Here is a 72,089-nt window from a genome sequence, read left to right on the forward strand (position 1 = left end):
ACCTTTATTGGCAGTATGAAGATGATGTTCTAGTACAAAATCACAATGCTAATGTTGTGCTTGGATTATTTACAACGTGTCAAGCTCGTCTGGAACTCTACAAATATTTAGAATTGCTGCAAGAAAGAGTACTATATTTCGATACAGATTCCGTAATATTCACGCAGCGACCATCAGAGCCCACAACAGAACCAGAAGTATTTCTTGCTTCAATGTCAAATGAACTGGAATCAATTGGACCAAAAGCATACATTAAAAAATTCGTGTCTGGTGGCCCAAAACAATACGCTTTAGAAATCTACGACCACGACACGAAATCAACCAGTTATGTATGCAAAATTCGTGGATTTACACTCAATTATACTGCAAGTCAAAAGTTAAATTTCAATAGTCTGGAGCAAATGATCGTAAATCAACCCAGTGAAAAAATCTCCATTAGCACGCCACACAAAATTTACAGAACTCACGATCATCAGCTTATCACAAAACCTGAAGAAAAGAAATACAGTTTCAACTATAAAAACGCCGATTAATACCAGACACATACGAGACATTGCCCTATGGGTATAAAAAAGCCAAAACAGAATAACAGATATATTTTTTCCTAATCCCACCAACATCATTCCCCAAAGATGTGCAAAGAGATAACCACAACACGAGACATGCTTCAACGATGCACGAGTTCCTTTTGATGCCACAGCGGAGAGAAACTCAGATGGCATCACTTTGGAGAAACCAGTGGAGAAAAAAAGGAATTCAGGTACGTCACATTTGCTTTTCTTTTTCTCATCTCACTCTCTCTTGATCAGTTACTTTATGTTCTTCTTCCATGTTAATAATCTGTTTTTCTTCTTTCACAGGAAACAAAATAAATACTACCACGTATATTCATATGATTTATTTTCTCTTTACAGAATTTGTACCCGTCACGGACACGTCTTTCTTTGAAGAAAAATAAATGCACACAAAGATGGAGAAAAGAAATTATGTATTCTATTTCACATGCTAAAAATATATGTACAGAAACATGAAAGAAAGTAATTCTGTGTTTTATTTCACATCCTAAAATCAAATTCTTTCATGTACTGCAATTTCAATTTCTTTTTTCTGAATCAGTTTACCGGTAAAATAAAATTTCTAAAAATGTTTTACGGACAAAAATCAAACTATATTTTTGTTTCACAACTTTTTCGTGTACGAAATAAAAAATTTGTGTACAAAATAAAATTGTTCAGAAAATTTTTTGTGTACGTAACAAAAACTGATTCAGAAAATTTTTTTGTGTACAAAACAAAATTCTGTTTTAGAAAAATGTTTTGTGTACGAAACAAAACTGATTCAGATTTTTTTTGTGTACAAAAGAAAATTGTTTCAGAAAAAAATGTGTACGAAACAAACTGTTTCAGAAAAATTTTTGTGTACAAAAAGAAAATTCTGTTTCAGAAAAATGTGTGTACGAGGCAAAATCAGTTTTCATCACGAAACTGCTCCGACTAAAAGAATCGATTAATTCTGATAGTGTTGGCAACACTGAAAAATTACGTGATCATTGTTACCGATTCATTGTTTTTACAGGGAACACAACTAGTCTCGAACCAACAATCCTAAAGGTCTGATTCATCTCTAAATACAGCCAACTAAACAATAAGGTTATGTTTAGCACTGAGCCAGCAAGGTTTCTTTCAAGGTCAAAGTCGTACAAGAAGTAAAAGTTGATAACATAAACCTCCTTTCTTATATGAAACATAAACCTAAAGTGAAGACTGTTCGCACCGAAATGTGTAATGTAACATAACTTGTCCATGTTCTTTTCATACGCAAAACTGCTCGCACCGAAGGAGGCATTGTGACTCAGCGCTTATTTCCGATTTGTGAGGTCTCTGGTTCAATCCGCAAGCAAGTAAGTTCATGTTTTCTCCTGTTTCGTCCTATCATTTCTCATCATCGTCGTCTCCCCTAGCCTCGAGGGGCGTTCAACTCGACATTTCCTGAAACTAGCACCAAGAATCGAACTCAGGACGATTGCAATGTCTATAACATAGTAATCAGCATATGTAAGGTATCAATGTTCATTCCTAAGATGAAACGAAATTGATCCCGAAGTACATATCAAATTTAAGGAATAATCTTAAGTACGCCTCCAAATAATCATATAACGTAATAAGGCTCTAAAATCAATCATTGATACTCACCAAAGGAAACGGACTAAGTCAATAACCGAACACGTGGTTGTACTACTTTGTACGCATGAAAGGACCCCGAAATTTATCATGATATATACTGAGGTCCTATAAATGCTTAAATTTTAAATGGATGTATCAAGATATCTATGTCTTATGATACGAAATGAGCCCCTGTATCTTTCGAAAGTAAACCATTACACACTATTTGACAATTAAACACCGTACTTGTCCGAACAAACAATGCCAACGATACTGTGACAACGAATACGTAAGCAAATGTAACACGATATAGTTGAAGATTCTTTTTCAACATATGATTATAAGTCAATGCAGAAAGAAGCTTTTTAAATCTTTCCATCAGTTTTACTTAATCCACAAAACGAATACAATATAATTTATTGTTGTTAACCAGGTCAGGGATCGTCCCTCCCAGTCTTTTATGCGTCTCAATAAATGTATGCTTTCCTGGACACACTTTTTGGTGGTTCGAGTCCCAGAAGTCCCGTGAATGAAAATTAAACCTTAACCAAAAGTTAAGTATTCCTCCCAAAGTTTTCGAGTTAATTTTAACGTCCCGTTCAGCAGCAAAAATAGAACGTACTAATTAACGTGAAATCCGAACCGCATGAGCTCCTTCCGGGAATCGAACCATGGTCTCCCACGTTAAAGGCGCATACGCTAACCGGTTAGCCACGAAGGAACTCCAAAGTTTCGAGATTCATATTAATACTAATACTAATTTATACTATTACTGGGACTACTAATTCATAATGTAATAGGTCATCAAGGAAGAGATCAAACCTTGTTTTGGTAATTTTATACCCATAAAAGGGAACGAAACAAGCTATCATAAGCTCCAAGCTAAGAATCCCAGTTCAGTGACGTCAAACGAACATATTAGCTCGAACCAAATACCTCTAATTCATTCATATCAGTACAGGTGCGGTGGCTCAGTGGTAGAGCGTTCACCTCTGCTGTATGTGGTCCCTGGTTCAAACCCCGCGAAAATAGTTTTGTGGTAGGCAACATTATTCTCGGGATACTCCAATTCATTCATTTCTCATCGTCATCGTCTCCTCTAGCCTAAACGGCATAATCGTGGGACGCAAAACTAAAGATTTCATTTGCACCAGTGTTAGTTCACCTCATCAAAGATATAACAATCTCCAAATTTTATGCCATAAAAGGGAACGAAAAATGAAAAGCATTCATAAACCTGTACTACTTCATAACGTCATGAATCATCAAGAATGTTTTTAGTAATTTTAAAGAATCGTCATAACATCTGATCCAAAAATCCCAATTCAATGACGTCATAACAGGGCCAAAATGCCTCTGATTCATTCGTACCAGCGTGCATGGCCCCTGAATATGCATAAGCAAAATTTCAATAGGTGACGCAATCCCGGGCCAAGGCATTCCTGATGCATTCACTATGGCCCATGGTAGCCCCGAATTGGATAATCAATAGTTCGATAGGGTGGGGCAAGTACTACTAACATGAAGGAGTATTGCGGTATCCTTGCTGATATAAACGATACGGCGTTTTGGCTATGCCTAGATATAACCTAAAAAGTAAGCAGACGTGTCTCCTCGTCCAACCTCCGGGTGAAATCCACTTTTTGGTCGTAGGACTTGGAAATATAGTCTAGAAGTGTTTACCTTTGCCATGTCTTGTTTGCTCTTGGTAGCGTCTCCAGTTTTCTTGTTTTTGATGCTGAAGGAAAGCGTGTAGACTCTGTGTTGGAAGAGGGATGTTGATGATATGATCTTCCCGTGTTTCGGCCTTTGCCAAGGTATCTGAGACAGTGTTCCCAGGTATGTCGAGATGTGCTGGACTGTAGAAAAAGGAGACAGATTGACCTCTTTCCCTAAGAATCGAGAGTTGTTGTTTAATATTACTATGAATCCATGATACTTGATTCGATAAAGCCGTTGTATGTAAACTTTGTAAGGCACTAAGGCTATCACTACAGATGCCGAAGCAACGATATTTATTCTGTATGGCATGTCTTAATCCTGTGCGAATAGCCCATAGTTCTGCGTGAAATATAAACATTTAATTTGGTAATCGTTGAATTACAAACTGAGCTGTGTGGGGTACGTATATGGCCACTACTGTATTCCAAACCTCCTTGCTGTCGTTTGGAAACAAGCATCTGTATATATGAGAGTGCGGAAAGGATGATGTAGCTCCATATAATATTCCCATCTCAGCGCCACGCTTCTTGGACATAAAAGATTCGTTCGTTTGATAGTGGTAATTGGAAATTCCAGTTCCACTGATTGAAGAGTGGTAGTATATTGAATATTATAACATGGCAGGCGAGGATTGCGATATATAACATGTGTCCAACGGCGGAGGTTAACATAAGCCTGATACAGCCAGGGAAGTCTTTGGCGATACGGTAATGAACCGGTTCGATTTTGTGTATATAGTAGTTCCAGTTTCTTAATAACTGTAGATGAAGAAGTTCCTAATTTACTCATGATGTATCGGAATGCCGAGTTCTGTGTTTGAATCTGAAACGGTATTGTACCTGCTGCTTCTAAGAGAGCATTTGTAGGTGCAGATTGCGGTAATGAGATTATTGTGCGGTGAGTAAGAGCTTGAAGTTGGAGAGGTATAGTTCTGAGTCTCGCTGGAATCGGAGATAACCACCATAATTCAATATGGATTCTATACATTGATGAGACATTAAAAGGAGTGGTCCTATGTCCGTCCCCCACTTTTTGTTGCTGACACTTCTTATGATATTGATGTATGGTTGTATCTTGACCTGAAGGGATGCTAATTGAGTCTTCCAAGAAAGACGGGAATCAAAATGAATTCCTAAGTAAGGAAGCTGTGGTTGATGTGTCAGTATGTGGTTGTCTATTTGCAGTCGAAAGTTTCCCACTTGTCGTTTCCTTGTGAAAATGGTATAGGTAGTTTTATCCCAGTTGACGTGCATATCGTTGTTTAGGTTCCAATGTTGGATGTATAGTAGAGCGGCTTCAAGTTTGTGTTTGGCTTCAATTAGAGATGTGCTGCGTACATATAATAGGTGATGATCGAAATAACTCAGGATTCTGACATGTTGTCTCAGTGCTATGTGAAATTCTAGCATGTAAATATTGAATAGAAGTGGACTGAGACATGATCCTTACTGAGACATGATCCTTGAGGTAGATCTTGAGAGGTGATGCGCGGGTCAGATATTTCCCCTTGATATTTTATACTAATATGTCTATTAACAAACCAATTGTGTACATACCTGATAAACTGAGATGGCATTTTCGCATTTGAGAGATGCTGCAGCAGTCTATCTAGGTTGATCTGATCATATGCTCTGTCAAAGTCCAATTTAAGAGCCACTACATATTGTCGATGTTGAAAGGCTTGCCAGATGTCAATGAGAAAGGTGGAGAGCGCATCGTGCGTAGCCTTCTCTTTACGAGCTCCTATAATTGTAGATGGAAGAAGATTATGGTATTCAATGTACCATTCCATTTTCCGTAAGATAAGTTTTTCAAGCACTTTGCTGAGGCAGGGAAGCAGTGTAATAGGTCTATAACTGTTGGCGTGACCCACTGGTTTTTGCGGTTTAAGAATCGGTATTACTAAATGATATTTCCAATTGGGCGGTATATGTCCCGTAGACCAGACATATTGATAGCACTGCTTTATTAGTTGTTGACAAGAAGTTGGGAGATCTTGAAGGTGGTGATAGGTGATCTGGTCTGCGCTCGGGCTCGTGTGTCTTCCAGCAGATAAGGCTTCTGCAAATTCTTCAGAGTAGATGATTGCGAGGGCAGGAAATAGTGGTGTAGTAGGAAGGTTTGACATCATTGCTGTGCGTGAAGACAAGGCTGTTGCCGCCGTTAAAATGCAGTGAAATTCCTCTAACCAGGAGGGGTTGAGCTGTGGCGCTGCCTGTAGAGGGAGTCGTGACAAATGGTTACGTATGAATTTCCAGATGGAGTTGGCGCTGGTTCCTGCTTGGAGAGTGTTGCAAAATTGTTGCCGATGTGATTTACGACATCTTTGTATATATTGTTTAAGTTTTGCCTGTGCCTGTTTTGAAAGAAAGTATGTTTCGGGAGTTCTATCATGTAAATATTGTTTCTGAGCCTTTTTACTATTGTTCAGTAATTTTTGACAATAAGTATCCCACCATGGATATTTATAGCGTCGAAATCTTTCTCTAAGGGGTTCCCTGCTTCGTTCCGCCTGATGAGCGCCGGCGACGATGTAATCCGTGAAGTGTTGGCGTGAATCGATTCCGTCCATAGGCTGTGAAGAAGTGATTGCATGGTCTATATATACCTGATATTGTTCCTTGTCATAAATGCTGTTGACATGGTGAATCGGTGTAGAAGTGTAGCCGGGTTGAGATGGTGATCGGGCTCCTTGCAGATGTGCCAAGTTGGTGATTATAGGATAGTGATCGCTGCCTCCCGTGTAGCCGTAAACTTGCCAGGTGTGTTGAAGGAAGATGTCCACACTAAGCAATGTTATGTCAGGTGCAGAAGGAGGTGAATTCAAATTGGGTAGGCGAGTAGCCGTTCCGTCATTTGCTATTAATAATGATTGTCCCTCCAGAGCCTCAATTAGGTGGTCCGCTGCCCTATTGTTACTCGATGATCCTCATAGTACACTTTTGGTATCCGGGTCGCCTGCGATGATACATGGTGACCGACATTGCGTAAAGAGGTATGTCCAGAGATTCGTCGGAATTTCCTGGTTAGGAGGAGAATATAAGTTTAGAATATGTAGTTGTTTGTATCGGAAACCTTGTTCTTGTATTGGCGGTTGCAACAGAGGATGTTGAAGAGCTATCAGTTGGATTTCCTCATTAGGAATCTGTTTATGGAAACCAACTGCTCCTCCTCCATAACCGTCTATTCTATGCTGCTTGTACAATCGATAATCAGGAATCCTTGGAGCATAGTCTACTGAAGTCCATGTTTCTTGTAAAAGTAGTATAGTGGGTGTGAAGATACAGCATAGATGCCAGAGAAATGGCTCCTTTCCTCTGAGTTGTCTGCAGTTCCATTGTAATATCTTGAAGGCGGAATTAATGACCATTATCTAGAGTTCTAAAGTATTCGTGTAAAAGTTTATAGAGCGGAGATTCTTCTGTAGGTTGCGTTGAGGATTGAATACCATAATTGATAGCAGCATATTTTTCTATACTAGCTAATAAGTTGTGTAAAAAAGTGGTTAATGAGTCTTTAGATGGATCAGTTTCAGCGGAGGTCCCCGAATGGCACGACGTCCTGCGGCGATGTATGGGTATGCGCTCTCCTGGTTGTTCATTTAAGTCTTCCTGAGTCCTACTTTGTTTACTGTTTAAAGATCCTATAAAATACGAGTGTGTTGTCTCTTCTGACGACCCCTTCTCTTCGTCTTGCCGAGGCACTCTGCGTTTTTTGCTATGGTCCTGCGTTCTTCCCACAGGCCAAGTAGGAATTTGATGTGTTGATGAGTGGGTGGGTAGATTGATGCGGGAGGGTGGAGGTTGGAAAGTAGTGGCTGACGTGGATGAACACTTGAAAATATCGGGTACATCCTGTGTGTGAGAGATAGAAGATGAATTGTTGAACGGATTGTAGTAGGTTTTAGGAGAGGATGGTTTTGTCGAGGGAATAAGTTTTTGGGCTTCGTTGTATGTGATTTTCCCTGTCGCCATAAGTTGATTGATGCGTTGGTGGCGTTTTCGTTCTGGACACTGTGGATCAGTGGCCATATGTCCCCTCCCGCAATTAATACATTCGGGATCTTGAGTACATGCATTGGGGTCATAGGGAGCACCGCAACGGTAACAAAGTTTTGGTTTAGATCGGCACGCCCTCTGTAGGTGGCCAAGACTGTAACATCCCTCTCTGCATTGTTTGACTGCCGGTACATATGTGTGTATGGTATGGCCTGAATGATACAGTGATCAAAAATCCGGTAGACGTTGCGAGTCAAAAGTTATTACTACGGAGTGAGTAGCGCGGATGTCCGAATCCACACGCTTTTTGATGCGTCTTACGTGTATCACTTGTGCTTGACATACTAGATTGTCTTGTATTTCTTCTTCTGAAAACTCCGGGTATATACCGTGGATAATGCCCACAGAGCGGGTTGTGTAATATGGAACGAAGGCCGACCATCCATGGGTTTTGAGGGGGTCATGCTGAAGGAACTCATTCGCCTGTTGGCCTGTATTAAATTCTATCTTAATAAGGTTTTCCCCGTGGGGTGAAACGACTTAACACCCGTCACTTTCGATTGAAAGAGAATTTTACCGAGAACTTGCGGGTGTTTTCGCACCGTAGTTGCATTATTGTCTGAAGTAGAGGCTGGTAGAACATGTAGCACATATGGTGGTGCATGATGAAGTAAATATAAATTAATCGCCGAGGTGGAATTAACTGTAACTTCGGTAGCTATCGGAATAGTCTCGTCCATGTGCACCTCGATAACGCTATGAGTAATTGGTACAGTCAGTATCGAGGGAGGCGGGGAAACACCTCCTGATACCTCCGCCATGAGGCGGGGTAATTGTTCACTGATATCACGAGATTATTTGGAATCAAACACTTCACCACAAATATTACACACAGAAAACTTGAGTTTGAGGTAAACTATGCGAACAGAACTAGCACTTGTACACTTGGTAATGTAGAGCGACACTATCTTCGAAGTTGTCACGTCCGTTGCCGGTACACAAGTCCTTCATTGCCTTCTGAGGAGGTAATGCAAGTCACCACTGCACAGCGTTGCCAACACGTTGAAAAAGATAGAACCATGACATAAGGTTTACGTCAACGTATTGTGCAGAGAGCCTTATTCCATTTCAGATAGAACCAACTGGGAAATTTAAAATCGAATGGGAGTGAGGGAGGACACACGCTCAAACCCCGAGAAAACCCACGAGTAACGATGTCATCCACCACAAACTTACTTGGGCGGCGATCGATCCCGCGACCCTTCGCACCAGAGGTAAGTGCTCCCAATAACCATAAACAGACCATTCACATGTAGTAAGTACAGTTTTAAACAACGTAACAGTTCTCATGCAAAAATAGTTTTCTGATAATTAGATACTTGTGTTACATAGTAAACAATCATTGCCTCATTTTGAATATCTGTGTTGGGAAAATACATGAAAAACTTGAATTGCTTTATAGGCCCTGACAAAAATTTTGCAAGAGAGTGGGGTGAGATGAATTTTCGCGCGGGGGATCGAGAAGAATTTTTGCGTGGGGGCTGATTCTGAAGTTCTGCCACTGTTTCCATGGTATTATAAGTTAGAGAAAAAAGAATGACAATCCATTCTTATAGTTCATTCATCTTGAAGAACTTTATTGTACTCGTTCCTTGTTTCCAATGTTCATTTTGTTGTTGTTGTTGTTTCCTTTATTTGGGTCCGTGCACGCCAAGAGAGACGGAGGAAGAGAAGATAGGTAGACGGAAATTTTGTTACTTCAAACAATACCAATATGGATTGAACTTTTTTCTCTTGACTTTGACGCACAGGTTCGTCTCTTTTGTTTCCTGAATGAGGAGAAACATATGTCAACCCAAGCAACATACTTCCCTTTTCCCTTCCCTCGACCCTTAGAGAACAAGAGGTTTGTTCCAAACCAGAACTCTCCCTACAGTCAGACCAGCAGAAACAGATGAGATGGCAATAATCTTTCTTTTTTTTTACAACTTCCTGCAAGCTTTAAATGTATTGGTTTCACTACAACCCAAGGTTTCCGAGTTTTCACGACACAGGCCTACAACGGAAGAAATGAACGAACATGTGTTGCCTGCATCTCTGATGGAATCAAAGTATTCATGTTAGAAAGGAACGACTCATTCCATGGAGTCGTTCCTTTTTATGAGTTCTTCTAGTGAACGGAATCAAAGGAGTCGATTCCATAAAAGGAATCAAACTTCCCATCTCTAACAATGGCTTTCAATTATAATTTTTCCGCTAAAATCATGCCGAAACTTATCTCTATCATACAACAAATTTCATTGGCTCCAGTTACTAATGACATCATATACGAAATACTATTCACATCTTGATAGTTTCTTGTCTCTTTCCTCTCTTTGGGTGTGGATCCAGCCACTTCCATAAACCTTAGGGCGGTATTCAGAGAGAATTCATTGATCGAAGCTTAGTGTGAGACTAGTTAGTAAGAATACTAAATATTTACTAAGGGAAGTGCACTTTTTGGTATTCAGAGTCTACTTTCTTTACAACTAAAGTTATGATTTTGGTATGATTAATTTATAGAAACCCAATGGATCGGTGAGTAAAATAAATGTAGGAACTGCGGAAAAGTAGATGAGCGCAGGGATAGTCTGTAAAAATGAAAATACATGAATTACGAAATTTTGTGTCGCACGCTAAATCGTGGGTAAAAGATTAGAATCTGCCCTAGATTAATTAGTCACATGTCATTAACTTCGTCCAATACTACGTCCTAATCGGAGACTCAGAACATAATTTTGATAACGATCCTTTAGTCAAACCAGTAGTAAGTTGTTAATCAGACGTCAAAACGACTCTGCATAAGGCTCATTACATTTTAAAATGATATAAACAAATTAGTTTATGTAACTACGAGAAGACACATATCTAGGCATTTTATCAACATTTTCGCGTACATTTTTATGTTCATAATATTTGCAAGATACTGACTTATCTTTATAACTTTGCATGTAACATTGCCACACGGCCATACGACCTTTCTTCGTACTTATTTCCCGAAATGTCATGCGTTAATTCACATAAAAGAGAAGTCCGAGTACCTCTTGAGAAATTCGAGTCAGAGACTGGAGACAGACTGACGCCTATTATTAACGGAAGTTCGGGTACATTGATGCTACTACACCTCTATTTCTACAGAAATACTACATTACTTTACAAACTGATTCCTTTTAATCGTGTGTTAATTAGTTGTTTCCTACTTAAAATTGAAATGGAACTTAAAAGGTCATATTATTAGTTATATAAAGTACAGTCAAGAAATTCTAACTTGTTTAGGCTCCAAATTATTTAAAACCTCCTTGAAGTAAACTATAATAAATAAAAATAAAGTAATTAGTCATATGATTCTTTTAATTTGGAAGATAAAGTAAAGAAATGAAAATAAATTCCTTCACGTGAATTCATATGCCCGGGGAAAAAAACGCGAATATTCCCATTTTAGATTTTCCTTCCCACCGGGAATATTCCCGCTGCCAATCACTATTCACGGTGTGGCGTGTGAGGTGGTAACACCTCTCTTCGCATACTTATCTACTTTATTATTTAAATCTTTCAAGTAATTCGCTTTTATATTTTATTATACGCTTAATACACGTGATAACTGCCCAATGGTATCTGTTACGTGGGACATTAAAATTGTGAAGAAAAACTGATTGTTTTCAAACTGCATTTATTCTGTATTTCATAGAAATATGAAGTTGCTGTGAACGATCTTGTCAATCATTTCATTAACACTGGCAGCTTAAAAGACAAGGGAAGTATAAGAACAGTGTCAAATTCTTATTTAAAGTCATAATGGCTGGTGAGGCATCTGTTAAGTTGGAATTGATGTGCAAAGAAGAAATTGATTATGACTTACCTCAGGAAGATCCACTCGAAGGGAAAGGGTGGACATACGAAATGATGACTGACAACAAAGAATTAGTATTATCTGCAACGGAAGGGGAGCAAACAATGGAGAAGGATGCAGCTATGTATTGTTTGGATGAGAAACTAAACGTTGATACGGTGAAATCAGAATTTGCCACAGAAAATCCTGCGTTTGAAAATGATACAGAAACGCTAAGAAAGCTAGCGGTTCAAGGGACTTGCGCGTCGTACTCTAAGGAATCCCAACAATTAACAACAAAAGGTTTAAATTTAGTTTGGCCAGAAAGGTAATATTCAATTTTTCATAACGTAATTGACTCAGATTAATAATACGCATACATGGATTCGGAAAGTTTCTAGGTTAAAAGCAATACCTCATAGACTTGTTTAGGTATTGGCGATATCTCGAACGTAAATTACTAACCTGCAATTTGGAAATGACATGGCACACATAGACTAACTGTATACAAAATTATAATAATGAGATCGATAACATGGTTACAAATCTTATGTAGTTTGTATCTTGATAAACTAATGATTCTTTATTATTAAGTACGCATTTCTCACTAAATTCTTTATTCTTGTATATATTTATAATTTGGGTGCTCGACGATAATGTTTTATTTATGTAGAGACTTAGGTAAAATAAGACATCGTGAGAATGAAATTTATCCTAAAATTTTTGAAATTTAAACGTGAAATGGTTATACTGGATCAAAAACTATGGACGTTTGTTATTTTATTCAGGATTTAGCTCGAATGAGTCTAGCCTCACCTTACAGGTGGGCTTCGAAAGACATTAACAAGAAACAAGATAAAAAAGTATTCTAACCATCAATGGATGTTCATTAATTGTAGATGAGCATACATAAATTCATTTCATACCGGTACTCATTTCTTTGAAGAAAGTCGACTTTTTTATATATTCAGCAATTATTTCTACGATATGGATATCTATTTGTCCATATAGGGTCACTTTAGGGTCCTGTTGCACGTAGGCGATACAAAAATTATTGTAGAAACAACACGAACCAATATGTGCTAGATGGTCGGTAAAACAAAGATTGCTATGTAAATTAGGGCAAGGCGAAGGGTGTTGGTACGGCTGGAAGCAAACAAATGCGCCGGTTAGGATAAATTGGGTTAAACAAGTAAGAATACACGAAAACGAGGATAGCACAAAACACTGTATATAGCATAAGCCTACATATCATACGTGTTGAATATGAATTTGTACGTTCCTAAAGATATTATGAGTAACATCCTGAAATGCTTTCTTTGCTTGCATATTTGTGATCCAAAGTAACACAATACATCAGGAACGTAAATTTCTTACCTATGTGGATTCCTTAACTCCAAAACATTTTCTCCGTGTCATGATTTAGGATATTGAATTTTATTCATGTCGCTTCAAGTGGGTGCTAGCTAATTTGTGAACGAATTTATGTATAACATACACAATACGGTATTATTTAAAATGTTATTACAATTTAGTTTCGATTGCCACTGAGGTGTTGTTTGAGGTGGAGGAAGAGATGGTAATCGCTCGGCGCAAGTTCACGACTGTAGAGTGGGTGGTCTAAAGCTTCCTAGCAAAAACTGTCCAACAAATCGCGGGTCTGACCTGCAGTGTGAGGTCTTGCATTGCCATGGAGAAGGACAATGCCCTTTGTCAGCATGTCGCGTCTTTTGTTTTGAATCGCTCTGCGTCGCTTTCTGAAAGTTTGGGAGTACTTCTGCATTCATACTGGTTCCTCGTTGCATGAACTCGACCAACAAAACACTATGTCTATCCCAAAACACCGACTCCATGATTTTGCGCTGTGACAGAGACTGTTTGGCCTTTACAGGCGAATGTGTGTGTCTCCATTCCATGCTGTGTTGCTTCGATTCGGGCGTGGTATGCGAAACACATGTTTCGTCTCCAGTTACGATCTGACTCAAGAAGCCGTCACCTTCTTCGTGATAACGAGTCAAGAACTTCATCGCACAGTCAAACCTTTGGCTTTTGTGGTCCTCTGTTAGGAGATTCGGGACGCAGCTTGAGCACAGTTTCGTATAGTTTAGGTGTTCAGAAACAATTCTGTAAAGCACTGATCTCGACACGTCAGGAAATTCGTTTCAGAGAACTGTTATTTTGAAGCGCCTGTTTTCACGAACCCTCGCTTTAACTGAAGCCACCAAATCGTCTGTAATCGTAGAAGGGCGACCGGAGCGGTCCTCTTCATGGACGTTGTCACGGCCATTTTTGAATTCTCGTACCCACTTACGTACTTTGCTTGTACTCATAACCCTATCACCGTACACTTCGCAAATTTGTCGATGATGAATTTCTGCAACACACAGGTTTCTTGCTGACAGAAACCGTATCACTGAGCGAACCTCACACTCGGCGGGCGAGTTAATAGTCTTACACATTGTTAAAGCACAGAAACAACCGTCCAGGCCAGCTACGGAGCTGAAACTGAGCACAGTTGTTCCCGAGGCATGTCGTGCACGACGCACATGTTCCTTGTGGTATGCGCAAGAACTACTATTGTCTACAACAAAACGAACCTTATTTAAAAAACACGCCTGGTAATTTTTTTACAGCAAGTTAACATGCAGTTATGATTAACAATATGGAAAATGGAACTATTGATGTGAAAGAGCCTACAATTTTACGAAAAGTAGAGATGAGGAATTAATCAAATAGGCCGCTAACAGTATCGAATCCATAGCTTTAAGGCGCAGTAATTCTTGTTCATTGGTATTGATTTTGCTCAATTTTTATAATAAACAGTTATTCTTAAAATTATGATTAGAAATGGCAGTTGTGTCGGCAATGGACATGGAAATTGCAAAAACGCTGCTCTTCTTATTTATTCTCATCAGTTCCTTATTTCAAAATATCCTGTATAAGCATTATTTTTTCCTCAAGCTAGTGCTATTTCGATTGATACATGGAAAAATACAAGCTTGTACAGTATTATAAAAGTAATTTTTGCATAAACTTACATATATATATATATATATATATATATATATATATGCCAGTTTTTGAACATAGCATACAACAAATATAACTGCAAAATATACATTATTAGTAATAAGTTATTGAGTAATCCAGGAAAATACACAATTATTCCACTGGTGTATAAAAATATTTATAACAATTTTTAGGCATCAGTGCTCCCTACAGTCTAGAAACACATCTCTAATAAATACAAAAGTAGGAAATAATTTGTGACTCATATCTAGGTCCGTTCTTTCTTTAAGATCCTCCAAAATTTAAACTCATTTCACTTATCTTACAGAATGGCGTGGTTTCAAATTGTAACCCCTATGCTTAAAAGACGAACGCTCGCCATTAATATATCCAGATTCAAAACATGTTGCAGATATAACGATTGAGATTTTTTTTATAGTTCATACCTAACATATTGTTATCTTTCTTAGTTTGTAGAAAATAGCTAATTATTTCACTCATTAACACCGATAACGTTATTTGAAGTGAAACTTTAGCACCTCAGAGCAGGTAAATGAGAGGTCAAAATTTTCAGTAGGTAAAAAATAGAAGAAGAAATGGATAATCTTAGTTTCTGTTATCTGCGAACATACTTGTATCCTTTATATTGTATCAGATAACAATAGATAATGTGTTTCCATCAGTTAATACGGATACGATAATTTCCAATTATATCCTTTGCGTTGAGAAGCGGAAAAACAATTATCAACCACAAGTTTGATAAAACTTCAAGAATAAGAATTACAAACATTTTCATAACATGTTTCGGATTTGTACCTTTTAATTACATAACCACTCTACAACCAATAATAAAGAATGAATAATTTATTGCTTTTCATTTTTATTAGACAAGTGTAACAAATTAAGAGTTTGTGCTTTCTAGAATTTAGAAATTTGTAAGAATATCCCTAGCCGGAAAATACAAAGAAAGTTTTGTTTCGTTCTATTTCAATCGCTTTCCGATTCGGAATTTGTTTACGTTCTCCTGAGCCTATCGTAGAAGTATGTATTTGATATCGTGCTATCCCTAGTAGAAGAGAGAAGTAAATCGTGACTTTTTTTTGGAATGAAGGAGGAACTGTTAATGTCCGTACTAACAAACAATGAGAGAAATATTGATTGTAGCATTAAATTTATTTCAAACTCTTTGAACAGAACGGGTCGCACTCTGATTCTAACAGCAGATGTTATTTAACACCTAGTTGCAGCTATTTTGCTTCTAACTGTAGAGGATGTAATCTGAGATCAGGTCTTTGTTACTAAGTGAGTGAAATAAATTTTGTTACTTTGCCTTTAGATTTTAGGCAGACACGAGAATGGCCCTAGATACAAGTCCAGCAGAATTGTTTATTTTTCATTTAAAAATTGCTTTAGAATAGAAGATAAGAAGGGATTTATCAGTATAAAATGACTACGCAAGGTATTTTTTTTACAAAATAGAATCTTAATACCTTCAAAAACAGTGCCCGATGTTGTTTTTTTCTCTCTCTCACTGTAGATTTCCTTTAAAAGGAGATTGTTATTATGACTACAAATCGATTTCCAACCAAGGTTAGTCTCAATTTTTATTAAGGACAGCAGCATTTTCTCAGACAAACGGCTTTTCTTTTTTCTATATAGAACTACTTTAGGCCGACATCATCTTTATTATTTAGATTGATTTCAGAGCGATGTTAAGTCAGTTTTCATTGCGGTGTACTGTTGTACTCACAAAATGCCAAAAAAGCGTTATTTATTTGTTTATTTACTTCTAAATTAGCCCTCTTCAGTACAGATTAAGAATATAATCATAAATACAAAATTAATAAGTACATCCCGCGTTTCGAACAAAAGTTCCATAGTAGCATGGAAAAATATACCTTCTAAGCGTCATTTCATTCTTTAATGCATGTTTAATTACAAAAGCACAACGATAGCTATGAATCCAAGGCTTTATGAGAGAAAAGATGTAAACTGCTTTAAGAAAAACTATTCCCACTGCATATCAATACCCAAGGGCTGCCTCAGAGGCACACTGGTCAATTTTAATGCCACTATTCTTAATAGATAATTCGTCCCTTGTCCTGTGCTCTAGAATTATTCTATTCGTTTGAAATACACTGTCTGATTGCGTTTCCTAAGTTTTTCCCTTTACTTTACCTCAGAAAGAATTGCTTTATATTTTATACTAACGTAAAGGCCCAAAAGGTGCGTCTGGGGCTCTTATTCAAGTATGCACTTTTCTAATTATTTGATACTGTTCATTGTTTATTACCATTGAAAATGATTCCATAGCAAGGTAGTGACTAGCCTTTCATACGAATGACGGAAAATACAAATGGTCGTGGTGAATTGAGGTAGCTGGTATATGCAGCAGAGAGCCTCAGAGGCACCTTTGGCCATTTTAAGGTAAAAATTAGCATGTTCTTTCTCGGGTTAAGTATAAATTACTTTTGTATTTTTTATGTTGTAATGGTTTATAAATGTTCAGTGTTCATGATAATATTAGGCATATTGTATTATATAATTTTTATTCCGTCAAGTTTGTGTTTAAAGAAGATATCTATGAGACCCTTAAAACTAAGTAGAGATAATTAGTGAAGAGTGCCAATAGCCTTCTCCTTTGAGTATTGTATTGTAGGAACGCAGGAATGAAACATGATATATTAATGTGAATTCCGGAGGAAGAAGTAGTGATTCCTCGATGTTTTTCCATGAAGTAGAGTGCTCTATATAAGTAAAGAAGCACGTTCGAAAACTATAGAGGACTTATTTGAAAAATAAATGATAAACATATTTTGCTTCCCATTAGTTAATTCTTAAGTCCTATACTACAAGCTTTTTTGACGTTGCACGTGTTAAAACAGATATACAAGTTTATAAGTTAATTTGAAATTCCATGGATTTACAGGGGAATTTCACAACATCCGCTTGAAAACGTAGTTTTCTTAAGATTGTGATCACTTAACTGCATCAGTATATATAATGAAGTTCTATGCATTACACATTAATTTTATATCATCTGTTAAATTTATATATAAGGAAATCTACGGAAATTTCCCGCTTTCATATCGTGAGGCGTTGATCACTTTCTCACTGGTACTGGGTAGAGATTTTATGAAAAATGTCACCTCCCTACCAAAATCCACTCGTCAGATACATTGCTTTTCGCCTAAGATTTAAACCTGATTTCTTACTCGTAGGATCTTCATTCTAATGACAGTAACGAAAAAAGAAAGGAAGAAGTTTCTAGGTAATATATATGTCTGGTTAACTGCAGTGTAAAATCTAATTTCAATCGATTTACTCATTTCCGTAGCTCTTGCCAAGTTATCTAGATGTCGAGTTTGTTTACTGAGATATAATATCGTCGCATGAAAACCAGAGGAACGTAACTTCAAAAATGTGTTTTTCATTTTCTTCATGTTTGGACACAATTTTGAAATCCTCAGTAGCTGTAAACGCAACGTAACGCCATCTGTTCTGGTCGATTGTCTGTTGTAATGTAGATCAGTTACCACCGTATTAAATTCATATTTTTCTAAGAAAACAATATTTTTGCCTTCTGGCTTTTAAACCTACGAAATTGGAGTTACATTCTTCTGGTTTTTATGCGACGATATGCAGATTGTTCATCTTCTCCCTTTTAAATTTTTGTATTTTCCAAAACACTGATGCAAAAGAGAGTCCCTACAAAATATAATTTTTCACGTAAAAATTTAATCCTCTTCCCGTCCTTATGATAACCATTTGAATGAACGTTACTTGATACAATGCCACTTAAATATAGACACTCAACATATTAAATATTTTATTGCACACAGTTCAGCTCCTTGTCTTATGTAATGTGATGCATAACACTGTAGTGTGATGTGTAACACATTTCTTGCATTTTTTGCTATTCACCGTGTATCATTTATCTTTAAGCGGCATTTTAACCTTTAACATAATAAACAATAATGACTGAAGTGTTTCACGATGCCTATAACACTCGCGAGCATTGTTTGAAAAAAAAAAAAGTAATAGCAGGTTTCCAAACCGAGTATAGAATTTTGATTTCTCCGAATAAAATTACACCTGGTTGTTAGAAATTTACATCCAACGTCTTGAGCAGAAACGTACAAAAGCACTAGTAATAATCTAAGGGTGACGAAGGAGCTAATGCTTGTCCACATTACCTTAACGTGGACTTCTGGAATCATAATGTCACGTATTTCAAATAAAGTGATAAAAATTACAAGAAATGAAATACTCGCCGCCTCTCAAAAGTATTTACTTAATAAGACGGCTTAAGTATGTATCAGATGTAACCGCGTAGCTATATATTAATACACGCAAGGATTACATTACGTATTAAAGTTTACTATCTCAAAGTATGAGACTATATTAGAAACACACGTAGAGATTGCTATACTGATTCGAATGACATATTTTGTGCAATATTATAAAACTTTTTATAACTCTCCTTTCTTTCTTTGTCATCATCACATTTTCTTGTAGCTGTAATTGCAACAAGTTCTTGCGATTGTAGAATTTTGTGACACAAAAATTAATAATATATAAATGTTTGAGTGATAATAAATTTCTATTTTCACTGATAATAATGAAATATTTATTCAATAGCACAACAAGCACAACATATACATACGTTCGTATGTACTTAACTCTGATATCGTATATATAAATAATTGTACATCATTTAAAGCAAATTACACTTTTGTTTCGAGAATAGAGAGATCTGGAAAACGTCCATAGTTCTCGGTTCCATATTTCCCGTAACAACAAAAGTAATCGTAATTTTCTATTGAAATATAATGAATTATTTCATTTTTGTTTGTTACTTATCAACTCAATTCACGTTTCCTTGTTTATTGAACATGTTGCAAGCGCTACAATGAATATGACCTTCGCAGAGAAGACAATACGTTCATTATATTAAAGGAAGCAATTTCTCATTCAGATGAAAAATCTGAGCTTACGAAACAGTTCGGCAAAGGAATTATTCTGTCACATTTGTCAAGTAATATGCTAACACATAAAAGTCACCAGCCTCATACGTACCGAAAGAGTGACAAACGCAATACTCAAATTTTAACTTCTTCTAGTCATAAGTCCATACATACGGCTGAGAAATCACACCGTTACGAACAGTGTGGTAGGGGATACAGCGTACGTTCAAGTTTGGCTACACACGGGTTAATGCACAAAAGAGAAAGACCTCACACATGCCTAGAGTGCGAAAAGGGATTTAGTTTCCGTTCAAAGTTGGCTACACACATGAGAAAAACCTAACACACGCGAAGAGTGTGGAAAAGGATATAGCCGACTTCCGCACTTGTCGAGTCACATATTAATCCACAAAGGAGAAAAACCTCACACATGCAGAGAGTGTGGAAAAAGATTTAGACAACGTTCGCACTTGTCGAGTCACATGTTAATCCACACAGGAGAAAAACCTCACGCATGCCTTGAGTGTGGTAAAAGGTTTAGTTGCCGTTCAAATTTGGCTACGCACATGTTAATCCACACTGTGGAAAACCGTCACGAATGCAGAGAGTGTGGAAAGGGATTTAGCCAGCGTTCACACTTGTCAAGTCACATGTTAATCTACACAGGAGAAAAACATCACACATGCGAAAAGTGTGGAAAGGGATTTAGATTTCGTTCAAGTTTGGCTAAACACCTGTTAGTCCACAAAAGAGTGAAACCTTTGACATGCCTAGAGTGTGGAAAGGGGTTTAGTTGCCGTTCTAACTTGGCTAAACACATGTTAATTCAAAAAGGAGTAAGACCTCACACATGCAAGGAGTGTAGAAAACGATTTAGAGATCGTTCAAGTTTGGCTACACACATGTTAATCCACAAAGGAGAAAGACGTGAAACATGCTTAGTGTGTGGAAAGAGTTTTAGTTGCCGTTCAAATTTGGCTAAACACATGTTAATCCATACAGGAGAAAAACCTCACACATGCAAAGAGTGTGGAAAGGGATTTAGTGTGCATTTAAGTTTGGGTACACGCATGTTAATCCACAAAGGAGAAAAACCTCACACATGTCTAGAGTGTAAAAAAGGATTTAGTTGCCGTTCAAATTTGGCTGAACACATACTAATCCATAAGCGAGAAAAACCTCACACATGCAAAGAGTGTGGAAAGGTATTTAGAGTGCGTTCAAATTTCGCTAAACACATGTTAATTCACACACGAGAAATATCTCACATATGCCTAGAGTGTGGAAAGGGATCTAGTCGACGTTCAGCTCTGGCTAGACACATGTTAGTCCACACAGGAGGAAAATGTCAAAAGTGTGAATAGTTTGGAAAGGGGTTTACGGTATCTTCAGTTTTGGCTGATCACAATTTAATCCACGCAGCAATACAAGCTCACAGGCACAATGAATTTGGAATGTGATTTAGTCGGTGTTCAAGTTTGGCTACACATCGTGATACAGAGAGTTGAAAATTCTCATAGAAGCCCAAACTGTAGAAAGTTATTTAGTCTGCATTCAAGGATGGAAAGACATATAACTATGCAGTTGTAAAATATTTGTCATATGTTGCGCATTCAAATTTGGCCCCCAATACTAAACAATTATTCTACTTTTTAGTGCAAATGAAAATGGGACTTAAAATTCGTACTATTAGTTATATAAAGTACCGTTAAAGAATTTAAATCTTTTAACCTCCAAATTCTTTAAAACCTAGAAGTAAATCATAATATATTAAAATAATTTAACCCATTTAAACCCAAATTATTTTTTTGTCGAATTTAATCTTGGTTCCTGTCAGATTGGTAAAAATAAATGTAAAGAACATATTTAAATACATTATGGTTCACTAAAATGTCATGGACCCCTAATTTGGTAATGTTCCATTTTTGAAACAACGAGCCTGAAAGGGTACAGGTTTCTGGAAAAAAATATTTCAATTTAGCCAGGATAAAGTATTATTTCGTTAAAGTTTTGGGATACAAATTTTACAATACTTTGCAATATTCATTAGATACTAAGTATAAAAATATTGAAACATGTTAATATTATGCATATTCAAATAATAACAGATTTTTTACATTATACTTATTTCCCAATACATCACATTCTTACTACTAATGGAAGTAAATGAAGCACTTCCATGTTGTGTTATATTTACTATCCAGATCTTGATTGTCTTTCTGATTTTACAATGAAATGTAATTCTTTGTCATATCCCACTTCATTTATTGCTCGTTTGTTGACCGGTCGCAATTGGTTCGAAATAGTTCTCCCAAGAATTGCACGTTGTTGGGATTATATTCCTTATGTGACTTTGCAGAAGTCTGGCTTTCATTAGATGTACTAGGTTTCGGAGCTTCATCATCCAAAAACTCTTTCCTCTGAATTCATTTTTTTCAGCTGGCCGCTTTGCGTTACTGTAAAAGAAGTTCCTCCCTTAGCGAGCAACTGACTTCTAGATACTTTCTCTTTATCTGCTTCATCTTCTTCCGAGAACTCTTCATTTTCTGGAGGTGTAATGACAATATCTGCAGCAAGAATATCTTCTCCGTTAGCAAGTATATTGTTAATTTCGTCAACAATCAATCTGAAATAGGGACGGAGGATTTAGATTTCTGGGCTTTCGGCATCTGTGGCCATGTTAGCCCGTCACGTTTGATGGATGACTTCCCTCGGCGAGAACACTTTCCAGGGAAAGGGAAGGAAGGAAGCGACCTGGGACATATATGTTAGGTACCATCCCGGCATTTGCTTGGTGTGAACGAGGAAAACCCAGGAAATCCTCATTCAGGATGGCTGGCCTAAAAAGCTGCTTACACTTTTTCGACCGAGAGCACGCACCGGGAATCGAACCCGGAACCGCTTGCACTCAATCTGAAGTAAAACAGTATTTCTTGAAATAAATAAAATCCAGATGAAGTTGTGAAATACACATTTAAAATATAAAACAACATAAAATATTTATTTATTTGCAAGTTACCAGATACAGCTCAGAGGCCATTTTACACTGCAGCAATCAACATAATGATAACACTGGGGAAGAAACTGAAAGGAAGGCGGCCAGGGCCTGTAAAATTGTGTAAGCTGCTAATGATTCCCCTACAGTACCTATAAAATATAACTATATACTATGCCTTTATCTATGTCCAAACTTAACTGTTTTTATCTCACTGCAGTAAAGTGAACTCAATAATAAATGTTACAAAATGTAATCAGGCATTCCTAACAACTCCTATATACAGGTAAACAAATGTACGATCCAGTGAATGAGCGATCAAGACACCTGCCACTCTATTTGGCTGTCGTCTCTCAACTGAAAAAGTGCTCCTTCGTGGGTAAGCGGTTAGCGTACATGCCTTTGGCATGGGAGACCGGCTTCGATCCCCGGCGAGCGTTCATGTGGTTCGGATTCCACTTTAATGAGTAAGTACGTCTCATATAGCCTCGCTGCTGAAAGAACGTTAAATTCACAATCAACTCAACTCAAATGAAAAGCGTACCGCGTGGGTGTAACAATTAAGTCAATTTTTTGTGTATAAATTTCCCCTTCTCCATGAGACCAATAAATTCCGAATGCAAGCGCAAAATGCCCTCAAAAGCGGCACAAATAGCATCAAATAAAAATACGCTCGTAAATGTACGAAACAATTACTAATGCATCCAATAAAATTACAATATTATATAGTTTTATGGGTACATTTACGCCAGTTGTTCCAATAATGGAACAAACAAAATGCAAACTTCATGTACCCGTTTGGGCCCGTTGTTCCAATATTGGAACATTCAAAATTATAACCTTATTTTATTAATAACAATCATAATCAATATTTGCATTTCACATGCACTGAAAACTTAATACTTATCCTACCCAAAGAGTATTATATAGGTAGAAAATTGATAAACGAACATAAATTTTACTTACCTCCTTTGATACACCATAATTTGTTCTTATTCAACGCAACTAATATCGACAGCACACATCGTTCGCGCCAATTCAAGACAAAGATACGTCATTTGCTAAACCATTGGTACCAAATGAAGAGGTTCATACAAAAATTGTTACCTTTATTCACGTTATATGAAAAATAAAAGTTAAGTAAAAAATGTTCCAATTTTGGAACAACGGGTTCAAATGGGTTAATTAGTCATACGGTTATTATAAATTGGAAGATGAAGTAAAAAAAATGGAAATAAATTCCTTACGCGGAAATTATAGGCCAGGCAAAACACGGGAATATTGCCATTTTTTTTAAATTTCTTCCCAACGGAAATATTCCCCCTGCCCATTTCAAATGGGAAAATATCGAGCACTTGTGGTGTCAACATGGCTGCAAATATACAAAAATGTTCCGCTGGATGTGAATTGGTAAAGCAATAGTTTGATAATGAGGAAACTTTTAAAACTGTGAAAATCATAGATTAGTGCACCTGAAAAAGTATTGTAAAGCCCAAAATTGAAATGAGGTTAGAAAGTAAGTGCGAGGATCCGTGAGCGAAAGTTATATTTTTCAGTGTAATGGATCCCCTTCCCATTATGCTGTAATAAAGAATGTAAACAACCTACCCTGCACGACTCCAGCCCGCCTTCACTCGTTGACATTGGCTCGGCAGAACGATGTAATTTAAACATTGCAGTTTTGTACCGACAGGAACCAACGTTGCTACTAATCTATATTGGATACTAGTCTTCTACAAGCTTTTTAACCTAATCAAACAGAATCTAACCTTTTCCCCATCTCGTAAGATAATGAGAGCGAACAGAACATCAGTAGACAAAGAGAAAATGGAAAATTTTAAAGTTTTATTGCTTTTGTTACGGTTTCGATGGAGAAACACATGGACATGAAACTTCGGAATAAATGCCTTCTGGCTGTCTTCGTAGTAATTATTGTTTGATATCGTGTGGATGTAAAGCATCAAAACTTGTGCATGAAATAGAAACCAACTTCTTTTAGATGGCTACTAAAAAGCGTGCATAGTGTTTAACCGAGTCAGTGCAGGGTAGCAAGGGTGCGCAATAGAGAAGAGCTGTGTCTATAGGCAACTGGCGCGTCAGTTTCAGAAGGTATGCTCATAAACGAGAATAGTGGAAAAACACTTTATTTGTCATAAAATGCATGGCTTATGTGTTGCACAGCTTTCGGGGAGGTACTGTTTAGTAGACGGTATGGCTTTCACGCAGTTTCAACAGCTAACACTGCTTATTTTTGTAGAACTCAATAAAACTCCAAGAATGCAATTGAGGATTATTCCATTGATGTAATGCAGAGAATGAATAACTATCTGCAGTAAAGTGGAACCGAAATCACCTTACATTTAATTGTAAATTTTTAAATGAAATGAAGTTGTGTTGAGTTAAAGGCTTATTGGTTCGTTTGCTGTTAAACTTTGCGTAATTGAATTTAATGAACGAGACTGCAAATAGAAACCAAGCTTAAATAGAAATAATTGAAACTTATTATAACTGAATTGTTCAAACCACACATTTTTTTTACAAACTTGAAGTACCTGTCTTTCAAAAAAAATTAACAAGTTAATATTTAATGTGTTTTTTAACGTTTTTTAATTGAATTATTCGGAAGTTAACATTAAAAAATTTAGAGAGATTTCAAAACTTTTATTGCATTCTTTCATCTGAAGTATTAGTGTTTTGAATAATAGTAAGTGCTTATAAAATATTTGTTGCTTTATTTGTGCTTTCTGTGTTTTTGGGAAGACTGCAGTACTAAACTAATTGATTTTACTCTTTTCTATAAGTCTTTCGAATAACTATTGTTATTAAGCGAGTTTATTGACGTAATATACTGCTGAAGAGTTGATAAAGCGAAAGGTAGTGAATATACCACAAGTGTGATATGTGAAATGAGGACTGGGTCAGCGAAAAGTGTTAATAGGAGACCAGACTTTCAGATATTAACAGCTGCACAAGGAAACACTATTTATAGAAATAATATAGTAGTCCTAATGATGTAATTCTGTACATAAGTTTCCATTAGTCCAACTTATACCATCTAGAGTTATTTGATTGTAATACATGTAACTGATGTGTCTTAAAGCTATCTTACGAACATGATTGATCGCTGTTGGGCCGATTATCTAATTTTCTAGTGTTCACCCAACAGAGAAAAATTTTATTATTTCTTATTATGTGTTCGTTTTCTTTATGAATACCATGCATTCCCTGTTTATTTATATATTTATTGCCCTAAGAAGTGTCAGGTCATAGTTTTGTCATTAAACATTTTATGACTGTCATTACACAACTTATAAACCTGAAATAATTAGGAACGAGCTCTCCTTTAGAAAAGATCTTGTTTGGATCATATAAGCCCCGTGAAGTTTTAGGTTCACGTACACGCCTTCCCAGTGGTACTCACGGATTCGAGTCACAGCAAAAACTCATGTGATTCATATCTTACTCGAGGCTGTAGATTCGCATCTCACCTAACGTCGGTGCTAAAAGTGATGCAAAATTAGAATCCAATCAAACAAAAAACCTTGAAACATTGTGATTAAGATTCTAAAATGGTTGAGGACCGAGTTATTTACCATATCACTAAAATATTTAATATTTGCGTAAAATTTCAGATCTCGACTTCAGATAATTTGAATCTCCTTCGAACAACATGTTCATATTGATTTCTGGCATTATGTAATCATGGCATTATGTAATTAAACAGTAAAAAAATTCCAAAGGCTTGCCCCAAAAGTGAAAATATTAAGGCTTATAACCAGAATCATGATACTCATTACGAAAAGTATTAACACTTAGAAATATTTGTATTAAATGATAACATTTCTGCCCAAATCAATGCTATATATATGTGTGTGGAAGAACATTGTTTTAGTTATTGTTACGATTTTTCTCATATTCCAGGAAAGAAAATAATATTTACCGTGATTTTTACGGACAACAGGTCTAAGTACAAAGCAAGAATATCTGTTAATAATTCATTAGACTTCTAACTATAGTAACGTGATAACTTGGTTTGCCATTATTTTTTGCAGAGTGTGCTGTTTTAGAATTTCCACCAGTGAACTTTCCATAATGTATCATTGCCTGTATTAGTACCTATGCAAATGAAATGGATTATGGTATGTAGCTCAAACTATAACACAACCATTGAAGATAAGTGTTCGTGTTAGTGAGAAATTGTTCTCAGTTGACAGAGACAACCACAAAAATGCATGTTTTTAATTTGCTCTTGGGATATGGAATTCAGTATTTTATTTCAGGACGCGGAGATGAGGCAAATCGTAGGACAGCTAAGAAAAAGGTTAACATTATTTTCGGTTTTCTTTAGTTGCTCGTTATTAATATACTAGTGAAACTAAGAGAAGGTGGCAGTACACTCTCACGAATTACTACGGGCTACTAGCTGGAAGATGTTCAACTGGGTTATAAGTTGTCAACAACGTTCTAGTCGTTATTTTTTCTGGACTTAAGTTCAATACCTTTCTAATTCAGTTAAATTCTCAATTGCTGCATGATGCTCGGATAAAACGGGAAAAATTTTATTACCGAAGTTGCCACGCTAACAGTTTGGCTTAGCGGAAGCTAAGTATATATACAGGGTGACCGCGTGACTATGTTACAAAATTTAAGGGGTGATTCCTGACACAGAAACAAGAAAAAAGTTCAAATAAACTTTTGTCCAACGTACATAATTTCGGAGCTACAAGGTACCGAAAGCGTGGGAAAATGACATTCAAAGCTCTATAGCTCGACTATGGTGAATGATAGAGCTAATGTGGCAAGGTCACGTCAAAAACACCGAAGCTGCTGTATTCAAAAATGCTCAGGTCGAAATCGCGCAACTCGTGCACAAGGGATTCCACAAAGGAGCGTAGGGATTCCCGGATAATCTGTCAAGAAAGATGGGTCGAAAAGGATACGGATGAATAGCCGTCCCAACTGCTAGCAATAATGCGTCTGTACTAAGTCGATATCTCGCACAAGCAGAAAGTGGCGATACATGATAGTACACTGTCCTGTTCATTGTACATATAGACGCGTTTAATAAAGGGAATAATCATGAAATGTACTAAAATGTTGTACAGACATCACACTAATATTGTTTTCTTCCATGTAGTTTTTTCATTGAAAGCAAGTAAAACTAAGGGGAAAAATGGGGGGATATGGGTGCTTTCTTTCAAGCAGAAATTTTATTTTATTTGATGATACGAGCCTAGGATACTTTCTACGAGAGGGGATTTTTCCGCCATTCCATGTTAATGTGACCACTGCCAGAGGACAACAGTAGAATATCCGTTTCTTATCAGCCGTAATGTGCGTTACCCGAACATTAAAAAAGAACAAGGAAAATCAATTTAGCAGGACGTTTGTTTTAGTCGCTGCTGCCGATGTTTTGCAGTACTGATTCCGAGATTTTGTCTAGAATGCTTAACATGTCGTCATATTGTTATCGTTTAGAAGATATTTTGTTTTCACAGACGGTGTTATCACCTGAAGTACTCCACAGTTTGCAGGTTCGATCACAAGCATTTGCACTTCCTTCTGTCGTAGAAAACAATCGAAGGTAAATAAAGTATAAGACAACCCTACTAGAAGGCGTTGTGGAAGGTGGAAGGTCATTCTTCATCGTGCATTGCGTAACAACCAAGACGGATGATTTGGAATGTAGTTTTTTTTTTTTCTTTTACGCACATGTGTGTGTGTGTGTTGATGTATGAATATGTGACATTCCGAATTCATATACCAGTACCTCTTTTGTATCAACTGTTTTGGTTTTTATTTATTAGATTTAATTTTATTGTGTGTGCTTTAATTATGTAAATAACCTACAAATTCTGAATGAATTGTATAACGTGACTTCTGTAAATAACTTACAAAAAACATTGATCAGCTTTCAACTGAGGAAAAACTTGCAATTAAGGCTTAGACAAAACAAGCAAAGGACAATTCACGAGTGTGTTCGAAAAAAAATCCAGTTTAAATTTACAGGATACTTTATAGCAGTAATGTTGTTTGCACTAAATATATATTTCCTCAATTTATTTTAAATTTTCCTGGATAACTGTGAATAAAGTGTGTTCAATTTTTTATAACACTAATCTCTGTTACCAACTCTCTTCAGTTAACGCTGAAGAGAAATTCGGATCACTGTCAGGGACTGAGTATGCTAGAATGAATCGTTCGCAATAATCTAGAAAAAATATTTAGTGAATCTACAAAGCTTCTGAAATTAATATTAACTGTACCTATGGCGTCAGCAAAAGACGAAGAGTATTTTTCTACATAAAAAAGAATTGACACTTTCAAGGAATGTCCCAAGAAAGGTTATCACCATTGGTTAGGCTTTCCATCGAAAAAGACCTGACAATAAGAATACCAGATTTCAACCAGCATGTATTAGACAGATTTGCTCAATCAAAGAGAGGAGAATGATCTTACTATTTAATTAAGGTGATTAATCGGATAAAATGTTCTGCATTTTTTTTTATTTTTTAAAAACAGAATTTTATTTAATTTCACATGTTACATAGCATTTGCATCTAAAGTTATGCTGATTAGTCAATGAGTCCACTTTATATCTTCTGTCTCTTATCGTTCGTACTGCAACACCCGAAACCACAATCCATTTCCGCCACTGGTACCGGCGCATTATTGTTAGCAGTTGGTACAGCTATTCATCCGTATCCTTTTCGACCCATCTTTCTTGACAGATTATCCGGGAATCCCTACGCTCCCTTGGGAAATCCCTTGTGCACGAATTGCACAATCTCGACCTAAGCATTTTGAATACAGCAGCTTCGGTGTCTTTGACGTGACCATGCCGCATTCGCTCTATCATTCAACATAGTCGAGCTATAGAGCTTTGAATGCCATTTTTCCACGCTTTCGGCACCTTGTAGCTCCGAAATTATGTACGTTGGACAAAAGTTTATTTGACCTTTTTTTTCTTATTTCTGTGTCAGGAATCATCCCTTAAATTTTGTAACATAGTCACGTTGTCACCTTGTATATTTTTTAAAGTGAAAATGTTCAATGTACACCTCCTTACTGATGTGTATTCGCACGGAAATTTGTAGAAAAAACTTCAGATTTTGATGATCTTTATGTGGTGAAAGAAAATTATTACGAAAAACTTATTTGCTGAAACCTTATGCAGAGTCGAAGGTAAACTTCTGGTAAAAAAAAAAAAAAAAAAATCTTTTAAACTTATTGTATAATACTTCTAATACAAACAAAATTTTAATAGGAGTTCTTGAACAATGCTTACCACGAAGAATATGCTACTCCTTCTGGAGTTTTAATGAGAAATGGGTTATAAAATTCTGTACGGTTATGTATTTATGAAATATGATGAAAATTACACGACCAGTTTCTACGAATATTGTCTTAAAATACCCCTATTTATAGTTTATCCCTATTCTGGTGTGGTGACAAATTCCACATGATAGGGCTATTAATAAAAGATTTATGAAATATGAACAAGTTATTAGTAGCCTGGCGAACAGCCATAAAAAAATACAACTCGGCGCACATTGAAGTATCTAACCCTAAAACCCGGACAAAAATTGAAAAAATAAAATTTGAAAATCCATGAAATAAAATTTGTTTCTTGTTCTTCGATAACTAGTGGATCTTGTAAACATAAATACCATTATTAAATTATGAAAAGAACGTAAATAATAATTATTGAAATCATTTAATTTTTCTGGCGATCCCAATTTAAATTAGTGTGGCTACGCGTACAGTTTTTGAGGTATTCATTTTAATAATTATATTAAGGTCATTATCAGCAAAAGCTGTTTTGTTTTAAAGGGCATTGATAGAAGTTTTAACCTAATGATATGTGAACATTAAAGTTCTAAGTTTTGGTGGAAAAATATATAATAAAAGGTCAAGAGCTTTTTGCAAGAATAAGATATAAAGTTTACAAGAAGTGTTTTAGCTTATGTTGTGATTCTAGTTGATCAATGATTCCTTTTGCATTTGAAAGTTCAAGAATAAAAGTTTGCCTGAAATTGCTTAAAGAAAATTAATACATTTATATAGAGGGTGTCTCACATATCATTGCAACCTGAAATATTTACAAAATGACAAAAATGTGGCAAATATAGTTACGTAAAAGTGTACTAATTACAGGGGCCTATAAAATCCTGTAAACAACAAGTTCCCACAGGGGTTCCATCATAGAGCCCCAGGGGCCAACTTGAAAATTTCAAATAAAACCACCCTATTTCTAACTAAGATTCTAATTCTGAGGTCAAAACTAAGCAACTATTACTTGAAGCACTCTTTCGTTGTTTCTAATAGATGCCGCTGTAATCGCAAGAAAATGAATAGCACCGTACGTACCTCTCCTAACTTCGCGACCTCAAATATTTCCGAAATCACAAAAAATGTGACAAATATAGTTACGTAAGAATATACCCTATAAAATTCTGTAAACAAGAATTGCCCCCAGGAGTCCCATCATAGGGCCCCTGGGTCCAACCTGAAAATTTCAAATAAAAACCCTCTATTTTTAATGCAGATTCTGATAATGCGATCAAAACTAAGTAATTTTCGTTATTCTGATAGATGGCGCTCTAATCGCAAATAAATGAATATCATCGTACGTACCTCTCCTAACTTTGCGACCTCAAATATTTCCGAAAAGACAAAAATGTGAAAAAATCAAGTTACTTAAGAATGTACCGATGTCAGGGGCCTATAAAATTCTGTTAACTACAAATGCTCCCAGGGGTCTATAATAAGGCACCATCGGCAAACTTGAAAGTCTTAAATGGAAACATCATATTGTTATTGCAAATTCTGATTCTATGATCGAAAGTAAACAACTTTTACTTGAAACACTTCTTCGTTATTCTACTACATGGAGCTGTAATAACAAAAAAAAAATGGATATCACGTTACCCACTTTAGGCTGACGATAAGCTAAATACCTCGAGAAATGCACTTGCAATTTAAGTACGTGTCCAATCATTTTAAAACATCTATTCAATTAACATAAAGTAAAGTTGTCTTCATCTTTCCAAAATTCCAAATAGGAACCCTTTACATTAATACAGGCTCGGATAGGGTAACTGTTCCAATAATTGACAGTATAAGAGCAGTATTTGACAAATTGCATGTTTTTTACCCTTCAAATGAGTCTAACTTATTTAACTCTTGTGTAAGTACGAAGGCATCCTTCCTTCACCCATACACACCACCAGAAAAAATATAGACTGATAATTATTTTTAAAAATATATATACGAAAATTTTTATTGTACCAGAAATTGACACTGTGATTTGGGAGAATCACCAGTACTAATTGACACATCGTGACCCTGCAATTGACATCTCTTAATATCTTACTTCGAATGAACTACATACTTTTCTACCACTTTACCAAGCTGATTTATAACAGTTTTGAGATATTTTTGCATACAATAGATGTTAATATTAAATAATACAAATATTCATAGCATAGTCTTGTTTCCAGTTGACATATGACAAGAAAATTAAGTACTGATAATTGTATAATTGAAAAGTAAAATATTTTCTAATACTATCCGTGAAATATTATCTTATTTGAAATGTCCTCGGTCGTAATGTAACAGCATCGCATAACACAAGAATTAATGGCCTAATGATGCCGGAAAACCTTTATGGTAGTTTCATCTGTCGGTATGAGATTTTTATCTTGCGTATAACGGCATTATCCAATTATAGAAATCGACCCGTAAAATATGAATTTTATGTCCATCTTTATCAATATCAGTGACTTTTAGCCACACAAATTTGTCTTCCGTGACCTCTCTAAAAAATTTGACGAACCCTGTCCTTATCAATAACAGTAATGCAACCGATATAAAACTGTTCATCATAATAAAGACGTTTTTTTTTTCAATTTTACACGTTGATAGTTGATGTGATGTGGTTGGGATGTCACTGTCCATTCCCAGACTCTCTTGTGTGGTGGCTCAGTAGTAAAGTGTTCACCTCCGGTGCTTGGTGTCCCTGGTTCAATCCCAGTTCGCTGTGGACTTTGTGGTGGACAAACACCGTGTTCGTGGGTTTCCTTGGAGTTCTCTCGTTTTCTCCCACTTTCTTCATTTCACTCATTTCTCATCATCACCGTCTCTTTTAGTCTAACTATCATAAACGTGAGACGTAAAACTTAAAGATTTCATTTAAAGAAGAGTTAGTGTTTTCACCACCTGACGGAATCTGAAGGGACGAATTTGATGGCACGGACGGTATTTCTAACACTTGTGGCACTTCCGTTTTCTCCGTTTTCCTATGGGCTATCACCAATATCTAGGGAAAACTGTGCCCTCTCGCTAGTAGGTGTGGCCAGTTTGCAACTGCGTTGCATTCATATGATCACTAGCTGAAAGTGCTCTCTGAGTTGACTCAGACCTATTAGATGTAATTTTACTTTGCTCCATAGATGTGATTTCACTTGTAAAGAAACAAAGCAGAATCTCTTCTTAGCTTCATCAGTGTTAAGCATTCACAGAGTCCATAAATATATTTTATTCCCTTTTTTTAACTAACCGGCTACTGTAGGCTACTCTACCAGTGGCAACGTGCCAAGTACGAGTACTGTAGATTAAGGGAAGATACTTGCTTAAAGTCATATTGAACGCTCAAAAAGACAAAGGAAAATAAGGGAAAAGGCCTAGGTCCACTTAAGTCCGTACCAAGGGGATATTTACCACTTCAAGATTTTTTTTTTTTTTTTTTAAAAGCAAGGTCGATTCTCTGTTCATCACAAAGGTGTCAATCCAAGACATTTCGAACGATGACAAATCACAATAATAACAAAGGTGTGTGAACTGTATAATTTTTCTGCAGTAGCCTAGTAATTGACACCCCCTGTCAACTACTGGGATTTTATAAGAAATCATGTTTTTAACTCTACCAGTAAACTTAACTTCACTGAAATACACGGTATACAAATTTCTACTGATATTCATAGAGCTTAAGCAAGTCACCAGTAATTGACAGGGGTGTCAATTACTGGTGATTGCAGCTAACTTGTGACCAATAATTGACATCCCCCTGAAAACTTGGTTTAACTTTCAAGAAGCTAAAATTTTTGGTTTAGTCTGATCTATTAGTCCTTCAGTTACATCAAAAGATCTTTAAGTCGTCAATCTTTATTACGGTCTATTTGATATGCACATGAAACAAAAACTACTTCTCACTGTCCACCGATGTTCTGCTTCCTTTGGAGTACTACCACCTAATGACAAATATTAAGAGTAGTGTAGGATTGACAACACCACAAAGGAATAACAGGTGGTTGCATTTGCTGGTATCTAGTCCCGCAGTCTTGTTGCGGCGAAAAAAGACGACAGTGTCAGTTACTGGTACATTGTCAATTATTGGGACAGTTACCCTACTGTGACCGAAAATACGCAAATTTTAGTTTATGTATTTTTTCGTTGTCCTCCTAGATAAAACATAATTCTCAAATAATAAAAATATCATTGTATGTCATCTGAGGTTGATAAATCAAAACACGGTTCAAGAACTGGACACGCTGTGTGATGTTGGTGCTAAAACTTGCAAACAAAGTTATGAACATGTTTGTAATAATATTCTTCAAGAACTATGATTTTTCTGTGAGCTTGTAGACACTATGAAAGTTGATCAACTCTAGTTCTCCATTGGGACATGAAGTTTTAATTGATAATCGAACATAGTGTCAAAAGAGAATTAAGTTATTAATTTTTGTCTTGTTTATATAGATATGTATAAACATGAGAGGTAAAAGTGAAAGTGAACACGTAAGGTTGTTAGGTGGATCTATTAAAGTTTAAAAGGACATCATCATTTTGTTGTTATGTTTATGTAGATGTGTATAATTATGATTTGATTTGAAACTGCATGTAATTCTATCTGAGAACTGAAAATAAATATGAACATGTGAGTTGGTCAGTAAATCTAAGCGAGCAAATGTGCTCTTATAAATTTAGTGTAACAAATAATATTTGACAAAAAGACACATATGTGTCACCAATATGTTCTTGTTCTCTAAATTCTTATGGTTGATTTTAAATTACGGTCCAGCAACGTAGAAGCCATTAGATATTGGTAGGAGTAAGCATTATTACAGAGAACCTCTGAACATTCCAGCTGTATTTCAACTGGTTAGTATTAGAGCTCTCAAATTAAAGTTCTAACGCGCACGATGATACGAGGATGGAGCAATCACCAAAGGTCATGTGCTGAAGTAAGAGTAATATTTAACGACAAAAATTGCGTTCCACACAATCCCATTTCGAGATCTACTGTTGAATGAATCGTAAGACGCTTCGAGGAAACGGTAACTATAAAGTATTGTAACATTCCTGGTCGACTTAAACCGGCGACAAACAGCTTGATGTTGTAGTCCTTTGTTGAACATACTCAACTTAGCATTCATAAAGCTGCTGAACAACATGACATTAGTCACATTTCTGAGGAAAGAATGAAGAAAATGAAGTTCCACCAACACAAGGTTTATCTGATACACCAGCTGGATAAATATGTCTCTGATTGGCGTGTAGAATTTTGTGAATATGTGATGAAAAATCAATGATAATCCCACTTTTCCTACTAGCAATATGTTCTCTGATGAAGTCACGTTCCACCTAACCGATTACTTTAACAAAAGTCATTGCTGGTTTTGATTTGACAGCAATCTCATTGGTCCTTTCAAACACGTTCTACATCCTGAAAAGTTGAATATCTGGCCGGTAGTATTAAATATACAATAATAAATTCCTTCCCAGAGAGCATGCTTGCTTGCCGCAAGCTTGTCTGTTGCTTCTTTTTAATTTTATTTCGCTTTGGCTTATACACAAAAGCTTATTTCTGCTTAGCGCAAGCTGTAGTGCGGGCAACGCATGCTTCACTTGCGAGACGCTTTTCTTTAGATTGAAGTAAAAAGCCAGCGGGCGTTCGATTTTCAGTTGTTCTCAAAAACCACGTGACGCTGATCTCTTAACTTTCGGCCACAACAAGGGTGCCCACAGAGGAGGGTATGACGCAAACTGCGTCATTGAAATATTTGGGGGGGGGGGGTAAAAATCTATATAAATATGTTCGAGGGGGTGTAAAAATTAAATGAAAAGAAGATTTTTTCATGAAAGAACACCTACGGATATACAATTGGGGGTGTGCGTCATGGACATAAGGGGGGGCACCACTGGGCGACAAGATGGTGTTCGCGTTGTTAGCGTCTTTTTAGAATTCACCTTGAATAAAGGACAAACTTAATTTTTTTTATTTGTGCCGTCTAATACTCTAGTCCCACGTACATATAGTGTAACTCTTTATTTCCTTATATTTCGGTAACCATGAGGCATAACGAATTGTAGTATTTATGTATAAAGCATAAATGTGAAGATAGATGGCAGAAGATTTTAGCCTACTTATTTCGCTAAAGAATACAGAATTGTTGCAGATATTTTAATATAAACTTAAAGTTCAACTTACGGTATAAACTTCATTTGAACGTTGTGTTTAAAGTGTGAACATTTTTCTGCGTTTGTATATAAAAAGGTAGAAATTTCAAGCATTCGCTGCTAACATAAGAATATGTTGGATATTAGTAAGAAGCAACGGCGCATTCCTTGTCACAATAAAACCGTTAAAATTATGTTTATTTTAATGTTTTGTGCAAGTTTGAAGACGTGGTTGTTTTCACGGCTGTGTATTTGCTTCAATAATTTGGAAAATGAGGGGAAAATATATTGTAGTATAGATTTAATCAGACGGTCGATGTATACGGATTTCTTATTGCTTTGTTTTATCTAAATTTGCTTACTGCAAGCTTCAATATGGCTTGTTTGGCGTGACTTTCGCTTGCAATAAGCTTAATAAAGCTTGCCATTAATGAGTTACGCTTATACTTGGCCTGCGTTTGAGATAATTTGACTTGTGTTCCACTTCTGAAGACAAGCTTGCTGCAAGCCTTGTCTTGATGTAACTAACTAGCTTGCAGCAAGCTAATTGGCCTGCAACAGCAAGTTTGGGCAAACTTGCAGCAAGTTTAAATTGCTGTTTTTTTTTTTATTAACAACAATTTGACTTCTGAACTGTGTGAGGAGATGGTTTTAAATCATGTAGTTCCAGCAATAAGAGACACTACAGACGACAATTCTGTCCAAAGGTGGTTTCAGCAAGATGTGCAGGACCGCACAATCATGTAAATATGCAACAATTTCTGAACACGGAGTTTTCTAAATAACGGATTGGCAGAGGAGGTGAGATTGGGTTGCCCGCTTGTTCTCTGTTCCCATTATTTATCACCACTAAACTACTTTTTCTGGGTTTATCTAAAAATCCGAGTATATCAAACAATGCCAACCACTTTGGATGCCAACCCATCGTCAAAGGGTTATTGATGATTTTGCTCTTCTTCAACTGGACAACATCAGGAATGCAGTATTTGTGTTTTACCACTGAATTGCTCACTGTCATACCAAGAAAGGTACGCAGTTTGATCACATGCTTTGAAACATCAGTTACACTTTGTTCATCTGCCAATTTTAGACAACCAAGTAGTTAGGGGCAAGGAGACTCATGATAATAAAGTTCTTCAGAAAAAAAGATAACGGGAAGACACTACGTGGCTAGTAAAGATGACCCGTAGTTACCCATTCCGTAACTAGGGTAACAGTAAATCTAGATATCAGGAAACGAAGAAAGCACAATGTTTTTTATTCTCTACTTTCATGTAAAACGGAATTTTCAACGAAGTTAGGCTAATGTTAAATCCAAATGTATCAGTCACCCATCACTAACACTACAAACTGGATTTTGAGAATGCATTTAAAGAGCAGATGGATCTCCTAACTGTGGAATGTAAAAAAGAGTGTACCAAGAATTAGACTGTCAAACTGATGTATATTGAAATACAAATGGCACTCATCTTGAGCAATTTTGATTCGAAATGTAACACGCACGTATTTATAAACAAAAAAATGATTTTGAGTTTTCTGTCTTTTAACATAAGCATTATGTCATTGTGACCAAACACACGTGAGTTATTAACCTTTTAAATCGGGAAGATCATTTACAATAGCCCTGTATATCAGTTAACGATCTTTGTGCTTTAACCGGTTTTCTAAATTTGTTCTATAAATCTCCTTTGTCATTTTTGCTTTTTCGTACTAGTGTGAAGTAATGGTTTTACCTAATCTGTCCGTGTTAGGTGATATTTAATTAACGAACATATTGGTATTCTTGACCTTTACAATTCTAGGAAAGATGTTTCTTGTTGCAAAACACAAAAAAACTTTCCTTTCCATATCGTAATGGTCTACCACGGTTGCATTGAAATGCAAATGAAAGCATTTCATTTTATGCTAAGCCTTTTTGAAATATTGGAAACATTTCGTGCTTTATAATTACAAGCGTATTTCTCGAGATATTGTTTATTATCAATCCCAAGTAGCTTACGACGATTTTCTTCTTTTTTGTGATTACAGCGCCAACTATTAGAATAACGAAAACGTGCCTCAAGTAAAAGTTGCTTAGTTTTGATCGCATAATCAGAATCTGCATTAAAAAAGGGGGTTTCCTTTTGAAATTTTCAGGTTGGCCCCTGGGGTCCTATGATGGGACCCTTGGAAGCACATGTTGTTTACAGAATTTTATAGGCCTCTGACATAGGTACATTCTTCCGTAAATATATAAGGTCGCAAAGTTAGGTGAGACACCCTGTATATATATTTGCTTTTACGTGAGTTCAGAAGGTCTTACATCCCCGAGCCGCTAGTGTCCCACTGGCTTCAGGGTTTCGTCGAGTCGAAACAGATATCTCGAATCTGGGTTTTGAAGTTACCACCGCGTAGCGGCGAGGACTTCCTCTTGGTCCGCACTACTTCGATTCGTCGAATCGAAGGGATCAATACGAACTAACGCCAACCATGTGCATGCGGTTATTATTATATATTATTTTTTCCCCTGACGAATTGTCCCTAAAGTGAGCTCCGGGGGTCAAGAGTAACCTGTGCCTCAACATTATGAAGTGAAAAATCTTGAGACAAGTGCGATAATTCTAACAATTCAGATGGCAACTGTCGTCGATAATTAGAAAATGAGTACTGGAGAACTATGAAATAAAGTAAATAGACACGCGTGATTTTTTTATAGAATTACATGGCGAACGCTTTTTATCTTATCACAAACAGTTATCATCTCATATACACAGTTAAAGGAGCACTCTGACTGACTAAATTAAAAAAAGAAAAATCAAATCAAATCTTTGAGTTTTACGTCTCACGCTTATGCCAGTTAGGCTAAATGAGACGGTGATGATGAGTAATGAATGAAATGGTGGAATGAAGAAAGTGGGAAGAAACGGACCCACGCACACGGTGTTTGTCCACCACAAATTTCACTTGGCGGGGGCTGGGATCGAATCAGGGACCCCAAACACCAGAGGTGAACGCTCTACCACTGAGCCACCGCGGCCGCCATTAAAAAAAGAGATCTCAACGATTTATCCGTTTACAAGCGACGTTTCCTTCATCGCCTCCGTGGCGAAGTCGAAAGAACACCCGCACAGTAATACTACGTTTGGTGGTTCCAGTACCCCTCTTTTTTCACAGTTCTTAGACTCACTTTAATGTAAACAAATCACACATATGGACAATTTAACATATTTTGGGGGAGTAATTTGGTGATTCATTGGCGTTTTGTCGCGACTCTGCCACTGGTGGGCCGCTGGTAGTATAATTTTCAAAACCGAAAAGGGGCCACCGCGGATCGTCGCTGCGGGGCCGCCAATTTTTGGCGAGATATCGATAGTTGCCCATCGCTGGTCCACCGACGCTTACAGCATGGGGTCAGTTCCCTGACATAAACCCATGAGTTCAGGGGCGGCTCTAGGATACTTTATATCCTATGTGAAAAGCGTATTTACGCCCTCATAATTTTCTTCTCTCCAAAACGCAAACGAAGGTGGAGCCTTGTCACCAGTAACATTTTCGCATCATTACATTGTTACAATTTATTTAAGCATTAAATTATATAAAACTTACTCCCAATGCCTTTCTCTGTATAGTCTAAATAAGTAATCTGTAAGCCATTTTTTTAAACTTTTTTTATTGTTGTGGCATTTGGAATGAAATTTTACGAATTTAACCACAGGGCAACAGGAAATTAAAGTTTTATTTTAATGTAAACCATGTCGATGTCCATTGTGTATATAAAACAACATGGTTAAGAGAAAGCAAAACTGAAATTTCTTAATTTTTTTTAATTATTTTTAATTTGTATAATTATTCTGTGAAAAGCTGAGTATCTTAAAAGATGTCCACGTCAGTTGTTATCCAATTATATAAATTTAGTGCTCTGTAAAGAAGGACCTTTGAATAATCGACAATCTAGGGGGGAAAGGTAGAAGAGGTGGGTTTGGTGCTACACGGGTAGGAATGTGAAGAAATAATTCTTGAAGTAGGGCTTCAGACCTTAAGTTTCTATTGACTACCTTATGTAGAAACTTTACATTTCTGCGAAAATCCGGAGTCTGGATATTCATATATTGCAGGAGATCATCCCTGGTATTAGAATGAGCAGCGAGAACACTAAAACGTACTCTGGCGAGATTCATGTTCTCCCGCTCCACATAGATTCCAGTAATGGATCTTGGGTGATCCCACTTTTCATTAACTTTCTCTTCCTAAATGTGTAAGACGCTGCTCACGTACGTTTTGGTTAATGTTGATAAACGGCAGGCAAAAAAGCCTGTAATTCCGCCCCTAAATGTTTCCACCCTAGACAGACTCCTAGGTTGTCTATATGGACAAGCCGACGCTGTATGAGTTTAATCTTTAGTTGATTGAGTTGATACAGAAAAGTAGAATTAATTTATTTAAATAGGGTTTCATGCAGTTAATTCTATAATAAATGACATTTATTGAAACTAATAAGTTCATAAACTGCACCTTGTTTTATGACGCATGAAATTTGTTGTCTGTCCTGGTTTGGTTATTCTGTCCTTCATACAAGAATCGTGTTTTTCGAATCAATATTACAGTTAGCCTTCAAAATCCATATTAAACATGGCAAGGAAAATCGGAAAAAGAGGAAACAATAGCTAAAGAGACGAAGAAAAGAAATTCAAACCATTTTCAGAGAAGATATGGGTTTGTTAGTGGACGCCCTAAGAAAGGCCATGGCAATACGAACGATTAGAACACTTCAAGGAGGTTTTCTGCTGACCTCGATGTTTTGCGGAAATACTCCGGAGTCACGAGGGTGAAGGCGTGTTCCACAGCTGCTCGTAATTCCTGCATTCTGTGATATCGAGTGTTTCTCATTTGTTGCTTTATGAAACCCCAGAGAGCATTGTCTGGTGTCGTCTGATCGGGACTTGTTGGAGGCCAGGCAAAGGGAGCTGCTCAAGATGCACAACCTCTTCCAATCCAGCGGCCAGGAAATGTCTGATTCAGGTAATTGCGCACGAGAATCGCGAAAGGCGCTGGTCCTCCATTCAGCCGTATCACAACAGTAACTTTGCTACCATTTACTTCCAGTCGAGGCACCAACCACTCATTAAGCATCTCCAGGTAAGAATATCCACTGACATTGTCTTCGAAGAAGTAATCCCAAAAATGAGTGTTCCTCTCATTCCAGTTCATACCATCACCTGTGGTGGGTTTCTCTCCATCTCTTTGTAAAATCGGAAACCACATTATAACGTTCCGAGAATGCATACTCCGGTAGATAGCACACTCGTATGTGAAGAGGACTGCATGACAGGATCGTTTGGAAGGGAACGCCTTAAGGAGAGTTCTGCATGTCTCACCGCGCATCCATGTCGGCGTCACTCAGTTCATTCACAATGTATTGGTCGGTAGAACATCAATTTTGAATCTTCTTTCATGTGCCTCATCATAGTGGTCCGAGGAATACCAACCTCCGAAGACCTTATACGTGTTGATTTTGAAGCCGACTGCTGCAATGATGCTTCCACTTTTCGGCACGTCTCCCTCCGTTTTATCACTCAACCGATTCGGGGAAGGTCTTTCACACTGCCCGTAGGAAATGCACGTTTTTCCCACACAACATTGTTGCTTTTCTTGGTGGATTAATACCAAAGCGATCTGTAAATTTCGCTTTAAAACTGTCCATGCTGTCACTTGTGTAAGCCAATTTCCTAAAGCCAATCCGCAACAAATAATTTTTTCTCAATGTTATCACACATCGTTGATTGTTCCAACTTCACTGCAAATAAATGTTACAAAGCAGAAAACGAATAAACGTGGATAGCAATGTTGCCAGACAATGCCAAGCAATTTTTACCAAAAATGTTTTGGGTAAAACCTAAAACTGTCAGAAAAAACGACCACTTCCGGACTACACTGTAATATGTGGGAAATGCACCTGAAAAATTGCACTGTTTGACTCTAGAGATGGAATTTTTGTAACTTGGCATCATAGTGCTGCGTTCGACAATAGACAACAAAGTGCACAAGAAACACACCAGAACTTTGGAAGCCCAAACTGTTCTAAGTGCAGAGGAGGAAAATGTGTTACTTCATGACGTTTTTATAACTGCGAACTGAGGTTTTCCTTTTACATCTGCAGATATTCATCTGAAGGTATCTTGTTAAAGGGTGTCAGCACAGAAAGTGTTGAAGAGAGGATATTTACCAACAATTTGCCTGTGGTAGATTGGGCACGGTCATTTAGCAAGAGATATGTCAACGTTCTTGCTGTTAGACGATTTAAAATATCAAACTTTCTAGAGCTGTAGTGTACCATGAAACGGTGAAGAAATGTTTTCATAATATGAGTTAACTCTTGGAGAACATCGTAGCCAGTATCATACACTACGACCCACACAGCACACCGACATCCAATGTACATCCATTTAACGTTCGGACAAGGATTTACGGGATGTCCAGTGGACGTGTGGTTTTGGTCCATACAACTTCTAGTGGATGTACACGGGACAGTACACGTGGCACAGTTGCCATGAGTCCACTGGAAGTCCAGAACGTACATATTATGTTCATTTCTGGCATTAAAACGAACTAATTATTTACATACAGACGCCCAATGGACGTTCAGAGGACATGGACTTTTGGTCCATACGTTGTCCACTGGATATACAAAGGAATGTTACTTTGGGACAGTTGCCATGCATCCCGTGGACGTCCAGAACGTCTATATTTTGTCCACTTTCGGAGCTAAAATGTAATAATTATGGACTTCCAATTGACGTGGATGATGTCCATATGTAGATATCATTGGACCTGAACGTACAAATTGTGACTATTCTTTGTTCCTACACAGACCAATTATGGACTTCCACTGAATGTTCTAAAGGACTGACACAGAAGAATTATTCAATTAAAGCCTGCTACGGAAGCCATACTATCTAGAATCAATCTATTTCTAACATAGGTTAAATTTTACCATATCAAAGTGACATCTAAATAAGCAGTCTTCCATCAACTTTTACTACAGTCAACAAACACACACATCAACCTTTATACTATAAAGGTTTTTGTGCACACACAAAAACCAATAAGACATTATTATGGTCATATGTTTTAATATGTTAAAGATTTCGTACCTTTCCAGTCAAAATTCTGGTTCTGTGTACCAGAAAAAAGTTGGTTTTCGATTTTTATCTACTGAAAGATCAAACTATTTGAAGATTCGGTATCAATAGCAAATCTAGTTCCAATTTTACTTGAATTAATCCTTCCATATCTCCCGAAACTAAGAACTCAAAATGTAATTAACAAAGTAAAGTATTCTGCCCATACGATTCAGTTAATACAATTTGTTGATTAAAAAGCTTCAAACCTGCATCCTCTTCCACTCTTTGTAGATGCGTAGAAAGATATCACAAACTGGAAATCCTATTTCTAAGTTTGATGTAAAAACCTCTCTCGATTCAAAATCTGTGAGTTTTACGTCCCACGGTTATGCCGGTTAGGCTAAAGGAGACGGTGATGATGAGTAATGAATGAAATGGTGGAATGAAGAAAGTGGGAGGAAACGGGATAACCCCGAGAAAACCCACGCACACGGTGTTTGTCCACCACAAAGTTCACATGGCGGGGGCTGGGATCGAACCCGGGACCCCAAGCACCAGAGGTGAACGCTCTACCACTGAGCCACCGCGGCCCCTCTCTCGATTCACTCTAAAGTTTCAAATTCATTTGTAAAATATCAGTTCTGTCTTTTCCTTTGTATGAACAGACAAGACAGCTACGCTTTACTTCTCATATTTAAACAAATGATGACCAAAACTTTTTAACTCTATCCCAAAACTTTTTCCCCTTATTATCACATCTCATAGGAGAAATATTAACTTCAGTCAAAACGTGCCGTCCATTAAGGGCCGACAACGTTTCAACTTATTGAAATTATATACATTAAAGAATAAGAAAGGCGTAACATAAAAAGAAACGAATAAAATAACGATATACTTTATTGGATTACCTCAAATTACATCTCGAAGTTCTTAACAGTGCTTCTTATATTGGAATTTTTGTAGATTGACTGCTCCACACTATTTGTTTTTTAATATACTGAATGAGATTGTAATATGATTTTTTTCGTGTAAGAATGGTTTTCAAGAGTTTGGTATACCTGTTTTATTCTTGAGATTATAAAATGTATCATAAACGCATAATACTGTTACTAAAATAAATATTTTTAAAAACAAATCAATTTTAACCTTCTAGAAGTAGGAGTAAATATATACAGAACCATTTTAGTTTAGATAGATGTATTGATATATTATATTTAACTATTATATTACATTACGATGATTCACTGACATATGAGATTCTTTCTTCGTGCGTTCCATATTTATTTTTTCTGAAATTAAGAAAATGGGAAAATTAATTTTAGGTATATTCAACATCACAACGATCAAAATTAAAATCAGATTATGAGGTTGCTGTTAAGTAAGGTTCTTTATGATTAACTTTAAAGAGTAAAAATTACATGACGGATTCAACCTGGGACCTTTTGGCTTTAAACTATACAAACCGGACTCAAAGGTATACAAAGTTACAATTCCAAATTCCAAATTGAACTAGTACAAATTACAAAATGTATTATTAGCGGCAGTTTCAAGCCTTCTGAAAATCTACTTGTTTCTTGCAGCCTTGGGCCACAAAATGTATTTCCCTTTCATACTTTATTCTATTTAAGCAAAAATACAGTGAATCATATTGCCGTATAGACAAATTTCAAATTTAACTTATAAAAGTCGTGATTATTATTGTTATTACGTTCAGGCTAAGAAACAGGCTTCCCCATTCCATTGTAAGATCGAAAGAATGTTAAAGGAAGGAGATTATTTTCTAAAATATCAGAAAAATATATACTATAAGTACGAGTATATTCCCACCTATCCGAAATAATATATATACAGGTGGCAGTGCGAAGCTCAGCGCTGGCGTACTGTTTCCAAAGCTTAACCCTTTTAGAATTTATAGTAACTTTTGTTACCATGGCGTAGTATCGTATTTGATCGCTTACTTAGGTTCTATAACAAATATTTAAGCCGTTTTCTTGTTAGTCAAGTCAATGGTGGACCAAAGAACACACCAGATGCGTTTGGGAACCGGATGGTCAACTTGACGCAAGGTGGGGCGGACGGGCGTGACATTTTTCTTAAAGCAAATTTCAGAAATTTTTCAAGCCTTTCATTTTCAAGATATCAGAATGAAACTTTGCATACGGATTGCGTGCACCATTTGGTATTTCTCAAATTTTTTGAGATCCCTATGTGAAACAGGGCCGGGCCCGAGGGGGTGAGTTTTTCAGAAAAATTTCCGGTTCATCTGTACGATACGGACATGTGAGTGGTACCGTTAGAAAGAACTCGTTATACTGAAGAAAATTACGTTTGAACCATGACTTTATGACTCTAGGCCAGATAGTAATGACACAGTACATTTTTAAGTATATATATATATATATATATATATATATATATATATATATATATATATATATATATATATATATATATATATATGGATCACCTTCATAGTTTTAAAAATTTCTCCCGACCTTAGTTTTCGAAATACAAAATTGAAATTTTGCACACATACTATGTACATAACAACGTATTTTCAAATAAAATTCAGATCCCTGTGTCGACCCAGGCACAGGCCAGAAAAGAGCAAAAACTTCGATTTTTTCTTTTAAAAAATTCCCAGTTTTTTTCTGATTTTCCCCTTCCTAGTGTATAATACGGACAAGCGAGTGATATCATTGGAAAGCATCCTGTATCCTTAAAAAAAACTAGGTATGAACCGCGATTCTTCGACAAATATTAAGGAAGCAATAGATGTTTGAGTGAAAGCATCAGATTAACTCAAAAAGTGGAAGTCCTAAAAGGGTTAAACATTTCAATGCATTTATTTATAGTTTCTATCTTAATCTACTACTTATGTAGAATGAATACAAATGAATACCAAGATGTTCGTTGAAACGATGATTTTTCTTTTCCAAAGTTTCGTTAAACACTCAGTAAACACCCTGACACTTTTTTTTTAAAATTAAGTTAAACGGGTAACTGTAAACAAGTATACTATTTCTTCAATACAACATAGCTGCTTGGTATCGTAGAGTTTGTTATCAGAGTACATTAAACTTCCGTTTCTATTCTGTACGTTATCTTGTTCGTCTACCTGATGAATTGCGCAATCCATTAAAACAACCGTAATATCATTTCACTACTTTGGAAATTTGTGGAGTTTTATAACTTAAAAATACACTAGCTCAATAAATCATAACTAACTTTTGTTCTCTTCCCTCCTGTCTCTCCTTCGTTCGTCGCAGCCACTTCTGAATTGTCGTCTCCACTTTTTTCCCGTAACTGTCCCGCAAGCTTTTTCTACGGATTCTGTGGAAAGAAGAATATGTGTTATAGTTGAGTCTGCGTGTATTATTTTTGTATTCTAACATCTGCAGATGTATTAGATCTAAACCAGTTATAACCAAAAAAATAAAAATAGCAACTAAAGAATTTTGCAATTGGCGTAATCATGTCTGTTTTCCTCTAACCTGGGCCGTAACTTGTTGGGGGGCAGGGAGGGCAATTGCCCACAAGGGAAGCTCCCCGCCGTTCGCGGGAGCCCACTTTAGGACATTTTTATTCCATATACGATACATGTAATTATAAATGAAGCATCAAACAGGTTCACTACATTGCATAAACAAAATGGTACACAAAAGGTATATAAAACAAAAATGAGTCGTGGTCCTACTTCAGTAAAAAGTGCCTACTATTAAGGGCCCCAGATAATATTTGTTCTTATGGCTTTGAGATTTGTAAATATTGTCCCTTTAATTAATTTGTCATGTATGGTATGGAGCCTGGAGAATGAGGGAGGGCCCACAAAGTGTAAGAGAAAGATGGAAAGACGAACCCTATTTTCGAATTTTGTGGTAGGGTCTAAAACAACCTCTTGGAGGGGGCTCAAATATTGATGCTTCCCCCCCCCCCAAGAAAAGTCTAAGTTACGGCGCTGCCTCTAACTTTAATTTAGAGCAATATATGATATATAAATTTATTATGTGTAATTGAAAGGAAAAATGTCATAAGGTAGGTATTTGTAATCGACTTCAAAAGTGTTATAAATCTAAATTTGAGCCCATTTACTACGAAAATATATTTATTGCACATAAACGTGCTACATAATAATAATAATAATAATAATAATAATAATAATAATAATAATAATAATAATAATAATAATAATAATAATAATGAACACTAACGCAAAAAGATGCAAAGCAGAAAAAGAACAAATAAATACCCTCTAATACTGTGTAAATATGTATTCAATTTACTCTTCCTAATATATATGTCAACGATGTGAACTGCTTTAAATACTTTTCCATATATTCTGGAAATTTACCTGTACTATTTCTTTTAAAAGGAGATAAACATATTGGAGTCATTGCACGTAAATTATCACACTACAGCCCATTTACAAGCCGACCCTTTTCTTTCAACTAAACTTTATTTCCGTGTACTCCTGGATAAAAATTTCATTAACTGTCTTAGAAGAAATGATCAAATCAATTACAATTTTATCTAAGTATCATTATAGCTTACAATTTAACCTTTAGTTAAGACTAAAACGAAATTGATAGATTAATTAGTTTAGAGTAAATACAGAATATATTAGAGTACAAGTTTAAATAAATAGTGATACAATATTTTTGATAAACTTTAATATTTCAGATACGTGCCTCTGGCAAGATGCTACACGTATCAACCTAACACTGCATTTCTACTAGGACAGTACTGCAAATGTCATTTAATTCTGGAGATGGTGAGCTATGGACTGTGTTGTCATGGAAAACCCAGCCACATATCGTCGGTCCTAAAGAAAAACTGGCATTGGGTCTCGCACAAAATAATCACTATTTGATTTGCCGATAAAGTTTTTAGTTGCAAGGCTATTGTAATAAGACTAGCATCGAAAGAAATGTTGGAACGCCGCTCATGTCTCATACGGCCCAATTTTGAATCTAAATATTATTTAAGCGAACATGAATGTTACTGATTGCGACAGCACATGTTTTCCACGATTTCACTACACGCATGAAGTCTTCTGAGCTACATCAAATTTTCAGGAAGAGTTTTTTTCTTGTCTTTAGAAAAAATAGTCACATGAGTTAAGACTGTAAATCAAAATAAAGTTTCAAATAAGTCCATGGACACTCTCAAAACATGATGTTTTTATGGAGCAATCCGGCATTCACATTAGTCCAAAACGCATATTTTGTTTGTTAACCACACCATTCAAATAAGTAATGCCTATCACAAAAACACATGATGTTATGTTTCCGTATTGTTTTGTAACCAATAATATTCATGTTCACTTAAAAGTTCAAAATCAAACAGGCGCTTATATTCTACATGTTCTGAAAACATTTCTTTACAGTGTATTTTTTAATACTAATCCCATTACACTATCCATACAAAAAATATTTTATCGACAAAACAAATGGTGGATTACTTCAAGCATCACCGATGTCATTTAAGTGTTTTGCTTCAAAACCCACAATAAAATAAATGGAGCAGGTAGGGAAAACTATCCAGGTATTCTGTAGTATTTACTTACCAAAAACAACTTTCATTCTTAATTTTCCAGATGCGTTGTTGCCTTTTAGATCACAGTAACTGTACTGCACTGCCACTGCATCACTTAACAGGCGTTTCAATTGCATCTATTCTCCCAACTTTACTAAGGACATTCACCGAAAAAAAGAAAAGAAAAAGAAAAAAGAAAAGGAAAACATTTCACAAAGTGTATTTAAATCAAAATTATACATAGTAGAAAATAAAGGAAGCAGATTTGTAATAAAGGTCTAAAATTACGTAAATGAAAGTATTCACATATAAAGCACTGAAGAATTGAAATGCGGGATCGTTTCAGTCAGAACAGAGAAAGAATCACTCAAAAAATTTGCATAGAAATACACAAAATTGCAACTACCTTCATCTGAGATTTTATGGTCCAGAATCTTCACTTTTTATTGTGCAGTATTTTAAGTATTTATTTTACAGTATCTGCAGATATGTTTAACTAGATGAACACTCCATCTAAAAGTTGTTAGTACCGTATATAGTATTGTGAAAGCGTATCTTCAGTATAAAGTAATTCCTTCAGATGACTTGAGCAATTCACTCTTCACGAAACGACGGCTTTGTGGTAGAGCGTTCGCCTCTGGTGCATGGGGTCCCGGGTTCATTACCCTGCTCCCGCCAAGTGAACATTGTGGTGGACAAACACCGTGTGCGTTGGTTTCCTCGGGGTTCTCCCACTTTCTTCATTCCACAATTTAATTCATTTCTCATCATCATCACCGTCACCTTTAGCCTAACCGGCAGCGTTGCCTGGTGCTATATGTTGCATGGTTGTGCAACCGGATATTTTTTAATACTAAAAATATTTTTAAGTATTAAAGTAGTGTATCAGTAAAAACAATAAATCTTTGCTCTTGTGTGCAAAACAGTATTGATCCATTTCCTTAAAAAATTAATTAAAAAACTGAAAGAGAGTGATTTACATTTCCAGTGGCAGTGAGCGTTGCCACTGGAAGCGGTAACATTGAGCATATGGCAGCGAGCTCCTATCTCTTAACATGGGGAAAAGGATTTATTCTTGCATCGCTCCTATCTTCCCGTATTGCCCGCTTGCAGTTGCACCTTCTTTCGCAACTGGTCAGCTTCTGTAATAGTTACGAATTCCTCCACTTGCTGCGCTTGACTCAATTGATAGGTGTGATAGAGATACAGACGGTTGGAAGAAAGAAGTTATTCACAAAACACAAAATCGCAAAGAAAAAATGTAAGTCAGGTGGTAGCAGGACGGACCCAAGCTGAGTTTGGTGGGTTGTCGTTCGAAGTCAATATATTTCATTTAACATTTATAATACAATGTTAAAATTTTGGGGATAAGTTTTTTTTTAAATCCTACTCTGGGGGGGTCGATCGAGTCTCGAAGAAGAAAATGTCTTACCACTGGTCTAATTTCTAGCTCTGTGTCTTTCGTGCACATCGATCCTGTGTTCGATTTCAGGCGAAGAGCATAAAAAATTAATATATAATCATTCACTTCCAATACTCATCTGTCTTTTTTTAGTCTAATTTGCTGGAATGTTATACTATATTTTTTATTTCGAAGGAAAACATCTTATATTTCATGCTTCTTTATACTAGAACAGCAGACAAAAATACGTGGTTTCTGAAAATGGACTTTTTTCGCCGTGTACTTACACAAAGAAATGCTAACAAAATGCATATTGTCAGAGCAGAGAGGTGTTTCTGGAGGACTAGCTCAGGAGAGTAATGCTCCCGGAAGTAGAAACGAGAAACACAATTCTGATTAGTTGGCGTTATCCACTTCTTGCCACGTTGCATTAAAATAGCAGAAATCTAACGATTGCTGCTGTCGGTCCTCGTGGCCGAGTGGATAGTGCTACATGCTAGTAAGAAAAGTCTCTTTTGGCGTGAGTTCAAACCCGGCAGGAGGAAAGTTTTTTTTACATTTTTATAACACTTATTAAATTAAAATAATGTGAAAATAATACTCAAAACAGTGATTTATTTACTTTTTTGCAGATAAGTAGTAGTAGTAGTATTCCCCTTGTACTACATGATATAGGACTCGTTTTGTTCCCCTTGTACTCCATGATAAAAATTTTTGTGACCAACTTAAAACAACTGGCTAGGATAGCGCGTAAAACAGCTGGCTACAGTAGCGCGCGGAAAAACGTACTTCCGGGAGTATTACTCTCCCGAGGGGGTCGTGTTTCTGGACCCTAAAGAAAATAAAGCGGAAAATATTTGCGGTAGCGATGCTTTCTATTCAGAAAAACTTGGCGAGCAGCCTTTTAGATTTCAATGAAGTCATAGAAAAGTTTGAAGCTCGAAAAGAACAAAGAAAGATCTTCTATTTTAAAATAATGCATATTTTGTATAATTAAATAATTTTGTTTAACTGCGTGCATGATTATATGCAATTTTCTTGCTTTTTTCTTTCTTTTTGGGTTAACGCCATCATTCATGGCTTACAGCACATGCTCTATATTCGATTTATCTCTTGTTCAATAACATTGAGTGTAGAAGTTTTGTATATAAATAGTATATAAACGTACATTGATAGTGGTTGTTTGAAAAAAAGCTTATATATTAAATCAATATTAGAGAAATAATTTGATCAATAATATACAAAAAGAGCTTAAAAGACTTTCCACTCCATATATCCGGAATATTTTTTGGATAAGACTTAAGAATGCTGGGGTAAGGGGAACACTTGCGCCAGGCACGTAGCCACGATTTCATAATAGGGGGGGTCCGGGACGAAATACTGTGGTTATCACACTAGGGGCTCGATCATTCTAAACTATTTTACTGACAACTTATATTTGTTCGTTTAGCCAGGATTTCGTAATGGGGGGGCGAAATTAAATACTGTGGTTACACACCATGGGCTCGATCAATGCAAGCCATTTTACAGGCATCGTACCGATATTGATTTGTTAGGACAATAAAATGAAAATATGTTAGCTAGTATTTTAATAACAAAATATGAAGAATTCTCGAGTAAAATATTATTTTAAAAAGTATTGAAAAAGTCTTCCGAAGTCATTCGAATTCGATTCTCTTTGTCTTCTTTCTTCTTTTTCTTATCTTCGTTTAACGCCGTCAAGGATAGTAACGAGATCTGTTTTGGCAGTAAAGACATCCTATAAAATGGATTAGAGTTGCCACACAATTGAAAGTTTCTTTAACAAGTGTAACGGGAATCTATGCTGCCAGGCTCATATTTTGGTGATTGGGGGAATTTCTTAAGTTCTATCTGAGAGTCTCTCTGATCGAACCCATTTATCGATCGTCATTTGTAGTCCATAGGATTAGCATGGAGCTAGATGGAATTCGGAATGCACCGTTACAATAATATATATTTTTAACTTGAACCCTTCCCCCATGTTTCCTCCACACAAAGCTCCTTATAAGAAAGAGTTACAAAACGATTGCTGTGGCTTTTTATTTTTAACGATGATTATTCTTTTTCTCGTTTCTTTTTGTTTCATCCTTCCTTAATTTGTTTTTATTTCTGGTTTCGAAGGGGGGCTACCCTTGGCTACGTGCCTGCTTGCGCGTACCTAGATACCTTTGATATTGCAACATTGCAACCGGTGCTTGTACAGACCACGAACCGCTACTGCTAACCGGTATATGCGTAGGACGTAAAACTCAAAAATTTCATTTCTCATTCATTTACGAAACGACAGAGCATAAGTGATTAGAAGAGGGAAGGGGAAGAAGATGAAGAGAAGAAAATGAAATGAAATGAAATCTGTGAGTTTTACGTCCCACGGTTATGCCGGTTAGGCTAAAGGAGACGGTGATGATGAGAGATGAGTGAAATGGTGGAATGAAGAAAGTGGGAGGAAACGGGAGAACCCCGAGAAAACCCACGAGCACGGTGTTTGTCCACCACAAAGTTCACTTGGCGGGGGCTGCGATCGAACCCAGGACCCCAAGCACCAGAGGTGAACGCTCTACCACTGAGCCACCGCGCCCCCCATGAAGAGAAGAGAGATAAAAAAGAAAAAGAAATGGACTCAAGGACCTTGTGCTATTGTCGTTTGGGGCCAGAGGGAGTGTTCATCTTTATATTATTTCTTTTTAACTTTCCTTCTACTTATTTAAATCTAACTGTACACATTACTGGGTTGTGCTGTATGCAATTTCGGTAGAGACTCTACGCACCTCTTGGCGAATACATCATCACCCAATTCCTCTGAGCAGACGAGAAATGATGCAAGAAGAGGTTTCAAGCGATAACTAGAAGTGTAAAATGTCCAAGAACACTCATTATACTCTGAAACAAACTAGGTCTAACCTAACCTGATGTAAATGCACGTAATAATGGAGCAGTTATCTAGATCCTTCCCAGAATTTCTCATATAGCATCAGCATATTCAAGCGGCAGGGGTGCAGAACACTGATGCGCCTCCCATTCAGTTGTAATAAAAAAGAAAGTAATGTGCCCTACGGGGCTCTAACAACCCGCCTTCATTCGCTATCGCTCGCTTGGCAATTCTATGTGAATTGAGGGGTTCATCCGAGCAAACGATTCTACCAAATAAAAAAATTCTGAGTAAAATATGATGGGAAACACATTTCGTGAAGGATGAGAGTGTGAATATAAGTAATTACTGTCAGTGTACATCATACTGAAATGAATTTGAGTGATAGTGGAAGTATTTTATGTGTATATGTGCTTTTCCACTATCCTCGTTTATGCGTATAACTCCAGTAGCTGATTCGCCTGCTCCCTTTGGACGTACGCCCTCGCTACCGCTGCATCTCGGCCTTGAATCGGGAATATAGAATTCGTGCTTTTTATTGGTCACAAGTTGGTTCGTCATTTATGCACTGTAGGCTTTATGCTATACGTCGGCAATGTTCTTGCTGTTGAGTTTAACGTCCCGTTCATCAGCGAGGCTATATGAGACGTGGACTTCCTGATTAACGTGGAATCTGAACCACCTGAGCTCCCGCCGGGAATCGAACCCAGGTCTCCCACGCCAAAGGCGCGTACGCTAACTGCTTATTCGCGGAGGAGCTCCAATCCGCAATGTATTTATACTTATGGCATTACTGCTGTATCACCGGAAAAGGAAAATAAAGAAAGGAACATTATTTAGTTTCTCATCCAAAATACTAGATTGTGGCCATGGCTCACTTGATAATGATTGTTGTTCGAAATACAATTTGAACGTATGGCATAAAAACTAGTCCATAAAACACTAACCTACTTGTGCAACGTGGCTACTAAAAAGCACGAATGCTGTCTAACCGAGTCAGAGCAGGAGACAAGAAAGCATCCGTAGGGAGCAGGCGCGTGAGCGAGAATGGATATACGCATAAATGAAGATGATGGAAAAACAATTTATATGCCATAAAATGCATGCCTTGTGTCGCACAGCTTTGGAGAAGGTACAAATGCAATCCAAAAAAGTACAAAAATGTACTAAATTAGGTTAGACTTGATTAGGTTTGCTTAAATGTTCCTCTTATTTCCTGTACTTATTAATACGTACAGTGTACGTCAGTGTGCTACCTTGATAGGGAAATACGATTTCATACTATGACGCCTAAACCCTTCGAAGTGTGACGATCACGATAAATACAAACCTAAGCACTAAGACAACGGACACAAGTCACCGGCTTAGTGCTACGTGTTTGAAGCCAGACTACTGGAGAGTTTGTTACTTTTCTCAAATATTCACAAACTACTGTTCTTTGATCGTTGGAAGGGTTATTTAATGTAGATAGTGATAGGATAGATTTTCTCCGGAATAAGAGACTTTGTTTTCTTGTGTAAAGAAAGCAATCTAAGCAACTATTGGACTAACTTTTAAATTCTTTCAGCAACAAAAAGATAATATAACATGTATGGTGATAAACTAAATTACATTTCAGAGTGCCTTGAGAAATAAGGGGGACTTCGTTTTCTTTTATAACTAAAAATAAATCTTCGGAAGACTAAACTAATAACAAAAGTTGTTTCGTCTTTGGAAAGATGATTTAATGCACATGGTTATTGATTGAACTTCATTCTAAAATACTACAACTCAAGCGCTTGCCCCGCGATTTCTTATATATATATATATATATAATATGTGTGTGTGTGTGTGTGTGTGTGTGTGTGTGTGTGTGTGTGTGTGTGTGTGTGTAAGAAAGAATCTAAGGAAGTTGTGGATTCCCTTTTTAAAAAAATCACCACAGTTGTCGCCGTCGGTAGATGAAAGTTACAGCCCGTGAAGGTCACGTGCTACAACATGAGTAAATCAACGTATGAATAGACTGCAGCAGGTACACGCTGTTATACTCACCTTTTGCGCGTGATTAGCGTGTGATAATCTGTTATGGTAGTTCAGTGCAGAAACACCACTTACCTTGTTATAAATTAATGACTGTATTTGTTGTAATAAACTATGTACATTCCTCTACACATTTGATTTATTGGAATTACGCAGTTAGCTTACACAAGTGCACGTGCCATGAACTACTTGCACACTGTTTCCACTGTCACAAAAGTTTTACCCACAATCTTTACACTAATATATATTTGACAGACCATATATCTGATACAATCTACGTTGTCTATATTTACTTTTCACAATAACACAGTCTTCGTTATAGCCCGGAGAACTTAATACTTTCAGTTTGCCTTCTTTGCACATCAGTCGGGCGAAAAACCTACCATTCCTCTCTTCTTCTTCCTCTTCTTTTTTTACTCGGTTAGTTTTTATTCTCTTGTTACCGACTGAGTATTGTCCTCACCTACGGGTGTAGGTGTACTGCGACAAATGGTGCCCAGCGGTCTATTCCACGATGATCAATAAATCCTCGTGGATTCGAACCCATACTCCTTACTGTGGATAAACACCTTTCAATATCTTTACTTTAGTGACACCTTGTATGAAACATAATGAAATACTGCTAAACTAAGATATGAACATACTAACGTAAATGAACAAAAAACAAAGAAAAGACAAGCAAGGTACACGAAAAATCACTAATAACACACTTTACATACAACTTATTATTTTCTGGACTGTCCGAACAATTACTATTTACACACGTCCATTGTGGTTCTGCTCACTCCGCTCCAACCATTTCCTTTTAACTTCTGGGGTTGGGTTCCAAATTTTCACATTGTCCATGGATTCAAGTGGTAAGGTTTGTCCATTCTGTGGATCTTCCAGTAGAAGAACTTTATCATTTAAAATATTTCTACATATATAAGGACCTTTGAAAATGTTGAAGAATTTCTTGATCTTCAATTGAGGTAAGTTGCTTAAGTTATGTTGCTGGACAAAAACAAGGTCTCCTCTATGGACTATGGGTCTATGCTTTTGCTAGCTGTTATGGCGATCGTTGTCCCGGTTTATCTTATACTTCTTTCTCATGCTGGCCATTATTAACTTTCCTTTCCAGTCTCTGTGACACACTTCGTGATCAATAATCTGGTCTTGCATTCCGAAGTAGCGATTGGCTGCTGCATTGTCATCTATATTCAGCATCAGGGCAGCTGGCGACGTCCCCAATGAACTAGAAATCGCATGGTTCATCAGTCTGACTCACTGTTGGAGATGATAATACCACTTGTCATGATGGTTGCTACACAAGTTTCGTATCAACTTAACCAGGTCTCCGTGGTTCCTTTCACCGTAGTTACTTTGGGGATAATATCTAGTGGTATAGTGAACTTTGATGTTCCATTGGTCCATTCTATCTACGAATTTCTTGCTTTTGAATACCATGCCATTATCACATACTACTGCTTCAGGGATATTTAAATGTTTAAAGTAATCTTCCAGACTACGTAGGACTGCGTTCCGGTTTGCATTTCTAACAGGATAAGTTACCAAATAACCTGTGAATCCTTCTGTTACAGTTAGGACGTATTTATAGCCATTATAACTTGTAGGCCACGGACCTAAGAAATCTAAACAAATCCATTGTCGCACTCTGTCATGGTGCATGGGTTTCAACAAACGAGCCGTAGGGTGATAGTCAGGTTTTATCCTCATGCAATGATCACAATTAGCTATATGGTTCTTCACGTCAACTCTGCAACTCTTCCAGTAGAACGATTCTTGGATTTTGGCCAATGTTCTATCAAATCCCCAATGTTCAGCGTTATCATGGTATGCCTTCACTACACATGGCACAAACACCTTAGGTATGCATATTCTCCACTTGTCAGGAAAGTGATAGTCCCTTATCTTATGTATTCCATGGTCGATTTGATAGTGTTATTTATATCTCCTGAGTTCATCTTCTGAGTCGTTGTCTCCTTCCAAAGCCTGAATAATAGGTAAGAGTCGTTCGTCCTTTCTCTGTGCATCCTGTAGTTCACGTGGTTTGACAGCAAGAACTTCATTTCTAAACGTCTGGTATGTATGGATATGGTATTTTTGTTCATCTTTGGCTGCTACTCGGGAGAGGGCATCTAGTCCTATATTGTGTGTCCCTTTCACATGAACAACTTCATAATCATATTGCTGCAGTTCCACGCTCCATCTGAGCAATCTCGAGTTCCATTTCTTAGCATTTCTCAACCAGGACAAGGCTTGGTTGTCACATAAAATTTTAAATTTATGTCCTAGCAGTAATTTGGACCACTTTCGAACTGCAAACAATATTGCTAGGCATTCAAGTTCCGAAGAGCAGTAATTCTTCTCAGCTGGTGTTAGTGTACGACTAGCATAGTGTATCACCTTCATTTTTCCACTCTGAACCTGTTGGAGGGATGCTGCTAGCGAAACATGTGAAGCATCCGTTCTAATAATAAATTCACTATTCAAATCAGGATGGGCTAACATGACATTTTCGCCTACCATCTGCTTCAACTTCTCGAAAGACTGCTCACATTCTTCATTCCATCTCCATTTCTTGCCTTTCTTCAGGAGAGTGTACAGAGGTGCGGCTACTTCAGCTAAATTCTCTTGGAACCGATGTTGGTACTGCATGAACCCCAAGAAGCGTTGTAACATCTTTATACTGGTGGGCCGAGGATATTGAAGTATTGGCTTGATGGCTTCCGGATCCTTCTCGATCCCTTTCGGTGTTACAAGATACCCTAGGAAACGCCTAACCATTCGACAAAAACTTGATTTCCTTAAATTCAGGTTGAGACTGGCTTCACGAATAGCTTGGAATAATATCCTGAGGTATTTTAGATGTTCATCGAAGCTGTCGTCTGCAATTTGAAGGACGTCTATATACCTGACAAATGATGAACCAAGTTGTTGGATCGGTAGCACGTGTTGCAATGCCAAAGCCAGAGCCGATGATCCATTAATATAACCGTAGGGCACGACGGTAAATTCCCAATTTTCACCTTCGAAATTGAAAGCTGTAAACTGTCTGGATTCGGGATGTAATGATATCCCATGGTAACTTTGGACGAGATCAATTTGTGTTTGGTAGGGCTTATACTGAATTTTTGCAAATATATCTTCGATAGGCTCCGCTTTAATAGGTTTCAACGATACGTGCTTGTTCACTTCACGGAGGTCTAAGCACATTCTTATATTGTCCGTTCCCTTCTTTGGGACGACAAGGATCGGATTACAATGTATAGACCCACTGGGCTGAATTAACCCTGCTGCCAAAAGTTACTGTATCTCTTGTCTAATCTGTTGGCGATACTTCAAAGGGATGGGATATTGCCGGCGTACAATTGCACTATCTGTTTTTACCTCCATCTTATACTGATAACCTCTGCAACGTCCTGGATGATCCTTAAATATATCACGATATTCGCTAAGTAAATTAAATAATCTTCCTTTTTGGTCTTCATCTAAGGCGTCTGCATTCCGAACCACTTCTTTCAGCTCTTCTTCATTGGGCATGTCATACAATGGCTGGCATGACTTGTCCTTCTTCTGATTATGACACAGATAGACTTCTTCAGCGTTCTCTTCATCTGGTAATATAGGTATCATCTTGCATATGCTATCATTTGTCAACGACTTCAATATTACAGTCTTATCTCGGAAATTTATAATGGCTCCTAACTTCTCCAGGGTATCTAATCCTAATAGCAAGTCCTGGCTCATCTTTTTAACAACAAACACTCGTATATTCATTTCAATATCTTCGATGTTTGCCAAGATTTCAATTTGACCAAGAACTTTTCTACCTTTACCCGAGTAATCTACTAAAATGATATCCGATGCAGGAAATAACCGAGGATGAGACACATCATAACTCACCTTTTGCCACGCTTCTTGAGTCATCAATGACACTTCACTTCCGGTATCCAAGAGAGAGACTAAGGTCACTCCGTTTACCTTAACCTTAATCTTTGAACTTGAGTGTACCATCTCTTCTACCAGTCCTTTATTATAATCATCTTCAACATCACTTCGTTCTTCGGGGTTACTCCTAGCATGTGAAAAGCACACTAGATATCTCTGCTGAGGGGCCCTAAGCCTTTCTGTGGACGTGGGTTGCGGGCCTACCAACCCACGGTCGATGCATTTCCCGGTTGGTTGCCGTTTTTTCCTCTGATGTATTCCGTCTGATTCCATTGTGCATGATGGGTTAAATTACTATTGTCCCTCAACGGGCTATTAACCGCAGGTGGATCACTTTGTCTGGACCTTACTTCAAATTGGTTCCTGATCTCTTCGTTAATCCCTTCTTCGGATGCCGATCCGTCACTTTTGTATCTACTCCGCTGAAATCGTTTCCCCTTGCGTTTGTTGCCCCGCGTCGATTTTCTCTGATGTTGGTAGCCTCCTTCCTCGTCGCTTTGTGCAGTCCGCTTGCTAGACTTGCTCTTCACAACTTGGTGCACACTAGGTTTAGGACTCGCTTTATGGTAACTCTTATCTTGACGGTTCTTCATCTCACAATTTCGTAAAGACTCTACACGCTCGATAGTAGACAAACATTCGGGGAAAGACTGCGCCGGTTTAATCACAAATACCTCACGGTATTTCCATGGTAGTAACGCAGTGACGTCTGATAACAGATACGTTTCCGATAACGTAGGACACAATTCACGCAGCTTCTGAAACTGTTCGATTGCAAACTGCTTCACAGACTGGTTCACCCTTGGGTCAAACTTAGTGTTCTTATAAGCTGCTAACTTGCTAGATATAACCTGAGTTGATTGAAACGTATCTAAAAGAGATATCTTGAATTCTTGGTAAGTCTTAAATGGCTTGGGTTGTAGTTTGAACCACGACTGTGCCGGTTCGTCAAGTACTAATGGGATGATACTTAATAACTGGGCATGGGACATATTCATAACTTTAGCTTCTTCTTCAATCTTGCTTAAAAAATGACGATACCAAGGGACCGTTAAATTCACCTGAGAAGCGTGAAAGATGCTTGATATCACTCATTCTCAATAGCGTTACACTTCCACTGGAAACCTTTGAACACGGTAGTTCCTTATGGTTAATATTTTCTACGACTTTTCCTGGATAGACTCTTTTCTTTTTATTGGGTGTACCATTAAATAATCGGTCCTTGTTCCAATTGGGCATGTTTGGCGATTCGTCATTAGACCACACAGAAATACTCGGTCGTCCATCTTGGGTTATTGAATTTTCTTCTGATATATTATGGTGTGATGATTCCTGTCTTCGGTGTTTTCTATTTCTACAACATCGTGAAACTAACTCATCTTGATTCGAAGAACCCTCTGAGTCACTGTCTGGGCTTGGATCAACGATTTGGTTCATTGGTCCCTCTGTCACTTTCGATGTTTTAGGTAGTTTAAATTGGTGAGTAACCATATGGTCAAATTTCTGTTTCAAATTTTGGATTTGTAGTTCCTGTTCACCTTGACGTTTCTGAATTTCCACCTGATTTACTTGCATCTCTTCCATGTCCTTCCTCATTGTCTGCTGCTGATCCTGCAGCTCGTTGCTAGTAGTCTTCAGTGTTTCCACTTCAATATACAATCGACTGACACCTTCTTGCACTGTTTGCATGATGTGAGTTACTTCGTTTAATCCGGAGCGTAAGCCTGCTATCTGCACTTCTGTAGTGTCACGGCAATCAGATATCTCTTCACGGAGTGTCTGTAATTGGTTTTTCACCTCTTCTTGATTACTATTTAATTCAGCCTGCACTAACATAATGTCGGTACTCAAATCCTGTTGTAATGACTGTAACTTCACTGCTGTGTCTTCTTGGAATGACTTGAACTGATCACCAATTTCTTTGCGAATGTTTTCATTACCTTGTTGTAATGATTGCAACTTTACAGTTGTGTCTTGTTGAAATGAGTGTAACTGTTCGGCCATATCTTTTAGCAACACTTGAAGAATGTCCATGTTTTCTGTCGTTGTTTGGTTGTCTGCACTCGCCTCCATACTTACACTGTATAATTTACCACTTCTAAGCCTAATGTTGGCTTTAGTAACTTCGATGCACTGTTACACTAATACCGTTCAGATGTAAACACACTTATAGCACTAATTCACACGCGGATATGTATGAGTTTTGAGTCGAACATAATCTTTATGTCGCCGTCGGTAGATGAAAGTTACAGCCCGTGAAGGTCACGTGCTACAACATGAGTAAATCAACGTATGAATAGACTGCAGCAGGTACACGCTGTTATACTCACCTTTTGCGCGTGATTAGCGTGTGATAATCTGTTATGGTAGTTCAGTGCAGAAACACCACTTACCTTGTTATAAATTAATGACTGTATTTGTTGTAATAAACTATGTACATTCCTCTACACATTTGATTTATTGGAATTACGCAGTTAGCTTACACAAGTGCATGTGCCATGAACTACTTGCACACTGTTTCCACTGTCACAAAAGTTTTACTCACAATCTTTACACTAATATATATTTGACAGACCATATATCTGATACAATCTACGTTGTCTATATTTACTTTTCACAATAACACAGTCTTCGTTATAGCCCGGAGAACTTAATACTTTCAGTTTGCCTTTTTTGCACATCAGCCGGACGAAAACCTACCATTCCTCTCTTCATCTTCCTCTTCTGTTTCTACTCGGTTAGTTGTTATTCTCTTGTTACCGACTGAGTTTTGTCCTCACCTACGGGTGTAGGTGTACTGCGACACAGTAAGAATGCTAATTTAATGTATATGGTGATGGTGATTGACTGTACCTTCCTTAGAATATGGGATCAAAAGGTACTTAGAAGCTATTATATATATATATATATACAGTGGCGTATTTAAAATCTTGTTAAGGGGGTGTATTGCCAACTTTATTCCTGGAAATGTGAAAATTCTGCAAAATATTCCATTTACTTTAATATAGAAAGTAGAATTTCGGGAGAGATTATGCCCAGAAGTCAACCTTAAATATGCCACTATATACATATATATATGGTGTTAATGAACTATGCCGACAAACTGTAAGAGGCGATTCCTCACATCAAAATAAAATTAAAAAGTTCCTATGGACCTACGGCGGAAATTGCACAGTTTCAAGGTAAATCTCACGTTTTCTTCACGTATAAGCGTGAAAGAAAACATTGCAGCATGCTTTTTCCCGAGTACGCAAAAACGTGCTTCTGACTATCCATAACTTTCTTCTGATGATACTTTCGACATCACGCCAAAGAATTGTGTGGCCACTGCTATCAAGACTTAACGTTTGCCTACTTTGAACTAGTCATAAAGTCAGAGCATATCTCAAAATTTGGTTGATTGTATGTCTGGGAATTTCACCCTGCAGGGAATACTCTGTAAACCAAATGAACATTAATGAAATATGTATTTTTGGATTGCGTATGCGTGACTTCCTTTACGCTGATAAGGACCACCACCGACAGTTTCTGAAATTCGAAATAGAGCCTGTTGAAATTTGACTTTTTCGCGATTTTGGACAGAGCTAGCTCTGAAACTATGCACTTTTCCCCACGGGTCCATATATACTTCTCTTATTTTGATGTAAGGAATCGCCTCTTAGTTTGTCGGTATATTTCATCAACACATTGTGTATTTAATACTTTAAATAATTTAGTACAGTAAATAATTTCATTATAATTGATAAACTTCTTATTTCAGTTGTAAATAGTTTTTAAGAATATTATTGACTTCAAGTTGTACAAAGTAATACACAACATTATTGCAATAGTGCATTAGTAAAGCCTACTAAGATACCCCACCACCTGTGTATTTTATCGTTGGAAAGCTGGGTTCATGCTAAAGACAACTATATGTGAACCATGCACTTATCTTAGTTTGAGAACCCTAAAATTTCTTGAACGAATCACGGAAAATATTTTTTTCATTTTTATGCATCCGCGACATATGTGTATCTCATTACTTGAAAATTTGTTTCTTGCTGAGAATTATGACGTACGAACCATAAGTCTAACGTAATTAAGAACAAGCATTACTCCTTTAGAAAGATCTTGTTCTTTGGATCATTTGAGGTCCATTGTGATTACATATTTGACATACGCACCTTCGCAAGGGAGTTGCTCATTTGAGTCACAGTGGAAGCTAATGTGTTTACTGCCCCACCTGAAGCAGTAGGTCTATGCCGGATCTTGAATCCTGCGAACTACGCGGTTGGAAGAGGCGCCAAGCTGTTTTTTTAATGTGAATATTTAACAAAAGTGACACTGACCAAAGCTTAATACCCACTTTATTTTAAATTATAACTTGTAACTGTTTCGGATATCTAGCATATCCTTCTTCAGACACTATCGAAATTAATGAAAATACAGACATATATATAAATGTTGTTATAACAAAGTTTAAATTCTTTAACCGTCATATATATAGTCATTGTTATAAAAAAGTTTAAATTATTTTAACAGACATATATATATAATCATTGTTGTACTTTTTTATATTTATTTATTATTATTTTTTTCTTTTTTCTTTTTTTACTGAGGCCTTCAGCCAATCTTATAAGTCTTTGTGTTCACTTTCCAATTAATCACGTTCCTTCATGGTTCTTATAAGGGTTCTTATAAGGGTCATATATAAAACAGACATATATATATATGACGGTTAAAGAATTTAAACTTTGTTATAACAACATTTATATATATATGTCTGTATTTTCATTAATTTCGATAGTGTCTGAAGAAGGTTATGCTAGATATCCGAAACAGTTACAAGTTATAATTTAAAATAAAGTGGGTATTAAGCTTTGGTCAGTGTCTCTTTTGTTAAAACAATCAATCCAAAGCCATGAATAGTCTTACTATAGAAGTGAATATTTATTAAAGAAAATATTATGGTGAAAAATTTTCTAAATAATATCAAATAAATACTATACAAACTGAGATACAGATAATGCTTCGGTTCAGTGACCACAGTTAAGGGTTGATAAAGCTCATCGTAAATGAAATGCTCATTATCGAAGTTCAAGCGACTAGACTTTTGTTTTCCATTGGACCAGGGAGAGGGCGAATACTAAGAAAAAAGAGCGGTACAGACGGAATTTTGATCATTTCTGTGGGAAATTTTAACTTCCGTTCCTAATATCAGTACTTCACAGTCCCTACCCACTGCTTATCGCTCACTTTATTTAATGTCTATTAGTCCATTTTTCACTCGTCAACATTTTTATTTCTATCCTGAGTTGTTTCGTTTTTCTTGTTTTTTTAATATTTATAATTATGATGCGTGTTTCACATTTTAATAGCACTTTGTTTTTCACATAACAATAATGGCCCACACTTAAGTAAAGAACCAAAGAGTGCATTTTATCGGAAAAGAAAGTTACGAAACTTGGAACAAGATAAGAGGCAAACGAAGTCTACAAAATTTCCTATCCACTTCTGGACAAAATTTCGAAAATGATAATAATACGAATTTTGAGTTGGGGAAATTGTCAATACTATTAACTGAGCATTTTCAGGTCGAAAAACTTTTGAAACTGTAAGTTTATTTTAGTTGATTGCAGTAATTTAATTGTTAAATTGAAATGGATACAGCCTCTTCGGCTACGGGTCTAAGTTAAATTTAATGCATTTCAAAATGTGTTTGAATAAAATTAGTTTTCACGTAGTATATGCGTAGTATAAAACACTAAAGGGTAACTCTGATCGAAATCTAAGCTGTAATCGAAAGATCGTTAGAATTATAAGTAACCCTTTTTCTCAGCACTCTCACTGTCAGGCACAGCAGAGTATACATACGCTTGTTGTATTATAACAGTGTAACAATCATTATCAATCCATTCTTTCATACTCCACCCACCGATATTTTTAAACGTTTAATAATAGCCCGAATGCAAAGTTAAGTTTTGATTATTAGTTACCTGTGTTCAGGAATGCATCGATGGAGATGGTCCGAAAGTCTGGATTCCCCAGAATTTTTAAGAAAATTAGCACAACTCGAAGGGAAAAATACACAAAATTATTTGCATTTTATGGGCTACTCCGAAAAAACTTCGGACCCAACAGAGAAATCTTGGGTGCGCCACCGCTTGCATTTAGCCTACATTGTTATTCATTGCATGATTCGAACGTCTATATTGGAAAGAGACATGAAAGGACTGCATTGTTTTATAGGCCTAAGGGCAGTGATGAAAATTTTCCGACTTACAAAAAGATACTCCACTTATTCCTACATCATTGTTTAGCCGTGATGTCAGGTGGAAAATTTTCTGTATTTTTCCGGAATTTTTTCGTTCTAAACCAACATTTGTCATCAAGTAACAATTCATTAGTAATCATAAAATTGTTTGAATTCATGTATAGAAATGTTAAAAAGTAAAATAACTTTTAAGGAGTCTAAAAATTTTCATGGCTCAGACAATTTTCAGTATTATGTAGAAACAAGTAAAACAATTTTTCATGAATCGAAAAATTGTCTGTCCTGTATGGAAAAATTGAAAAACTTATTATGAGTCGGAAAAATTTCATAATTTTGAAGCAAAAAGTAAAACAACTTTTTGTAAATCGGAAAGTTTTATAGCTTTGTAAAAAGAAGTGCAAGTAATTTTCATAGATCGGAAAATTTTCATTGGGATTTAGAAACAAGTGAACAATCTTTTCATAAGCCGGACAATTTTGGATATTTTGTATAGTAATGTTAGGTGAAAAATTTTTCACTATATTTAACTGCACATTCAGCTATAAAATTCAATTCCTGTAGAGGAAAGTTAGACAACAATAAATTATAATTTTCCAATTAGCTTTCGGGAACCAGAAAATTTTCTAATATGTCAAATTGGGAAATAAAAATTTACACAATGTCTGTGTGTGTGTGTGTGTGTGTGTGTGTGTGTGCGTGTGTGTGTGTGTGTGTGCGTTGGTGAACCCGCCAATCTTTGTAGGTCGATCGGCTACAGAGCAGCACTCTGAGCAAGTTTTGCAAAGCGAGCATTTTTTAGTGGTTGCTCGAAAAGTTTTTTACTTTTAACGCGTGCAGGACCATTATAGGGGCCCCCCCGCGAGTTCTTTTGACTCCGCTCGTTTATACGGATACAGCCGGTTGTTTGTGAAAAGTGTGTATTCAGACTGAAAAATTTCGTTTCTCGATCGGTGTGTATTCCGACGCAGTGCCATCTACGTGTGTATTGCAAGCAGGAACTAGAGCAATTCAAACTCGCAGCTGCTGCGTTCACCATTGTTGCCAATCAAGTATTTGTTGAAATGTTAAAGAAAATTAGCAGATTTAGCAGACGAATTATTCACGGTAAGAACTCGGATATAATAAATATAACGCAAAAATAACCCTATGCCTAAAATGTTTTTATTAGAACTGAGGGGAGGGAGAGGTGTGTATATATAAAGATAAATCTATATAGGTAAAATCGAAAATCACTATGTTTGTGACTATAAATCTGCTGAACCGCCTAACCGATCTCGATCAATTTGTAACATGGATGAGGTTCGAGGTTGGGCTGGTTTTAGCCTATTCACTTTCATAGTAGAACTGAGGGACGGGGGAAGGGGAGGGGTATAAAAAAATAAAAATTAATAACTCCCGAACCACTCGACCGATCTTGATCAAATTTTCAACATAGATGAAGTTCAGGTCTGGGGTCGTTTCTATGATTTAAATTTGGCGGAACAACGTTAAGGGCGGAGAAGGAGGGGGAGATATGTAAAAATCAATTGATATAAGACTGAAAGTGACTATTTTTGTAATTTAATAAATCTTGAACTATCCGACCGATCTCAATAAAATTTTCGAGATTCATGAGGTTCGGATTTGGAAACGTTTTTGTAATTTCACTTTAACGGTAGATCATACGAAAGGGGGAGGGGAGGAGAACTTATAGATAAAAATTAACAAAACTAATAACTTTTGAACCACGCATCAATCTCGATCGAATTTTTAACATGTATGAGGGTCGGGCCTTGAGGGTTGTTTATCGTGTCACTTTGACGAGCCAGCATAGGGGAGGGGAGGGGGGATATATGTAAAAATAAAAATAAAAATGACTTCTTTGTGACTTCATCACTCTTGAACCACCTAACCGATCTCAATAAAATTTCTACATACATGAGTTTTGGGGCAGGGATTGCTTTAGGCTATTCACTTTGACGATGCAACGTAGGAGAGGGGGAGGGGAGTAGAATTTAAAAATGATCAAAATGACATATTAGTGTTGAATCCATAGTTTTCGGGGTCGATGAGAGAAACAGTGACACTTCTGACGCTGTTTCAATCCAAGTTCAGCCCTCATACTTAGGTAGGGGGAGTGGGAGGATACAACGTAGGGGAGGGGAATAAACGTTAGAAAATGATCGGAAATGACTAAAATTAGTGTCGAAACCGAAGCTTTAGGATTAGCTGAGATGAACAGTGACAATTCTAATGCTATGTGCCGCAGCACGGTTGACGGGGAGGGGGAGTTATATATAATAATGGTCGAAAATGACCAAAATTTGTGTCTAATCCATAGTTTTCGGGATCATTCAGATGAACAGTGACATTTCCGATCCGGTTTAAATCCAAAATCAACCCCACCAGTTGAAGGAGTTGGAGAAAGAGATATAAAAATGATCGAAAATCGCCAGCATCAGTGTAGAATTTATAGTCTTTTGGGTCGCTGAGATGAGCTGTGACACATCCGATGCTGTGCCGCTCAACATTGAAGAGGAGGAGGGGGAGATGTATAAAAATGGCCAAAATTTTCCGATATTCGTGTCTGATCCGTAATTTTGAGGGTCGCTGAGATGAAGAATGACACTTCCAATCCCGTTTGAAACCAAATTCTGCCCCGTAACTTGGGAGAGGGGGAGATAATAAAATGAAAGAAAACGATTAATATTAGTGTCGAATTCATGGTTTTCGGGGTCGCCGAGATGATCAATGATCTTTCCGATGCCGTTTAATTTGATGCCATTAAAACAAAAAAAAAAACATATTCACCTGTACTAAACACATGAGGTACCGAATTGTGCATTTAAGTATTCATTTCACCCAGCAAAGCGGGTAAATATATGCTAGTAAAACTTCATAATTTTGGAACCACTGAACCGATCTCATTCAAATTTTCAACTTGGATGAAGTTCGGACCTGGGATGACTTTTATCATTTACGTTTGACGGTGCAATGTAAGGAAGGGATATATATATATAAAATATTGGGTGTATCAGACCACCAGTCTTAGGCATTTTTCTCCGCTCGTGGTGCACGTAGACACTGGAAACAAAAAATTCATGACAAATGAAAAATGAAGAATCAAATGGTGACACTTCCATATCCAGTGGCGTAGCGGGAATACACCAACGGGGGTCAAATTCAAAATTTTTAATGAAACTGGTATCACTTTTGATTTCTTTAGAAGTAATATTGAAAAAGAAATAACTTTAACGGGAAACACTTTTCGTTATATTCTACGGTCTGGGATTTACTACTGTTATTTGTTGAATTGCTACTATCAGACCACCCGGTACAGGCATTTTTCTGTTCTTAGTTCACGTACACACTTCAAACAAAAAATGAATGACTAAATCGTATGTGAAGAATATAATGGTGATACCTGCATATCCAGTAGCGTAGCGGGAATACATCAGTGGGATTAATTTTAATTTTTTAATGGAAACTGGTACCAATTTCGTCTTCTTTAGAAGTATTGCTGATAAAGAAACAGCTTTTACGGGAAACACTTTTCGTCACATTCTACGGTTTGAGATCTACTTATATTATTTGTTGTTGAATTGCCACTATCAGACCACCCATTTCAGGCATTTTTCTCTGTTCGTAGTGCACCCAGACACTTCAAAAAAAGAAAAAAAAGAAAAAGAAAAGAAAAGAAAAAACAATGACCAAATCGTATGTGAAGAATCAAATGGTGATGCTTCTACATCAAGTGGCGTAGCGGGAATACATCCACGGGGGTCAACTCCAAAATTTTAAGTGAAAATTGGTATCAATTTCGATTTCTTTGGAACTATTATTGAAATAGAAACAACTTTAACGGCAAACACTTTTTGTTAAGTTCTGCGGTTTGAAATCTACGTCTGTTATTTGTTGTTGAATTGCTACTATGAGTCCACCCGGCACAGACATTTTTCTCTTTTCGTAGTGCACGTAGACACTTCACCGAAACTGAATGGCCAAATCGTATGTGAAGAATCAAATGGTGTTGCTTCTATATCCGTGTTGCTGCTTCTATAATGGTGCTGTTGAAATCCAAATTCAGCCAATCCAGAAGAAGGGGAAAGGGAAATACATAAAACGGATACAAAATAACCCATATTAGTGTCGAATGCATAGTTTCCGGGGTCTCTGAGATGTCCAGTGTCATCCGATGTCGTGCCGCGCTACACGGAAGAGGAGGAGGGGAGATATATATAAAATGGTCAAAATTTTCCGATATTAATGTTGACCCGTATTTTTTATGGTCTCTGATATGAAGAATGACACATCTGATCCCGTTTAAAACCAAATTCAGCCCTGTAACTTGGAAGAGGGGGAGATAATAAAATGATCAAAAATTATTAATATTAGTGTCGAATTCTTGGTTTTCCGGGTCGCCGAGATGATCAATGATCATTCCGATGCCTTTTAATTCGATGCCATTCAAAACAAAAACAGCATATTTCACGGGTACTAAACACATGATGCACGGAATTGTGCATTTAAATTTTCGTTTCACCCAGCGAAGCGGGTAAATATATGCTAGTAAAACTTCATAACTTTGGAACCACCAAACTGACCTCGTTCAAATCTTCAACATGGATAAAGTTCGGACCTGGGATGACTCTTATCATTTTAGTTTGACGGTGCAATGTAGGGAAGGGGGATATATAAAGGATGTATCAGATCACCAGTCTTAGGCATTTTTCTCAGCTCGTATTGCATGTAGACACTGGAAACAAAAAATGTCTGATCAAATGGTACATGAAGAATCAAATCGTGATACTTCCATATCCATGTGATGTAGCGGGAATACCTCCACGGGTGTCAACCCCAAAATTTTAAATAGAAACTGCTATCAATTTCGATTTCTTTAGTAGAAATATTGAAAAAGAAATAACTTTTACGGGAAACCCTTTTCGTTAAATTCTACGGTTTCGGATCTACGTCTATTATTTGTTGAAATTCTACTATCGGACCACCCGGTACAGGCATTTTTCTGTTCGTATTCCACGTAGACACTTCAAACAAAAAATGAATGACTAAATCGTATGTGAAGAATAAAATGGTGATACTTCCATATCCAGAGGCGTAGCCGGGATACATCCACGGGGGTCAAGTCCAAAATTTTAAACGGAAATTGGTACAAATTTCGATTTCTTTGGAAGTATTATTGAAATAAAAACAACTTTAACGGGAAATACTTTTCATTAAATTCTGCGGTTTGGATCTACGTCTGTTATTTGTTGTTTAATTGCTACTACCAGTCCTCCCGGCACAGAAGTTTTTCTACGTTCGTAGTGCACGTAGACACTTCAAGAAAACTGAATGACCAAATCGTATGTGAAGAATCAAATGGTGTTGCTTGTATATCCAGTGGCGTAGAGGGAATACCTCTACGGAGGATCAAATAGAAAATTTCAAATGTAAAGTTGTATCAATTTCGATTTCTTTGAAAATACCATTGAAAAAGAAACAACTTTTACAGGAAACGCTTTTCGTTAAATTCTACAGTTTGACAGTCTGTTATTTTTTTTGTGGAATTGTCACTATCTGAGCATAATTCCGAGGCATTTTCCTCTGCTCTTTGTGCACGTAGGCACTTTAAACACGAAATTGAATGACTAAATTGTGTGTGAAGAATAAAATGGTGATGCTTTCATATTCAGCGGCGTAGCGGAATACCTACACGGCCTGTAATCTCCAAAATTTCAAATGTCAAGTTTTCTTTTTCGATTTCTTTGCAAGTATTATTGAAAAAAAATGTCTTATTTCTGTTGTCATCTGTCTTATTTGTATTAAAGGGATGCTGGGAGACCATTTATGCTGTACACGGCGCCTGATCTCCTGAAGTCTTTTGTGTTGAAGAAGGAAGTGCCCAGTCCTCTGCACACCAAGTGCAAGAGATGAAATGCTTTCCTCGACTGCCCAGCACGATTGGGAAACCGTAGACCATATAGCCAAACAGCCTCGCGATAATTCTGCCGACTTCACTCAATACTATCAACATATCAAATGCTACGATATTCGAAAAAAAATTTTGGGTCCCCTCAAGCACACGAAATAATAGGCAATAGGAGTCGAAATCAACAAACGTTCAACAGTTTATCTTTCAACTATAAACAACAAATTTTCAACTGTTTTATATCAGAACTTTTTTCTGTTTTCTTTCCTTCTACTTCGTCAGATGACACTTATTAATGTATTTTTCGCTACTAATAACCATCATATAAAAACGTCTCCCTTTTCTCTCATTATTGCAGCTTCTTTCCCTCTTGACCTCCTCTTCCCCGGTATCTCATTATTATGTCAGGTGTAGCTTTGGCGCACGACATTTTGAACTATTTACAGGTAAAATTCAATTCTTTGCATGAAAAGGCATGTTTATAAGGAACAAATATCTGCAGGCGACAGAATGAAATACTAAGTAATACGCTGTATTATAGGTTTACAAGTGTAGTGTTACTAGTCTAAAATGATTACAAGTGATTTACGCTGGATATAATAAGTGAGTGTATTTGAGAGATGGTACTATTTGATGTTATTTTCTACTAGCAGCATATTTTTGCACAATGTACAAAACCTGTATTTTGTGTGTACAAGTGCAACGTTACTAGTACGAAACCATTGCAAGTGCTAGTGAAATTCGTACCATATACAAAACCCATTTCTTTCCACTATCCTGCCTTGCGCACATAGCCCCGATTGCCCCTGACGGGCTTGCTCTTTCGTGCGCACCCCCGCTCTAGCGTAC

At 36.9% G+C, this 72,089-nt stretch overlaps 1 protein-coding gene across 1 annotated transcript; it reads left to right on the plus strand.

Annotated features, from left to right (window-relative positions):
* Window positions 1-11,418: 11,418 nt before the first annotated feature.
* On the plus strand, window positions 11,419-49,039 carry LOC145689956 (uncharacterized). The gene is made up of 2 exons (XM_081764336.1): window positions 11,419-12,078; window positions 47,963-49,039. Exons 1-2 carry the CDS (start codon window positions 11,717-11,719, stop codon window positions 48,150-48,152), a joined length of 552 nt encoding a protein of 183 aa, XP_081620462.1. The 5' UTR covers window positions 11,419-11,716; the 3' UTR covers window positions 48,153-49,039.
* Window positions 49,040-72,089: the final 23,050 nt, after the last annotated feature.

Source organism: Thermobia domestica, chromosome 7 (assembly GCF_964235325.1).
Source record: "Thermobia domestica chromosome 7, izTheDome1.hap1.1, whole genome shotgun sequence".
Classification (NCBI taxonomy): Eukaryota; Metazoa; Arthropoda; class Insecta; order Zygentoma; family Lepismatidae; genus Thermobia; species Thermobia domestica.

Coding starts and splice junctions, on each gene's coding strand:
- LOC145689956 (XM_081764336.1), top strand. CDS start 11,717: ATGGCTGGTGAGGCATCTGTTAAGTTGGAATTGATGTGCAAAGAAGAA. Junction 12,079..47,962: donor AATTTAGTTTGGCCAGAAAG/GTAATATTCAAT, acceptor TTAATATTTCAG/ATACGTGCCTCTGGCAAGAT.